Source organism: Electrona antarctica (genome assembly GCF_951216825.1).
Source record: "Electrona antarctica genome assembly, chromosome: 13".
Classification (NCBI taxonomy): Eukaryota; Metazoa; Chordata; class Actinopteri; order Myctophiformes; family Myctophidae; genus Electrona; species Electrona antarctica.
Genome location: NC_136794.1, coordinates 6,364,625 through 6,422,910, shown reverse-complemented (window position 1 = coordinate 6,422,910; position 58,286 = coordinate 6,364,625). Strand labels below are relative to the sequence as shown.

The following is a 58,286-nucleotide window of genomic DNA, read 5'->3' as shown; positions in this document are numbered from 1 at the left end:
TGTAGAAAACTTTTTTGAAACGGAAATGGAATAAACGGAAACAAAACAGCATAGGGCAAATGGAAAGGAGCCGGAAATCCTGGCTAGGTTTACAGCGTTATTAAGACTTCCGAGAGCGGGCGCGACGAAATACCAGGCACGTTGTCACTGTAAATGCAGAGCTCATGGCCGTGGGTTCGTTTTGGCAATACTACAACGACGGGGGAAAAGCATCGTGAATCGTAACGGCATTGAGAAGGATTAAAGAAAAGCGACATTTTGTCGCATGCATTTGGAAGCCGTACAGTCATACGACCTGTTGTTGTTGTCGCGGCGGGCAGCAGCTACCTACCTCTCTCCCCCACTGGAGCTGATTGAGATCTCAAACAAGGACAACTTCTTTAATGTTAGCCAAGTTCACAAACTACCTAGATTAGCTCGGATATTCAGTTGAAACCCCAAGACGGGTGTCTCTTTTTTTTTTTACAAGACGACGGGAAAGATCCCTGTCTGTAGCAGGCAGTCAGCGCTAGCTTAGCCTCGTTTGTGGCTAATGTTGTTCGGTAGGCGGCCTCTTCCAGCAGATTGTGGGTTGGCTGGATTCTCTACAGCAGCAGAGCGGGAAGAGAGTGCGTCTCTGAACCTGGATAGAAACCTAGTACACACTCTCCTGGATTTATTTATGTACAGTTGAATCACTGAAGCTTTGCAAACTGTCATACCTTCTCAGATAACAATGCACCGAAAATTATCTTATCATATATTCCAGTTTTTTTTAGGGAAACAGCCCCAGTTAGCCAGGCCAGTCCAACGTATTATTCATGCAAGTTTTGGTCATCATCATCACAAGGGAGGAGGGGGAGGAGACTTGAACCCAGCCCCAGGCAGAATTATGTGTCAAATCAATGCTGTCAAATTTCTGTAGTACTGAAATTTCGACATGGGGTTTTGTTAAGTTTGTTGGTTAATTATTGGAAATAGAAAAACAAAATAAACTTTTATAAACCTGTCAGATTTTGTGGCCCTTTGTTTTTGTTTTTCATCCAAAGTTTGAATGCATTATAGAATTGCCTTTATAGTATGGACTATGGACTGTGACTGGCTTTGTTTTGAATGTTTACAGAGCTTGCAGAGTGGGAAGCTATGAACAGATCAACAGTGATACACAGTCAATTCAGTTTTCCTCTATTGAGTATTCTTTCAATTCACATACACACAAGTTCAAGTAGGGGCCTACATGGTTATTAAATCTCTCTCTCTCTCATATATGTAGCTTTTCTAACATGTTTTCTCATGCCAATGAAGCTCATTTGAATTGAAAACGCAGACACACTCACACAATGACTGTTCTAATTCCATAAATCCCTGATTACATATAGTAGCTTACCTATACAGTATATACATACAACAATACAAATGTTTTACATTGTTGATACTGTATTTTGGTGTTATTTATATATGTTGAAGAATTGAATACAGAGTACTGCAATGGAAACATCCTCAGGACTTTTTGTGTTATCCTTTTAGGGCAAATGTCTGACTCTACCTTGTGCTGTTTACTTTATGTCTAATAAAGCAATCGATCAATCAACATTCACAGCATAAAAGTGATTCTCAAACTATTTCATGGCAAAGACCCCCAAATTGACACTCATTAGCCTGCGGACCCCCATTAGAAAATATATGCCAAGGACCCCCATAATAGAAGATTTTTGTGGCACTAGCAGTGATTTTCAACCATTTTCATTTCAAGGACCCCCTGTTTGACCTGAATTAGGCTATACGGCCCCCATTTCTATCTCTGGGACCCCAATACATATAGTAAAATCAAAGTTAATTTAACGCTGAGTGTACAAATGGAACCAAATAGGGTCCATTTGGTTCCTACGTATCATTTAGCTGGGGACCCCCTGGAACTCCCTCAATGACCCCTAGGGGTCCCCGGACCACACTTTGGGAACCACTGAGTTAGAGGACTACTTATTCTAGCAGCCTCTGAGCTGTTTTGTAGGCGATTGTTTATAAAAAAAAAAATCAAAAGTATTCAAAACGCAAATTAACATACTTGATATATAGCATACTTTATTTACAGCATAATATTGAAACATTATAATAACCGTAACTAAAATATATTTTTTAATCCTTGTTCCTACTTTACCACAAGAAAGCTAGAGAAGGAAGTGTCGTCTTTTCCTTCTCTAGCTTTCTTGCTTTACCATGCGTAAACACCACACCTCTTACTCTGAAAATATCAAGCCGGAAGAGCGCCCATTGTTGTAGCACCATCCATCCAAGATGGCGGAATACTTGGCGTCCATTTTCGGCACTGAAAAGGATAAGTGAGTAAAATCGAGTTATAACTTTACTATCGTATGCTTTTCTTCTGCCGTTCATACTTTGTTTCTCCTCTGGGACGTATCTTATCATGGATAATCATAATGCAAGAACTGGTTCGTTGGATTAAAGTTAAGACTAGCATTCAGAGACTGATGCTAAGTAGCTGATGCTACTGCTCGCTAATGCTAACGCAACGTATAACCTCTTAATTCAAATTCATGCATGTGTTTACTTTCTTTGGTAGTATTGCTTCACAACTGTGTTAAAAAGTAAATTAAAGAGACTTAAGTATAGTTAGTACAATATGCCTAGATGAAATTAACACTATCAAACATAATTGTGGGAATTAGCAGGCACGTTTTTTTTCTTGGGACAATCGAATGAATGAAGACAACTAGCCACTAACCGCCTCAAGTTGTTGAGGTCCTAAAGACCTTGAAATGAAACGGAATCTACATTTAGAGAATCGTACATTATTACCAGAAGAACATTAATTTCTGTACCTCACCATTTTCATTATTTTCTTGTTATTCTAAAGGGTGAACTGCTCCTTTTATTTTAAAATTGGTGCCTGTCGACATGGCGACCGCTGCTCGAGATTGCACAACAAGCCCACTTTCAGCCAGGTAAGTTGAGGCTACTAGTCCTGAAATGTATTGCAAACTAATAATTTAATATAGCCATACTTACACTATTTAGTACTTTGTGTCAATTATTCTGCTTTATACGTTTTTATGAGCAGGTGATGATATATATGATATTTTAATGTTTTATATTTTCCATAATGCATTTCTCTCCATCTTTTAACATGTAAATGGTTCTTTTCTAATAATGCTGTCTAACTTTTTAACTTTTAATTTAAGGACATAATGCTCAGCTTCCATGTGGGCATCGTGCAATCTAAAACTTTTTTCCAGGTCTCTTGAAGTTGTTAATTTTAATAACTTTCAATGTGATAATCAAGAAGTTGCTAATGTAAGAGATGCTTACAGCTTGCTGGTGTAGTAATTAAGTGTAATGATTATAATACATCAAAGTAAGATACTATTTTTGTTAGCATTTCTTTGCTAAGCTTTGCAAGTGTACTTACTGTAAGTAAGCACTAATTGCTGTCAGCTATACTAAATTGTTACTATAGTATGTAAAGAGATGAAGTTTTGTTGCCAATACCAATTTTGGTTGTAAAACAATTTCATCAATATCTGATATTTGCATGCTCACTTTTAGCATGGGTCCCTCAATTTTGGTTGTGACAAAGGTATGCAGTTTGAGCTGTGTAACTAATACAGAATAAGCAAACTTAAAGTGTGAGTAACAAAAGTTAAAAGTCAAACTACGACAAAAGTTGCTCTGTCAAACTACGTCAAGCTCATTTTACTACCTGTGCGCTTAATGTCTGCCATCCATAAGCCAATATTGGCCAACTGTTTATCGGTCTGGCTCTAATCGATAGTACTTACAGTTTCACAGAGGGGTTGTATATTATATAGTGTATTTCTCTCACGCACACACACTCACTAATACTTTAAAATGGATGTTTCCTTTGTGTTTTCCAAGTTGTCTGCTGGTCTTCAAACACCTTAGCGTAGACTTTGGTTTTTATATAGGGTGTCTGGTATCATTCAGGTAACCAAATGTTGGGAGAATCTTTGGTAGATATTTTCATATTTTGTCCTGCTCATCTTCGAGTGTGCAAACCTGGATTCAGGCATAAGACATAATCGTCCCAGAAGTGGAATGAACTACAAAGACGGTCAAGTACTGGCAACCTCTACATCTTTTTGGTGTCATTTTCTTCTTTCAAAGTTTTAAGTCCAGGAATTTTCAGCCACAACTTACTACCAGCTTCTAGGTCCAAGAAGTATCCCCATCCTCTTCCTAAGGTCGTATGGGTCAGAGACCGCCCTCCTCCATTCCCATCACTACCAGGTTCCTCTAGGTCCTGGATGATAAACTTTAATCCTCAAAGTCTGCAATTGTAGTTCTGGGGGAAGATAATACATTTATTTTTTATAAATATATATCTTTATTTTTCCCTCTGCAGACCATCTTGATACAAAACATCTACCGTAACCCCCAAAACAGTGAACAGACGGCCGACGGCTCCCACTGTAAGTGCCTCTGCTCCAGTCCTCTCTCAGCCCTCCAGGTTTTAGGTCCCAGCTGAATCCCGCTGCCTTCACTTTTTTAAGTTCTGCATCTAATAGCGGATGCATTGCTCTGGAGGGTTGGTCTCAGTACTGGTAGCAGGGGGTGCTAAAGCGGGAAATACTTATACTAGTGATTGATGCCCAGGTGCAGGCTGGCAGAAAAAAAAAAAAATACGCAAACATTTTTGCTCCTTCCCCTCTCCCAAAAAGATGTTAGGGTGTGCCGGTGTGGTGTTCCTCAATTAAAAACAAAACGTATGTACGTATGTAAACACATCTCGCTGTTCTAGCAAGCACCTCAGACAAAGGTGCTGAAGAGGTTTTAAATATGGAATTTTGTGTACTTTAGCAACATACAAAATAACTATCAAACCGCACATCTGTTGACTTCATGTTTCTTTTGCAGTGCTGTTACTGGTCAGACTGTAGACACGGGAAGAACCAGATAGAGCAGTCAAAATTATCAAAAAGGGTCACAACCAGAAGCCTCGGTGTCTGTTATTGAAAGAGCTTGCTCCAGAGGTTAAATTATTTATTTTACGGGTGGATTCCCAGATTGCATAGATGCTCTCCTAGCATCTGTTATAGATTTATTACATCTATCTATAAATGCACCAAGTCTGTGTGTACTTTTGTAATCGGTCCCCTCCACCGAACAAATTCGACACGCGCGTTCCACACCACCACAGGGATTGCAGTGCCTGGTGTCGAGTCGGTCCGACCCACGGTTGTCCAGAACCGTCCCAAAAAGACCTCTGCCCGGGCTCTGGACAGGGCCCCTGCCCAGGGTCCATATATGGAGCTGGCCTGTTCTTACGTCTGCGTAGTAGACTCCATTTTTGGGCGTGCCTGAAGGAACTCCATATATGGGCATAAAAGGGACACATAATATCTGGTTGGGGCATCGTTCAGAGTAGGCCAGTGCGCAACGGTCACTGCTGTAGAGACTCCAACGGGTAGCGCTCTAGTAAATGATAATTTGGAAAATGAACATGTAGACTAAGTTGTGTACTACCTCTCTGATTGTAGTATTTTGCCTGAAGGGTGTTTTTGTTTTGTACCATACAATGGGTAATGTTGTCTTTCTCAGTTGAAAATCTCAGAGTGGATGCTAATAACTTTTACATATTAAATGATACAATACATTTCACATTAACATTTTAAGATTTAACTTTTTTTTCCTCTCTCAAAACGCTAAAAAATGTGTCCGGGTAGCTCGGTCAAGGTTTGATCCCGGGCACTGCCAACTCTGTATGAGTACCATGGCTTGGGTAACTGAGTCATGTGGTAAGTACTGAGCTGATGGTAGATGTAAGTTGCTCTCTACCTCAGCAATCCATCTCCCTGACTGAGAGAAAATGTATATATATATATTTAACATTCTGAGATTTTCACTTGTGCTTTCTGATTTGCAGCATCCTGGACCAGTGCAGTGGATGATGATGATATATATTTTTTTTTATCCTATGTAATTTTTTGGGGCCTTTATGGAGACAATTTTTGAGTCTTTGCCCTTTTATGTCAAATTAAAACCAAGTCTCACTAATGTACATTTTTTTAATTTCAGACAATTGCCCTCTTGAACATTTACCGTAACCCTCAAAACAGTGCCCAGTCAGCTGATGGTTTGAACTGTAAGTTTTGCACCCATTTGGGTCTCAAACACTCTTTTTCATGCGCCTACCTTTCTCTTTATTTGACAATTACCTTCTGGAGATCTGTTCACATAGGATAACCTGCCAATACTTGATGATTTTGTGATACTGAATGTAATGTTCCTACACCCACCCACAGAGAAAAGTAATGTTAGTTTAATGGGGCGGCAGTGGCTCAGGGGTAGAGTGACGGGATGGGAATCGCAAGTTTCCCTGTTCAAACCCCGGGCTCCCCCAGAGTTGGTGTCTAAGTGTCCTTGAGCAAGACACTGAACCCCTAATTGCTCCTGATGTGCAGGCTGGTGCCTTGCATGGTTTCCTCTGGCATCTGTGTGTGAGTGGGTGAATGTAATGCACAATCTCTGTAAAGCGCCTTGGATAAAGGTGCTATATAAATGCACCATTTAACATTTTATATTGTGCATGTTGGGTAATACTGTACTTCTCTTTATTGGCTTGGAGACACTCCAGATATTAATATTAGTTCCTGAAATTCTAGCACTGAGACTGAGTTTAACATTTACCAAAGCTTCCGGGAAATGTTGCGTGAGGAAATGACTCATTCATTCACATTCAAGTATGGCTATAAATATGAAAACAAGTAGTCAGTGATAGAAGAAGATAGATACTGCCTTTTTAAAGGTTCAGTCTAATCACAAGTTTACATTCCAAATGTTTTGGTAGTTGTACTATGCAAATAAAATAAATGCATCATTTCAGAAGATGGATTTTTATTAACTAATGTTAGTGTGTAATTCTCTACTATTGCCACTAGGTGCTGTCAGTGATGTGGAGATGCAGGAGCACTATGATGAGTTCTTTGAGGTGAGTGCTTGCCTACTATAGAGTGCTACAGGAAGTGAGTTTGCAATGGGTTTCCCTGCCAGATTTCCAAAGCTTTTTTTTTGTGTTGGTCTATTGCGAGTAGTAGAGTCCATAATTTAGTTTTTGTTTTCAAGTGCAGTCATAAAACGGCTGTTTTTAAAGATGGATGGGAGATATCCAGTCTGCAGAGCGTCGTTGGAAACACAGCAGATAAGCACACCCTTTTTTAGAATGTTAGTTGGGATGCGGTCCTAGACGCAAGTAAAGTAAAATAATTTAGAATATTTACTACTTTATGCACCAGATCTTCAATACTGAACTATAGAATTTCTGGTCGTAATACAGGACAGGAGTGTCAGTGTCTGTTGGATGCGATGAGTCACTTGTTCCTTCCTGCTAATAAGGATTGCATAATTATTGGAATTATTACAATGAATGGTAGACTGCGTCGGTGCGTCTGCCCGTGTGATAAATTGATAAGCTGTGTTTTTCTCTTTTTTTCCTTTTAAATCTGAGAATCTTAATTTCCTTCAATGTCTAACATGAAAATCTACATTTTGATTATATGCAGAAAGAATACAAAAAGCATATTATATTCCTTAATCAAATATTTATTTAACCACTTGAGATACAGGGCCAGGCAATGGCATCTTTGTATGAGGAATAAAATGAAGTGCACTCTCTGGTCTGTCACATCACATGCAAAAGCACATTTATGTGGCTACCAAGGTGGAGGGGGGACTTTTTTTTACTGGCCCACGTGTGTTCCTTAGCCACGCGCAGAAATTTCGATTATTTGTCAAATGTTAAGTTAACAAAAAAGGTCATTAAAATGTTGTAGATCAGACTTATTAGTAGGATAATGTCAGATGGACTGCTGCACTAAATTCCTAAATATATTTATACACGTCACTGTTGCGTCATCTATTTTGCATTCTCTCCTGTATCTGCTGCTCTAGGAGGTCTTCACAGAAATGGAAGAAAAATATGGAGAGGTGGAGGAAATGAACGTGTGCGATAACCTCGGAGACCACCTGGTTGGGAACGTGTATGTGAAGGTTGGTTTTGTGTATGTGTGCATTTGATGCACGTCGTACACACACATTTACCACTCCCATGATTTTCTGCATTGAACACTGATGTCGTTGCTGTCGAGAGGAAACCTCATAACTCCATTTTTGATTTGTTTTCATAAATCGATGCTACTGAACACCCTTTTACGTCTGTGTGTTATGAACATATTGAACCAATGGAAAGTATCAAAAAGCGCTTCTGAAAGAACCTCTTAACTCCATTAATCCTCAAACTCAGTAGAAACACTTAACTCCACTGCTCTGTGGGGGCACTGACTGCAGCTCAGCCTCAGAGCTGCGCGGAAGATAAACAAAAAGAAAGACAGTTTCTGTGTGTGTGTGTGTGTGTCCGTGCATACATGCGAGTGAGTGAGAGAGACAGACGGATACGTGTGTGTGTGTGTGTGTGTGATGATCAAACTTGGAGATCCATTGTCAGTGGAGTTAAGAGATTTTTCTGTCTGATAAGAACTATCTTGACAGAGAAAACCACCTAACTCCGTTTGAGCTGTATTCGGGTAAAGTGGTGATAATGTAATGACACATGCAAGTATCTGATAATATACAAAGTCACAATACCAACTTTGATGAGGCAGTATTGTTTTGTTAAAAAAAAGGTTTTCTTCAATCTCTGAAAAATGTAATATTAGTTTTTCCATTTCCTGAAATTTTTTGGAGTTAAGAGGTTTCCTCCCGACAGCAGAGATATGCATAATATGCCGCTTACTCTTTTTCTTTTCCTTTTTTCCAGTTCCGCCGCGAGGAGGATGCTGAGAAGGCAGTGATGGACCTAAATAACCGGTGGTTCAATGCACAAGCCGTCCATGCTGAACTGTCCCCAGTCACAGACTTCAGAGAAGCCTGTTGTCGCCAGTATGAAATGGGGTCAGTACTGCAGTGTAGAATCTTTGTGCACTTGAACTTTTCAGTGTCCATATTGAGACACATCTTTACCACAAATCACTCCCTTTGTTTCATTTTTTGAGCGGTGCCTCCGCTCCATTACGGAGCTATGTGTGTCCGTATGTCTGTCCCTGTGTCTGTGTATGTATGTCCAAGCATGGAAAGCTGCACCACCTAAAGTGGCCAGTAGAGTACAGTACAAAGTGGCACAGAGTACGCTACAGTAGAGAGCACAGTGCACTACAATACAGCATACAGACTACAGTAACTATAACAAATGTATAGTTGCACCGCTCACTTCACACAGGAATGATTTTTTTCTGTTCAGACTTGATAAGCCAATCTGAGTCCAATTGTACAAATATTGGATTTGTCAGTCACTCTCTCACTGACAGAGAGAGAGAGATGTGTGTGCGCGTGTCTGCGTCAATTTAACAAAGGTGCAGGCGATCAGTATGCCGAATTGAAGTGGACTCGGCCCCAGACTTTTTTTTCCTCCCTGGAAATAAAATCGTCTGGGTTTCCGAGGCTACTCTGAATGAACATAGCCTAAGATTCTTCTGTGACATTGATGTTTTCCTGCTTTTTTTCCCTCGTGGCCTTAAACTGCGATGTTCTTTCTCCACAGAGAGTGCACCCGTGGTGGCTTCTGTAACTTCATGCATCTGAAACCCATCTCCCGTGAACTTAGGAGAGACCTCTATGGACGCAGGAGGAAGGGGTACAGAAAAAAAATCTGTTTTTTTTTTTTTAAACCAATTCTTGGTGCACAAAAGATTTTTAAAGCCGTTTCATAACACTTCCTTTTCTTCTCCTTCACAGCAGACACGCCGGTGGTAGGTCTCGGTCTCGGTCCAGAGAGAGGCGTTCCCGCTCAAGGGACAAGCCGCCTAGAGGTGGAGGAGGAGGAGGAGGAGGTGGAGGTGGAGGAGGAGGAGGAGGAGGAGAAAGAGGCGGAGGAGAAAGAGGAGGAGGCGGAGGAGAAAGAGGAGGCGGAGGAGAAAGAGGAGGAGGAGGTGGTGGAGGAGGAGGTGGAGGTGGCCGTGACCGCGAGAGACGCCGCTCAAGAGACAGGGAGCGTTCAGGAAGGTTCTGAACTGGAGATGAGGCCAAAAGCCCTCCCCACGCCTTTTTACATCTACCCCTGTATTCAACCGCCTCAGTTTTTATTCTGTTCTCCCAGTTCAACTCCAGCCTAATGTAATGGAAAGGTGTCATGAATGACCAAAATGTGACAAACTTGTTTTTCTTTTATCAATGATTTTTTTTTGTGATAAATAATAATGTCTCATTAAATTTAAAAGATTTGTATTGAATATGACTCCTCTTTTTCCTCATTCAGAATGCATAGTTTTTGATAGTTCCGTTTTAAATTATTTCTCCTTTTTAATTGATTTAGCAACAATCATTTTTCATTACAGTGTATGTGGAGCTGCCCTACACTTTATTTATTTACATAGTGATATCACTCTGACCTCTGCTCTCCAGTATTTTGATGGTAGCAAAGTTTCTTATTAGTTTGTTTTGTTACACATTCCGTTTTTTTGAGAAATGTCAGCTTCGAGATAGCCGTGTGATTTTTGTGTCTGTGGGTGTTTTTGAAGAAACATTGTGGCTAGGTTGACACTACTGGTTCTATGACAAATATTTTTTTAGGTTAAGTTTGCCAGACCCTTCTGGGTCTGACTATGATGATTGTATAGTAATAAAACTCAAGCGAGATCACATGTTGGAGCAACATCTGGCAGTGTTCACCATAAACTATAAAATGTGTTTGGTTTCGTGCCTGTCTGCTGGGATCGGAAAGAACCGTGGAAAAACAAGTTCATGAACAACACCTATGATGTGCTGTTAGTCTAGATCGCCTCTGTCATACTGTTGCCTATCAACAAAATATTGATACAAATTGTATCGTTTTATATTGTATCATACAATGCCGGTAGTAATACACTTGAATTGGTAAACAAGTCAGTGTTGTTACTGGCACTGCTCTTTGGCTTTTGGTGCTGTACGCCAGCTCTGAGCTCTAATATCTTGGAATGTAAATTGGCCCTGGCCTGTAAGCCTAGCCTACTGGACCAAGGCGGGGGCCCGACAGATATCTGAGCTGTGATTGGAGGGTAAATGTATTCAGCCGCCCCCACCACAGCCAATGACTATGAACACCAAAGAAAAGAATCCTCCAATCAGGTTGGCTAGCGTTTTCTCCCTTTAAAACATTTAGGTGATGTGAACTGACGAGTAGTCTGACTCATTTAGTTTCTCTTGGCTACACGAAAGGTTAACCGCATCCAGTTGCCTTTAGCTTGACTGACAAAACGGTGAGTGCAGTATGTTCTTTTTATTTGTAAGAAACTGAATGATTTGAAGCTCAAAGCTAGCCCTGTATGTTAAACCGGTTTGCCGGTAGGTGATTTCATGGAGTGAGCCACATGCGCTCCATCATCCAGGATTAGCTACAAGCTGCTCAAAACAACCATGGTTTCTTGGATAATCTAGTTTTTAGTAGTTTTTTCTGTCCATAGAATACATTACGAATGTCTACTAACACACTACTGTAAATTACAGTCTGTAACTAGAAACATCAACCGGCGACTGTGTGACAATACCCTTGTATGATGAAACAATGCTCCGCTCCGTCATAGCATCCTGACCAGCCAGACTAGTGTCGGTCTATGCGGCTATTGCATCATCTTTTACAATTACTATGTAGACTAGGACTATATAATTGTACTTTACAGCAAATCTGCAACTCAATAGTCTGCTTCCACATAAGGATGTACATCTGAATCTCCTATATTTTTTTTTAATGAGAATAGAGTTTATGGTTTTAATTAGCCACCTCTAACAAAAGAACGACACAACGTACACTATAAGCCAATAGTTTTCAATAAAATGACTGAATCACAAATAGTTGCCAGTAGCACTTAAGAATCCAATTTTAAATGGGCTAATAATAATACATAATCGAATGTGTTGTTCAGTAGCTGTGACTTCAGTAGCCTCGGAAAACCCAGACAGTGAATGGGTGGGTTCATAGGTATCTGGTCTGCACTGATTATCTGTACTATGTTGATTCAGAATATGTATTTGTATTTGTCTTTCTTTTGTATAGAGATGACACTTGTATTATACCGTATATCTTAACATTATATTAATATAAGTTTAACAAATAAATAATGCTCAATGCACTGGTAGCCTATGGTTTCTGAGAGGTTTGCTATGGCTATAGTGTTCCTGACTTCTAATGAAAGTGTGGTCTCGGAGTCATCGGGTTCACAAACTTCACACACTGTTCCTACCAGACTGTTGTAACTAAAAGGGATTAGCCTAGGTAAATTAGGCTTAAGGCCAACATGATCATTTCATGGCCATGTTCCAAAAGTATATGAAGTTACATCAAAGTATTCTTTGACCCCATTTTCATATTTTGTTGATGTCCCACAATTTTCATGATATAAATAAAATGAGAGAATAGAATTTCCAATTTAAACATAGGCATATTTGCCATTTTCATCCATACTGGATGGTCAATTTGTACAGCATTGATTGATGTATTTATTAACGGATTGGAGAATTACAGTACATTTCAAGCACAACTCATTGAACTCAATACAAAACTGTTAACTGTGGACACCATAAAGCATTACACTTGTTTACAATAGGGTCCACCATGTTCAATTCATCATAACATTTAGAGACGTACAAATTACACTTCTATATAGCCAAAAACAGGACATCATCATAGAGGAGGTAAAAAGGGAGGGGAAACATATGCAGTGAGCAGGGGAGGATTATCCAACGGGCCTGTTGGGCCCAGACCCAGGGGCCTCTGAGCTAGGGGGGGCCCCTGAGCTTCAGCCTCCGTGTTGCTGTTGCTCAAGCTTAGGGGCCCCGAAAAAGTGCAAAGTTAATAACAGCATTACCTTTGAACTTTTTGGCAGTAATGGGCTTATCATGTCAATAACATAACCCCAAATGTCCTAAACCAGTGGTTTTCAACTGATTGTGAATGAGGGACCGCCACTCTGACTTAGAATCAACCTGGGGACCACTGTCATGTTGGGTGGGGATATGGGCTAAGATTAGTGCTTTTGTAACACTTGCTATGCATGTGTATACAACTTCCCACTGTGTCTCAACTCTCAACCAATGGTCCATTGACTAATAATTCCCTAATAATGACTCATCCAGACATTCCGGTGAACTTCCCCCACTTGAGATTTTAACTCCCTTTTTCTGTTGCATTTCTTGACCTCCCACTTGTCAGTAAATTACTGCATGGACGCTCATCAATGTCATTCAGTTCACTGTTTCTCAACTTTCTCAACTGTGGACCACATGCAATACCTCCACGGACGACCTGTTGAAAACCCCTGTCCTAAACCATCATATGATACATGTTACTGCAAGTGTTTAAACCCTCAGTTTATCCATAAGGCTTCCAGAGGGAGGTCTCCAAAAACAAAGGGGGGAGCCTTTGTATGTTGGTCGTCCAGGGGCCCTTTATCTCTAGATCCACCCATTGCAAGATGCTCGAAGAAACCTTGTACGAGGGCTCCTGTTAGGGTCTTCAAGGTGTTTTTGTTGACCACTGAGGAGATCCTGTATAGGAATCTTGTTCTTTGGTTGACCTTTTTGATTACGTTGGTGGCCATTTTATCACAGGAAAGATTAGCCTCCAGGATGGAACCTAGGTAGGTCATTTCATCTTTTCGTGTGATAATATTGTCACCCACTCTAACCAAGAAGGCAGCCATCTGCCTTGCTGAGATTACTATTTGATCCAAAGAGAATGGATTAAGTTTTTCCCCGGTGTAAAGATAGTTTGTTATCAGCAAGCCAGGTGCCAGATTCTAAGTCCAGAGCTGAGGGCCTTTTCAACCTGCAGTTTGTTCCTGTCCGAGACCAGCATGCAGTGCTGAGTCATTTGGCTGTCTCAGTCAGATCAGATGCAGTATTATTTTCTGCACAGTGTTATTCTACACACTCAGCTCTGGTGGTGTGTGTTGCAGCTGATCATGGACACACCTCCAGCCCAGTGTGCACTCACTGCCATCATCCTGTAGGCTGAGAAGCAGGGTTCAGGTTGCAGGGCCATAACACCAGGGTCCTTTAAGGAGCTAGTTTATACGAAGAACATCTATTCATAGTTCACGTAGTTAGCCCATGGCAAGCTCACAAGTCATACAAGCTCACAAGTCGCGATGTGAGCTTGTAGATCATCTATTTTTCAGTGGAGATATTTGGTGTAGAGTGACTGGGGCAGAAGGTAGTTAAAAACGTTGAGCCAGAGTGAGATTATATGGTAGATCACCACACCAACATGAAAAACTTTTATTTTTCCCCCTACAATGAATTCTTGAAATTTCAATGAATTATTTGCATAGGGAAAAAAGAGTCTGCTTAGTCTAATTCAGTTAAAGCCTTCTTATTCTTTATTCTGGCTTTTTGTGTTGTGTGTGTGTACATCACGTGTGTACATGTGTGCGCACACGTGTGTGCGCACACGTGTGTGTGTGTTTGTACACTACATTTGTGGGTGTGTGTGCATTGAGTGGTGTGTGTGTGTGTGCATTTAACCCAGCTGTTTCAGTGACATGGATGCAGACAGTGTGTGCTGTTGTGTAACAGCCATGGCATCTTGCCAGGCTAGAGTGTAGTGGGTTTCCCATCTCGTGGCCATACTTACAGGCGCAGAACAAATGTTTATTTTATTGGTGGTTGGATATTTTGATCTGTCCGCAGATAACTTTGCAAAGGGTTTGCACTTTTGTTGTTTGAGCAAAATACTTTATATGCCATTCTATTGATGAAAGTTTTGATTCGTTGACATTTTTAATGACAAAACCCTGCGGACCATATACATTTTAATATGTAATACTCTGCTCCAATATGAGCCTTTTGAGGCTAAAAGACTGTGTGGCTTATCTGGTAATATTGTACTGATTTATCAAAAGGAACACCTGTATCGCAGATTCGCAACTGCTTTGCAAATATCCAAAACAAAAGTTGTTTATCAAGGTAGCGGGGCATTCACCCATACTTACTTCTGTTTTGCCAACAGTTATAACAGATACAGACAGAACATGTATGATATACACAATTAAATGTACTAAAACAGTTGCATCCTGTATTATGATTTGGCAGCACACATTGTCCTAATAAAAACCACACCTGTGTGAAGTGAGGGGCGCTCTTATCCTCATAGTCTATCATAGATCATCTCATTCTGACCAATCACAATTTGCGTCTTCACTTTTCCGTTTTCACTTTTCTGCCCTCACTTTTATCTTCAATATCTACTTTGCCAATCACAAGCCAAGGTTTGTGTTTACACAAACCCGTAAAGCTGGGCATAGGAGGGGTTAGAGGCCCTAAAAAAAAAGCCCCCAAGGTGTGGTTACACAGTCACTTTTATATCTCTTTTCTCCTTACAGGTGAGACATGCCGTCCGTTCCTTCCAGCACAGATGTGGGTCCTATTCCTTCCATCTGCCCCCATGCAGCTAAACTTCGCAATGCACAACTTCACCTCAGTGGAGATGTCATGGACAATGGCATGGACATCATTAATGCAGGGCCAAAGCCGTTCGCCGAGACCCACACGAACGGAGACGCAAAAACCTTGAAGTTGTTTGGGGACAAAGATGGCTCCAGGGTTAGAAACGGCAACGGATCATCCCACGTGAATGAGGATGTGAGTGAGATGGAGAAGGTAGACGTGGCCATCGACGGTAGGGTGTGGATCCGCCCTGACTTGCCTAGCAGGTGCACGTGGCGACTAGGCATGCCCAATTCTGAGTCACCTCATACCCAGTCAGTACGGTGAGTCACTTAATAGGATTAAGAAATAAGATTCACTTTAAATTGTTAGTGTCAACAGTGACACTGTCAACATGGGTATACAACACAGTTCCTTAACCTACAGTATATCTGTCTATCGATCAATATAAAACACCTCGTGATCCTCATTACATTTCAAGTTGATGCGTGTGCAGTTTGTGTGGTCTATTTCTACTCCTCCGGTATAGCTTTTCCAGTTTTGACAATAGAGGGTATGCACATGACATCATCGCACCTGGAGGTTATGCAGGAACACCCACCGAGTGTCAATAAACTACTTTCTGGCCTTGACAGCCCATTCATCCAAACAGAAAAGTCCTGTCTGATTGCATTAAACAATGTTAAACTCACCAACATTGCAGCTGTACGAAAAGCTTGAATTATCCTCTTTCTATCTGCAAAGTTTTTGTTTCATAAAAATCCACCATAGAAACGTTATGAGCTACTTTCTGTCAAGAAATGCCCTGCATTTGATTATTTTTCTAAGTGTCAAGAGTTTGGAAGTGCTTGTTTTCAATAACACAACATTTTGCTGCCTCCTGCATTATGTGACATTTAGAAACGGGTGGTACGCAGGGCGGTTGAGTGATTTCCAACGAGCGCTTCCAAACTCCCAACACTCCATGCTGCTCAATGTTTTGCCACTCAGTCTAGATGAGGGGGGTGTGTCCTGATGGGAAAATCATGCATGTGCATACTCTCTATAGAGAGTATGTGCGTGACATCATCATCAAACCAGGAAGTTATGCAGGAACGCCTACTGAGTGGATAAAAACTACTTTCTAGCCTTGACAACCCATGCATCCAAACAGAAAAGTCCTATCTGATTGCATTAAACAACATTAAAAATGTTAAACTCACTTTGCATGTTCCTTTGCCACTCGATTTGCCACTCTATGTGCCATTCACTTTAAGCATGCGCATACCCTCTATAGGGACAACATTTCTGCCCTACTGGTTCCATGAAATCAATAAAGTACTTGTATAATATAACCACGGCAGCCAACTGTGCTTGATCATGGTATTTGGGAGAACATTAGTGCCCTTTATCAAAGCAACTAGACTCAAGAGTAGGTGCAGCGTAAAATGCATTGTATGAAGAAAAAGTGTATAGCTGTTTTGACAGATGATTTGTCTTCTTCAGAGTTCAGCGAGGATTCTGAACTCATGTTTCAACGTTCTTTTAAAAAATGTGTTCTCACAGCACCAAAGCTCCCGGTATCCTTCCCAACGTCCTCCGGAGGATTGGAGACACGCCACTGGTCCGAATGAATAAGATCAACAAAGCCTTCGGACTCAAGTGTGAGCTTTGTGAGTAATGCACAAAAAAAACCCACATGAGAATGTTTCAGAAATGGCTCACGATGAGAAATAATTATTTCAAGTATTCTTTGTTATCCAATGAAAGTGGAATTGCATTGTACTTTAAGCTTGGCTTGTTGAAATTAGCCCCCTGTTGGCTTAAGTTGAGGCTGATTCAGGCATAAGGCTCTGTTTCATTTCCACAAGATGGGTTCCTGAAATAACTTTCCTAGCCACATGTCTGTTATTTACATATTTTGGAGAACCGGCTGGCAGCCGCACGGTGTGCCTCAGCCAACGAATATCATGTGACCCACACACCTACCAATGTAAATTAGATAGATAGATCAACACTAAAATCTACTTGGGCTTAAACGCAACCACTTCACGATCATAATCTGTTTATGAATTAGGCTTGAGGGTAAACTTTTACTCGACTGCATTATTGTCAGACTGTTTTTCTCTTCACTGAAACCAGAAAATGAGAGAATTTTGGTCCTGATTGAGCTGGGATTTGGGTTTGAGACTGCAATAACTTTTAAGGAATGTACCATGCCGGCATGTGGATAAAATGTTAGGCTTTCAAATGGAGGAACTGCTTAGGTGAGGCTTATAGGTCAATCCTGTTTTCTTGCACCAAGAACTCTTTTGGTACAATCCTCCTTCTCTTGTTTCAACAACGGGAACATTAAAGTATCACATAGCCTTTTCCCTCCGGCCGTCACGTCAACAGTCTGTTACTGTAGGGGTTTTGTCTGAGGCACTGCCAGTGACCTGGGGGAGATGAACATGAAAAAGAGGGTGTGTGTGTGCGCGAAGGCGGGGAGGTGGGTGGGGCGTGATGTCATGGAAAATGGTGACTCCAGGCTGAATTGTGACTCCCACGTGATTTAGATGGTCAGGTTCTGAAGCCAAGGGGTATTGCAAGAGAGAGAGATAGAAAGAGAGCCAGGGGCTGCAGTGAATCCGTTTACATACGGTACATGATGTGTCATGTCCTCATGAGCCAGTGTTGTATCAGACCCTTATCAGTGACGTCTTCTTTAGGACAGGTTGAGTGTTTTACCCCCCTTTTTGAGCGGTGCCTCTGCTCCGTTACGCAGCTGTGTGTCCCCCTATATGTCACTGACTCTATGTCAGTGTTGATTTCGTCGACTACCTTTTTTCACTGACCAAAATTAAATAAACTAAGCTATGATGACTAAAACTAAGGCTAAATATATTGACAATTTCGTCAACAAATAAAAACTAGACTGAAATGTTAGGGAGGGGACTATAGTCATTTTAGACTTGGTTGCATGCTGAAAATAGCAGATCTACAGGCAAATGTAAAATCATTTTATTTATATTTATATTATATATAAATTATATTTTTTATATATATATATATACATATTAAAAAAAAAAAAAAAAAAGTATATATATATATATATATATATATATATATATATATATATATATACTTTTTTTTTTTTTTTTTTTTCAGCAAATGTAAAATCAGTCATTACGACGGCATCGAGGCCCGACAAAATACATTTTAGTCTACTAAATCAGCCGTAGATTTGGTCGACTAAAATCTTAGGATATTTAGTCGACTAACACTAAGACATTCCTGGTGACTAAAATGTGACTAAAACTAAAGGAAAACTATTCAAAATACTATGACTAAAACTAAAATCAAAATTTGCCGCCAAAAACAACAATGGTACGTGTCTACGTGTCCAAGCACGGAAAGCTGCAACATGGTAACCCTGACTCATTTGTCAGGTTCTTTTTTTTTTCAGCTATGCTCTTTCCAGCACATGGAAAGTTGTTTGAGTCATAGAGAGCTGTATCATAGTGTACTAGACAGTATGTATAATTTTATACTACGTACCGGCTCCATGAGGTTGCAGGGTTCACTCAAGAGGAACCCTGTCATAGCCATAATTTAAGCTTCTTTCAAAAGAATGCCATTGTGTAACCCTGTAATTGTTGAAAGTCAATCTCTGGTTTGTTCCCATGGCTTAATGAAACAAAGGACCTTGTATCCATACTTCTATGGTTTTCATGTGACTGAGATTAGTCTTTTTAGTCTGTCTAGTTCACATTTGTAGCTTTTCAAGAATTTGTGCCAATTTGCTATTGCGCTGTTGTACATTCTTCTTATGTAATTCATCATTTTGTTTGGGAGAGTGTAAACTAAGGCTTGCGCGTGAGTGTGTATGAGAAAGTTCTGGCAGTTCTTTAAATGATCTTTAATTCTCAAAATCGGCTCATGTCTGCTCGGTTGTTCTTTTAATACCCTTTTGGCTTGGGCAACCTTAACTGTACTTGACCGGTGCTCTAAAGTAGATTGAATTAATTGTACAGAGAATTCTTATTTTGAGGATCATCCTATCAAGGGAGTTTCACTTATTTGGATTACCCCTCTTGGCAGTGATGATGCTCTTTGATTAAATGAATGATAACGGTACAGGTATTTTAGTGGTGGATAACATTTACATAATAGTTCACAAGGCTATGCACATCTATACATTGGCAGCAACAAAATGCTGCTACAACATGGCATTCCATGTACCACAAAAGTCATGCACAAAATATCGTGACATCTTTTTGTTTGTCTACATAGATGAGGTAAGACTCACTGAACTATAGCCACCTATAATGTGCTTGGTGACCGGGAGCCTGCACTGGCTCCCGGTCGCTGCCCGCACAGAATACAAAACTCTGATGTTGGCATTTAAAGCAACCAAAGGTATGGCTCCCCCATATCTTGCCAGCATGATTGAACCCTACAAACCCTCCCGCGCACTCAGATCAGCCAACGCAGGGAAGCTGGAAGTACCCTCACTAAAAACGCCGGGACAACGCTCCACACGTCCCAAACTCTTCTCCCTTCTGGCCCCAAAACTGTGGAATGCACTTCCCGTTGCAATCAGAACTGCAGCATCACTCCCGATCTTCCGCCGTAGTCTGAAAACCCACCTTTTCAGACTCCATCATGGCCCATAGCACTTACCCTACCCCCTTAGACAGCACTTCTTAGACTTATATAGCATTTGAAACAGACTTATAGCATGTCATGTAGACAGCACAATAAGTGCATTGTATGTAGTCATAGCACTTCATAGTATATATGTACAGCATAGTATAGCATATATGTGTAGTTTATATGTATAGTGTCATTATATAGATATGTTCTAGTTATAGTTTATATGTATAGTGTCATTATATAGATATGTTCTAGTCACGGTCTTAGCTTACGCATGTTTCGCGATAAATGCATTTTTTTTTTTTTTATTTATTTTTTTTTACATATGTGATGTATTCCCATGCTTTTTGTTCTTGCCTATTGTAAGTCGCTCTGGATTAAGAGCGTCTGCTAAATGCCTAAATTGTAAATTGTAATGAAATGACCTCCCGTGTGTTTAGTGACATGACATGGGCCTCCAATGTAAACGTCTGTGTTAACAGTAAAAGTGACATGAAATGACCTCCCCAACATGAAACGTTCTGTGTTCAGTGGCCAAGTGTGAGTACTTCAACGCTGGAGGAAGTGTGAAGGACAGGATTGCCTTGCGGATGGTGGAGGACGCCGAGAGAGCTGGCCTGCTCAAACCAGGGGACACCATCATTGAACCCACCTCTGGCAACACAGGTACGTTACGGACTATAGAAACATTTTTTTGGTCAGAATTTTATTGAAAGGATAGCCCCTTGAGATGTAGCATCTCATTTTAGAGGGGGTCCCGTACACAGGTAAAAACATTACATACAGTACAGTGCAGTTACACAAATAGACAGTGCACAATAGACAATACAGACAATGTACAGATACAGTTAGCTTGCTCATCCTCTCCCACCCACTCCCCCATCCCCCCAACTTTTTCTGGACAAGTATATTGAGAGTACAGTACAGTGACTTGAAACAGGGGGGAAAACACCCATAATGATGCTGCACAGTACAACCCTGAGTGTTAATCCTCAGTATTCAGTTATCCATTTGTTGACTTGTTTGTATGATGATATAAGAACAATTCAGCATACTTAGTTTAGACTAGTCACTGGTTAAGACATGGGTTAGGTTTAGGTGTGCTGCCCCGTGGGAGGTTAGGTTTAGGGTGAGGGTTTGAGATAGGTTGTAGTTGTAGGACTAATGACTGGTCTAAACCAGAAACTTCGGCGTCTCAGGGTTCATGGTGTTGACCAAAGATTTATGTTAGTGTTCTATCGAGCAGTCTTGGAAAGCCTGGTCAGGTTTGGCATCACAGTTTGGTTCGGTAATGGTGCAGTCTATTTATGAGCAGGCTACATTAAAACAGGCTAAAAAAAACGTCAGTGATGTTACCCATGTTTTAAATGGCGAGTTTGTACTTCTGCCCTCTGGGAGAAGATGCAAAGAACCAAAGTGGAAGTACAGAAATCGTTTGTACCAGCATCAACTAAGATGTTGAACGAGGCTCTGAAACAGCAGTAACTGTGTGAGGCTAGATTATCCACCTCATGTGTGCAATTGTGTAATGTTGTGTCTTCCTCTGTAAATGTATTTTGTTTGTCATTGATGTTTTATGTGTGGCTGTAGCTGGGGTGAAAGCCCAAGACAAATTTCCCTTGTGGACAATAAAGTTTACCTTGACCTTGACATAATATAAGCAGCTGATGTGACTTGTTGTGTCTCACCTTTTCATTCATTGCGCCAAACACAGATAGTTGTATGCGTCCATTTAGTTACATTATAGTAACTCTTCTCTCTGGCTGACTGCAGGCATCGGCCTGGCCCTCGCATCCGCGGTCAAAGGCTATCGCTGCATCATTGTCATGCCTGAGAAGATGAGCATGGAGAAGGTGAGGCGGTCATTTTTCACATTACTCTTCCTGGCTCCTTCTGGGGACAGTTGGCGTCAAAGGTCTATAATTGAGAAATGTGGTGCGATGTTTCCCAGGTGGATGTACTGCGAGCTCTCGGGGCGGAGATTGTGCGCACTCCTACGTCCGCCAGCTTTGATTCACCAGAGTCCCACGTGGGCGTGGCTTGGCGTCTGAAAAACGAGATCCCCAACTCGCACATCCTCGACCAGTATCGTAACCCCAGCAACCCCCTGGCTCACTATGACACTACAGCCGAGGAGATTCTGGAACAATGTGACGGTATGTTGGTTAGAGTGTTAAAGGACAACTTTAGTTTTTTTCAACCAAGGTTCATGTTTTAGGATATTAGAGAAAGTAAAAGATGAGGGTTTTCTTTTTTTTCATTTGCTGCTTTCTTTCGTTTTAGGGATTTTAGCTGTTTTTTACAGGGGGGCGTGGGCATTCGAGCATGGTGCTAAATATGTATTTTTTTACAAAATATTATGGAGATTTATTTTTTTATTATTTACTGTAGTCCTAATAAACCCCAGGAAATTACATCTGGCCACAAATAAATCACAGGATCTACTGAATGTGAAGGTAGCCTGGGGGGAAGCCACACTGTGTCATAGGCTCAATGTCAGTTTGACACATTCAGTAGATCTCGTGATGTTTTGTGGCCAGATGACATTTCCTGGGGTTTATTAAGACTATAGTAAATAATTAAAAAATAAATCGCTATAAAATGTTGTAAAAAAATATTTAGCCCCATGCTCGAATGCCCCCGCCCCCTGTCAAAAACAGCTAAAATTCCTAAAACGAAAGAAAGCAGCAAATGAAAAAAAAATAACACTCATCTTTTAGTTTCTCTAATAACAACCTAAAACATGAACCTTGGTTGAAAAAAACTAAAGTTGTCCTTTAACAGAAAAAGAAATCTAGGATGCAAGCTGTGTATAATGTACCAAATATTGGATCTTGTAATGAAGATTAAAGTATACCCCTTTTTCTTGTAGGAAAATTGGACATGTTGGTGGCTGGAGCTGGCACAGGGGGCACCATCACTGGCATTGCCCGCAAGCTGAAGGAGAGATGCCCCAACGTCAAGGCAAGGCCGCCTTGCTGACACTATTTTGACTGTTTTCCTAATGCAAAATCTTAAGGCAGTGTGTAGAGTTTGTTTTCCCCAAAAGGTGCACGTGACTGCATGCCAATTAACAGAAAGCATCCTTCTGTTAATTGGCATAGATGATACACATTGCAAAAGCTTCAAGATAACTTTGAACTTTTACAGAATTGATTATAAATTACTCTTATTCACATTCAAAGCTAGATCCGGTCTTGCTCCAGCATACCTATTTTTACAGAGCTGCATTTAGCCCATCACCCATGTGATTCTTTTATTTGTTATTGTTATCTTCTATTATCTTCTATCGACAAATCTCTTCTATTGTATTCTATGCCTTTTTGATCCATGTTTTTCTCTATATATTTCTGTTAAAAGGTGCTATATAAATAAAGCTTTATTATTATTTGTTCCTGTATACAGCACACTATGCCATCATGGTGATGCACTTATGATTGTGTGGCGCTGTATTTGACAAATATGAAATATCATCGGCAATGTTATTTATTTGTCGTAGATTGTGGGAGTAGACCCTGAAGGCTCGATCCTGGCTGAACCAGAAGAGCTGAATAAGACGGATAAGACTCAGTATGAAGTGGAGGGCATTGGATACGACTTCATCCCCACAGTGTTGGATAGATCCGTAAGTGCGTTTTAACTGATTGTAATTGAGAAACATGTCATTAACCACATGAACCCTAGCGTCTCTATTACATCATTGTAAATAAAGAGATTTGGGGCTCCATTTTCGTCACCGCTAAGCCCCTTATCCCTAAACTTCTTTGCTTTTTTTTTACTATTTTGAAAAATATTTTTGAATAGTTCAACTAGCCAATCTACATTGACACATTGTGAGCTTGTAGACTGTCCATTTTAACTATTCAAAAATGTTTTGCAAAATAGTAAAAAAAAGGCAAAGAAGTTTAGGGATAAGGGATTTAGCGGTGACGAAAATGGAGCCCTTTGTGTACAGGGGGACCAAGTATAAACACTGTATAGGCTTGAAGTGGATAATTGTGCATTTGTGCTGTTGTTCTGACCCACCAACTCCTCTTGCAGGTGATGGACCAATGGTACAAATCCAATGACGAGGAATCTTTCGCCATGTCACGCATGCTGATCAGAGATGAGGGACTTCTGTGTGGTAGGTTTGAATACATTCACTAATGCTGCTAAGTCGCTGGTTTAGGTTGAATAGCAACTTGGTTATGCCTGCAAGCTTATATTGCCTAGTCTATTCTGTTATTAGATTATGAATGGAATATTTACCAGTAGTTTTACATTTGATGTAACGTGTGTTGCTGCAGGTGGCAGCTCTGGCACAGCCATGGCAGCAGCCGTGAGAGTGGCACAGGAGCTGAAGGAGGGCCAGCGCTGTGTGGTCATCCTGCCAGACTCGATCCGCAACTACATGTAAGTTTAGGAGGAGGAGGAGGAGGTGGGGGGACGGGGACGGGAGCAACGCTTGACTGCGTTTGGTCATGACTTTTAAGACTCTGAAGCTAATCTGTGCTAATGACTCCCTGGTCTGCTTACTTCTAGGTCTAAGTTCCTGAGTGACAAGTGGATGTGTGAGAAAGGTTTCCTCAGCCCAGATGACCTGATGGTCTCTAAGCCATGGTGAGAAATGTCAGCTTCTGTGTGTGTGTGTGTGTGTGTGTGTGTGTGCGTGCGTGCGTGCGTGCGTGCGTGCGTGCGTGCATGCATGCGCTTGTGATGTATTTCCTCTTGTCCAATAGCTGTTACTGTGCATAAGTGGCAGTCTCCACTCTCACCCTGATGAAAGCTTTCTAACTGTAATGGTCTTGATCGCCTCATGACGCCATGGGCCGCTATGCTCGATAACAGGCTTGATAAGCCTGCAAATCTTATTGATTAACGGGTACTCGATAAGCTTATCGGATTTATTTCGGGTATCTGTTATCGAACTCCAACCCTAAACATAACTGTCACAGCTAAACTAACTAAGAAGCATGGGACTCATATTCAGTTTTATTTATTTTTTATGCCACAGCTAAACAAAGCAACATTTATTGAATGTAAAAGTTGACACAATGTTTACATTCTCATAATGTATAATCAAATTAACACCAAGGACGTTACTGTGCATTAGCCACAATTCACTCCTGTGTGGAGAAAACACCAGATTATACATGGATCTAGAATGGCTGTGATATTTCATATTTTAGAACATGCATAATTAATTGCTGCAAGCTGGGGTCAGCACTTGCTTTTCATATCCATTTGAAGGTTGTGGCAGAAAAAATACATGTAGAATGTGGTCTGTGTGAATCTCACAGAAACAAATTATATTGTACTGCCTACACAATTTCTGTTACAACATTCAAATGTATATGAAACTTTATGACAAGAGCTGGCTCCAAGTCGCTGCAATTAGTGAGTACATATGGTGCGCTACAAATTGACGATGGACTCCCTCCTCGAGAAAGCACGCAACCTGTGGCTGTGTGTATATGGGACACGTGAACTTTATGGAACAGCCATTCTAGGGCTAGATTATCCTATTTAGGGCGGAAACCCCTTTTTAGTGTTTTTTTTAAGCATTATGTCATACTTTAGCTATTGAAAAATCATGAATGTGGCGCAAATCTTTGAATATATATTCTTTCAAAGCGAACGTTTTTAATTCATATCTTTGCTTCTCGGGGGTCCCTGGAACAACATATTTTCAGATCGGGGTCAGTGGCCAATTACATATAATTTTGGGAGTCCTTGACATGAAAATGTTTGAGAACGAAACATGGGTTTTTCAGAAAAGTGTCAGGATTTAGAAGACATTTGTAGAATCGATCCCAGGTCTAAATGGGTTATACATTAATTATGTTTTAAATCTTCTACCCCTCCCCTCTCTCTCTACTAAACCCCGACCCCAACCCTCTTGTGTATTAGGTGGTGGAATCTGACTCTACAGGGTCTGAATCTCTCTGCACCCCTTACAGTCCTGCCCTCGGTCTCCTGCCAGAAGACCATCAAGATATTTAAAGAGAAAGCCTTTGACCAAGCCCCCGTCGTTGACGAATCGGGGTACACCAGACCGTTAACATTTGAATACAATACCTCTTGCACTTATAGAACAATTATTGACGACAAATTGATTGTGAAACCATGATCAATGGGTGTGTTATCTTGCGTGTGTCTTTGTACACAGTGTGATTCTGGGAATGGTGACTCTGGGGAACATGCTGGCCTCCGTGTTGGCTGGGAAAGTGAAGCCCTCAGACCCTGTCAGCAAGGTGCTCTACAAGCAGTTCAAACAGGTTCGTCTAATCACTCTAATGCATGACACATGACATGACATGACTGCAACCACACATGTCTCCATAGTCACATGGAGATATCCGGATAAACGTATAGAGCGTCGCAGTCCCGTCCCATGCGAGGGCACCGAAAGAGGATTTACCATTCATTTCCATAGTCGTTTCAAAATGTATTTGTTTAAAGACCTTTTAAAGCCTCGGACAACAGCCAACAGCCGAGTTGACAAATCATGACAATAAACTTTATTTTCATGATTTGTCAACTCGCAAATTGCAAAGTTTCGACCTACTAGGTCGAAACTTTGAAATTTGCGAGTTGACAAATTTGTTGCCTCTAAATAAAGTAAGTCTCGGAGCTCTAGTAACTAGTGTGCGGATGTTCTTTCTGTTCCTTGATGTTTGCCTTGATGCCTGACATCCAGCACCTGGCCTAAATATAGCCATTGAGATGTGTGTGCACACAATCTTCTCTGTGAAACGAATTTGAATAAAACATGTTGATGTCAACGGATGCTTTCGGGCGTTAACTTATTCGGCCATATGTCCAACCTCAGGTGCGCCTGACAGATACCCTGGGAAAAGTGTCCCGTATCCTGGAAACGGATCATTTTGCCCTGGTGGTGCATGAGCAGTTCCAATGTAAGTAAACATTCGCTATCCTTCCTGTCGTTCTCTTCCTGTCCCTCCATCATGCTTTCAATTTGGCCCACTCTTGCTTTGCCATAATACTGTATCTCGTCTTGACTAATGAGAGTGTTGAGTGAGTAGAGAATGTATTTCCCAGAGACACACACACTGCTCTGTTTTGTTGGCCAGGTGACCATCCTCTCTTGACCAATAAACACCCAGAGCTGCATGGTTCAGGGGTCATTAGTAAAATGTCCACTGCCTCCTCTCCAGGTAATTGTAAGCCATTTGATAATCAACAACACAAAGTTATTGCATCAGCCGCGCAGCTTTCCAGGCTGTTTATCACTAGAAAGAGATAAGCTTCGACAAACATGACTCACATGAGAGGTTTTGAGTAAGCGTTATTTACCTTCTTCACAGCCTTGAGGACATGAGATTAAATCATGCTGCTGAAATGTGGTGGCTTACGTAAATAAGGGTGTGTTGGTATTTTTCCACCAAGCTCATATGGTAGCACCAAGGTCCTCCAGTCCTCGCCAGGAGCTGTATTCGTGCTTCGCACCAAGGTCCTCGCCAGGAGCATGTATTTGTTTGTGCTTATAACCAAACAAAGGTGTGGCAGAAAAAAAGCTCCTCCCAAAGCCAGCCATTTTCCATTTCAGAGAGACTAACTGAGATTCAATTCTGATTTGTGTAATAGTGCCACCAACTTGGGTTATGTGTGTACTGCGGTACAGAGGCAACTGTTGTTGTTTTGTACGTGGTCTCTTCACAGTAAATGATGTGACAATCATGATTAGACAATCACGATTGTCACATATTTCAGCAGGTCACCAATTTCACCGTAACACCATGCTGGAGTGACCGAGTGAGTGAGCGAGTGGCCGAGATTTGGGGGCATTGGAATTTGGCTATAGAAAAGTAGACTCCTCATTCGCCACTGCAGTTCATTGGAGCAACATGAATCATTTGGAGGCTGCCATTTTGAACTCCCAATATAGTGGAGGGCCTGGAGGCACAGCACGCTGCCACTCAAAGTGACAATCGCAGTGCTGTCTTATCCGTGGATGTCATTGAGGAGGAAGAAGTAATGATTCTGACAAGCCCCGGGAAAGACGTTCTGTGATTGGCCACTGAGTATAGTCACTTTGAGTGGCAGCGTGCTGTGCCTTCTTCACCATATTGGAGCTCAAAATTGCAAGATTTCTGCATCACGTGTACACGTTTTTTTTTTATTCCCTTCTCCCGTGACTTATAAATCCTCCTCCTCCACATGTGGCACACAAGCATTGCTTGAAACCCGATACTATGCCAACCCCCTGCCGTCCCCCCGTCCACTAGCACTGCGGCTGTCACAACACACACACTGGCTGGCTTTATTGCGTTGTGTGATATTAGCATAATAAAAGTAGGCTATACATAGTAATAGGGAATAGGCTATATTGTTATCTGTACGAGCAAAAAGTAACGTGGGCACTGGGCAGATAAATAAGTTTGCGCATCCTGGTGCTTATTCACTATTTCAGGAATAAATGGCCTTGCACATGTTAAATATAAAGATAACGATGTAGCCATACACATTGATGAATTGTCTATTCTGTACTACACTACTAGTTCTACACTATATATTTGCAGCCACGGCTCTGGCTCCAGTGATCCAGCTGTGTTTGTTCCACTTTTGCTTTGGCAATGCAAACGTATGTTTTATCATGCCAATAAAGCCCATTGAATTGACACACGTCATAAGTGATTGCGGAATGTGCCATCGCTTTGAAGTGACAGCGTAGTACATTCCGATCCTAGAGGCAAATCCACTCGACCGCTCTGTCCTCGCATGATCGAATCCTCTAGCGGGGCTAATGTGCGAGTGGAGGACGCGAGGAGAGTGAAAGCGAGTGTGAAAGTTGGGGTATCGGAAAAGCTGAATTCCAATACCCGATTAAAATATTAGTTTATTAGACAGACGGGGAATATTTATAGTGCTGGATCGTAGAAATGAGACGGCAAGATATGCGACGTAGGAACGTGGCATGCTGATGTGCAAGGTTGACCTCAACTTGCCACCTCAACCTAACAGGATGCCCCACATATCTAGACAGTACAATGCAAACAGAGAAACATTTCGCTATCAAGCACAATGCAAGCTGTACTGTCACATATCAAGTACACTGTATCTCAAGTTCAGTACACAGACTTACTGTACAGACTGTACATGGCATGATTCATAACAGTATGTAGGCCACGCATTTAACCCATTTTGGCCAGACGTCGAAATTTAAAAAATGTCTTCTAAATCCTGACAGTTTTCTGATAAAACCTCATGTTTCTGTATCAGTGGTCAATCAGCTCAATATTTCATGTCAAGGACCCAGAAAATGATATGTAATCGGCCTCCGACCCCCATCTGAAAATATGTTGTCAGAAGCAAAGATATGAGTTAAAAATGTTCGCTCTGAAAGAATATATATTCAAAGATTTGTGCCGCATTTTCACGATTTAAAAAAAAAAAATAGCAGACCTACAAGCTCGGTGCCGCGCTATGAGCTTGTAGATCTGCTATTTTTCAATACCTAAAGTATAACAATGCTTGAAACACCAAAAGGGGTTCCCGCCCAAAATGGGTTAAAGACCTCCATGTAAGTTACCGGTATGTGAAGTCCACGAAATTGGTCACATATTTCGGCAGGTCACCAATTTCACCGTAACACTGCCATGCTGGAGTGACCAAGTGTGAGTGGCCAAGAAAGATTTTGGGTATTGGAATTTGGCTGGGTGTTACGCTCCACCGTCTCCCAGGTGTCTATCGCATTGAAATGGGTTTAGACTTTAGTATAGACTCCTGTGTTCTTGGCTAATGCCGACAATAAGCCTCTCTGACCTACACACAAATATTGTTGTTATAAGTGGATGATCATGACGGTACAATATTACATTTTGAATAAGAAACAATTTGGCTTAAGTTTGACATGTATAGACCTAACTGCTCTGCTGAACAGACAAATGACAAAAACAACTCTCTGGATTCCAAGTAAAAGGAAGTTACTGTTGTTGCAGAGATGTGTTTAGACTTGTTTGCGTTGTTTAATTGCCAGCTTTGTGTTGTGAAATCCTTGCTCTAAGGGGAATGCCAAATCCTTGCTCTAAGGGGAATGCCAAATCCCCCCCTTAGTTAGGTGAACGCTGTCAAAGAGCCAAATGCTGGAATTCGACCTAAATGAGTTATGATTACCTGGACAATGTTGGTGTTGGACAATGCTCATACTCAAATGATGTAACGTGCTGTAATTCATTTGGAGGGAAAATCATACCGAGTAAGACATGCATAGCGAGTCTTTATCATGGCCATTTGTTCCGTTGTTTGTTCAACAATGTCAGTGTAACATTCTTGCTGTATCATGGTTTGTTCAACAATGTCAGTGTAACATTCTTGCTGTATCATGATTCCAAGGCATGTGTCATAGGCTTGTGATTGTAACATAACTGCACCCATAATGTTTGTCCTTGTGCATTTTCCTTTGTGTGGACATAAATAAATTCTTAAAATGTTAACTCTGTCCCTCTAGATATGGCTGATGGGTCCACTTGCCCGAAGTATATGGTTTTCGGCGTCGTGACGTCGGTTGACCTCCTCCACTACATCACCACACACTCTCGTGGGCGGGAGCGCACACTGTCCGAGTGCTCAGTGCTGTCCGACGACATGTCTCTGTAAACGTCTCTGTTCAGTTCTGCTGATCTGGCGACCCCCCCCGGCTATATGAAGACATGAGCAACGATGACGATTCTGATGTAAATCTAGTGTGATTTAGATTTAAATCGTAATGTATCTCCACCTGTTTGCTCATCATCGATTGATTTCCATCTGTGAGGGTGAATTATTTACATGCTGCAAATTAGTTGTAGTGCTTCGGTAGTGCAGATTACGTTGTCTAACATCCGAGTTGTTGAAATCACATCTGAAGACTGCCTTCTGTATCCTGCCTCACTCATTCCATCTTGAAGGTTATTCTCGAGGAGAATGTTATGCTTCTTTTACAATAATCAGTATGGATGCCTTTTTTAATCAATAATACACTTACACTTTTATATACTTTTTGGTTAGTGGTTATCATAAGCTATAGTAATGGTGTATCACACAATCACAGTTCTGTACCTGGCTTGGCTAGTTCCTAGCTCTGCTGTAGATACAGGTCTACTGCAATGCAAATCAACAGCTCCACCTTCTGGCCGACAATGGCGAAACAGGATAAAATATTCAAAGCAAAGAAGAAGAGAAACTGCAAACTGAAATGACAGGGTATCATCTGTTCGAGTGGACACTATCAATTTGGCAGTCTTACCGAGCCTATTGGGCTTGGTCAAAGATTGGAGGGTTTGGCACAAAGCCAAACTGGAACCCTAACATTTAGACGGGTGTTGGGTATTTTTTTCTTGTATTGAGACAAGACTTATTGTGATGAGCTGATGGCTGATTGTATTTAAACTGTATATGGTCTTAGTGACACAAGACAGGCCTTTTATAGAGGTCTGTGTTTGTACGGTTAGGTTAGGTCATTGATTTGTTTTTGGTATTCTTTGTTTTTCTTTATTTTTTTTCTAGATGTATAAATCATTCAGTTTGCATGGTCTGAGTCAAAGAAGTATAAATAGGAGAGGGACATGCTGATTCACTGTTGTGTTTTTTTTGTTGTTGTTGTTTTTCCCCCAAATTCTCTGCCTGTTACTTTCCAACTTTTTCAGGATTTTAAGTTGCTTTTAGTTTTGCATTTTGGTTCTGCATTACTTGATGTATTTTATGGCTGGCTTCCAATATAAAATGACTTTGACTTTGACTTTGTTTGAGTGTGTGCATCAATGAACTATCCATGTGGGGACAGAACATCAAGATATTGACCCTTGTGAGTTAATTCTTCAGCTCACTTGAGGTAAGGGGTCATTTTTATGGCTAATAAGAGGTTTTTGTTAGCTAAGGTTGCAATTGGTAAAAGATTAAGGCAAAAAGCATATCATTTGACAAAGTGTGTATTACAATTTACAACAATAAGTATTTTATTCTTCCACTAATTTCATTTCCACTAAAATCATTTCCAAAATACAATATGTATATAAAATTGAAATGTTAATTTCGATATTTTGATATCACAAAATGACATTGGTCAATCAGATGTGGTTCAATCAATCAAAATTGGTTGATTGAACCTAAACAGTTTGCAGAATGGGTACATTTCACATGAAATCACAACTCAATACAAAGACTTACTGTAGACGACACACTGATAAAGCATTACACTTGTTTACAACAGGGTCCACCTTTTTCAATTCATCAGAACATTTAGAGACTAACAAATATACACTTCTATATAATAAAAAAAACGACATGTGGTAAGGAGGTAAAAAGGGAAATGAAACAAACGTTAAAGGTTACTTTAGTAACCACGGTTGTATATATAAATTGAACGAAATACCTTTCGTTTATGGGTAGGTTTCCTTCAAAACCTAGCTGCAGAACATTATTTTATGTACTCCCAGGACAGAAAATTCTAGAATTTTCGCTGTCCTGGGCTCTAAGGGTGACGTAGGAAGCCACGCCTATCCCGTATAGATACCTGCGTGGCTACGTCAGCCCTCATTCGGAACTTTTCTTCTGCTTTAGAGAACAGAAGGGCGTTCCACGAAAGGTATTTCGTTCAATTTATATATACAACTGTGGTTACTAAAGTAACCTTTAACGTTGTATTATATAGAAATTTCACGAAATACCTTTCGTTTATGGGACTTTATGAACTCCCGTGACCTGAACTTCCAGTGGGTCCCAGGTAAACCTTTTGGGAGGGGCTCGGACCCTTTTTGGGTCCAGAACCTAGTCCTTGTGGAGAGCAGGAGGCAGCGCTATGCTGCCCTGATGCCTTACTGAGCAGCGGCCCCCAAGACCGCGTGCGCTAGCGAAGGCGCTGCCACATCTAGGTTATAGTATGTGGCGAAAGTCGAGGGTGTAGACCAGCTTGCTGCTGTGCAGACTTCCTGAATGGAGACACCCTTGTAGAGTGCCCAGGAAGCTGCCACACCTCTTGTGGAGTGGGCCCTCAGGGCTTGAGGGGAATCCACGCCTTGGCTAGTGTAGGCCAGACGGATGGCTTCCACTATCCAGTTAGAGATAGTGACCTTCGTGACGGGCTTTCCTTTGGTCCTGGCACCCCAGGACACAAAGAGTTGGCTTCCTTGTCTGAAGGGAGCCAGTCTATCCGCGTATATGCGTAAAGCTCTGACTGGGCAGAGGCAATTAAGCCTGCTGTCTTCGTCAGAGGAGAACGGCGGGGGATGGAAAGCCTGTAGGTTCACTGGCACACACACTGAGAGAGCATTTTTGGGAATGAAGGCGGGGTTTGCCTTTAGGGTGACCTTGGTCGACCCCTCATCGAACCTCATGCAGTCTGGAGAGATCGAGAGCGCATGTAGGTCGCTGACCCTTTTTGCTGTCGTGAGTGCGATCAGGAGAGCCACCTTCAGGGTTAGGAGCTTGAGGCTCACGGTTTGTAGTGGTTCAAAGGGTGCTGTAGCCAGCGCCTTTAGAACCAGGGACAAATCCCACGAGGGAACGAGGGATCTGCATGTCCTATGTTCCCTGCGTACACCCTTCATGAATTGTTTTACCAGCGGGTGCTTCCACACCGTCTGGTTATCAAAGCCTGGGTGGCAGGCAGAGATTGCCGCCAAATGGACCTTGACTGAGGAGAGGCCTAGACCGTTGTCTAGGAGCTCCTGCAGGAATGACAGGACGTCGATCACTGAGGCCTGGTAGGGGACTGTTTGGTCTGGTCTTCGTGAGCACCAATGCTCGAAGACGCGCCAGGCTGTGTCGTAACGGTCCCTTGTTGACTGGGCTCTGCCTTTCTGAATCGTTTCGATTACGTTCGGAGGTAGACCCACGGCAGTCAACATCACCCTTTGACGGGCCAGACCCATAGGTCTAGGTCCTGGGGGTGAGGGTGGAAGATCTCCCCCCTCGCTTGAGAGAGGAGATCCGCTCGAAGGGGAATTCTCCACGGCTGGTCGTAGAGGAGAGGGGTTATTTCCGACCTCCAGACCCCCCACGACGGGGCTATTAGGAGCACCTTCAGACCCTGAGTCCTCACTCTGTCCAGAGTGGGGCTGATGAGGGATAGCGGGGGAAAGGCGTAGAGAAGGGTTTTGGGCCATTGGTGTGACAGAGCGTCTAGCCCCAACGTTGATGGTCCCCTGATTGCGAAGAAGAGGGGACACTTCGTGTTCTCCTCTGTGGCAAAGAGATCCACCTTGGATTTCCCAAACCTGCTCCAGACCTGGGCCACTGCATGAGGGTGTAGTGACCAGTCTGAGTAGCGGAGAGGTCCTCTGGACAGCAGGTCTGCCCCTGTGTTCAGAAGACCTGGGACGTGACACGCTACTATTGAGAGGACGCGTGTGTTGCACCACAGGATCAGTTTCTGAGCCAGTTGATGAAGACGAGGGGACCTGAGTCCACCTTGTCTGTTGATGTAGCACATGGCCGTGGTGTTGTCTGTCCTGACTAGGACATGGCAACCCAGGATGCGCTGCTCGAAGTGTTTCAGGGCGAGGAAGACTGCCATGAGCTCTAAGTAATTTATGTGAAGGGCACGTAGTGGCCCCAACCATAAACCTCTGGCTGTGAGTCCTTCCATCGTGGCTCCCCAGCCTGTCATGCTGGCGTCTGTAGTGATGACTTTCCTGATCAGAGGCTTTCCCATGGGGACGCCCTCTGAGAGGGTTTTCCTGTCTGACCACCATTGAAGGGCTAGTATGCATTGTGATGTTACTGTTACCTTCTGGTGCCGACGGTGCATTGGTACATGTAGAGAGCCTATCCATCGTTGGAAAGGTCTCATATGTAGCCTTGCTAGGCGGATTAAATAGACCGCAGAGGCCATTAACCCCGCCATCCGGAGGCATGCATGAAAAGGAATCGAGCGTCCCCTTTTGAATGACGCCACGCACTGCAGTGTTGCGTCTATTCTCTCTTGGCTCAGGCGGGCCGTGTAAGAGATTGAGTTCAGTGTTATGCCTATAAAGTCTATTGACTGTGTTGGCATAAGCATGCTCTTCTCGTGGTTTATTATAAACCCAAGCGAGTCGAGGTGGCTGAGCACACGATGTGTGTGCGACAGTGCTTCTCGTGGAGAGTCTGCAAGTAGGATCCAGTCGTCTACGTATGTAGCGAGACGGATCCCTTGCTGTCGGAGCGGAGCGATAGCTGCCGCGGTGCACTTTATGAAGACTCTGGGACTCAGTGACATTCCGAAGGGAAGGACTGTGTACTCGTACACTTTTCCTCTGAACCCGAAGCGCAGAAATTTTCTGTGCGGCGGGTAAATCGGAATGTGGAAATATGCGTCTTGCAGGTCTATTGACGTAAACCAGTCCCCTTCGCGAATTAGGCGTAGGAGGACTGGTGGAGTAAGCATTTTGAATCGCAGCTTTTTTAAGTGACGATTCAATGCCCTCAGGTCTAGAATGGGACGGAGTCCGCCCCCCTTTTTCTTTACCAAGAAATAGCGGGAGTAAAAACCGTTCATTGATTGGTCGAGGGCCACCTCTGTGATGGCGCCTTTCTGCATTAATGAATTGATTTCCTCTTGCAGAATGGCGGCCTTTTGCCCGCTCGCTTCTGAGAAAATAATTTTCCTGGAAGTGGGCGGTTTCGAGGCGAACTGTAGCCTGTATCCTGTCTGAATTGTACGGATTATCCACGGGGAAGCCCCGGATATCCGCCATTGTGACAGATGACGTGACAAAGGGTTCCCTGTGCTTGTCAGCGTGGTGCATGGCCTGCCTAGGGGAAGACTTACTTTGTGTGAAATGTCTCCCTCTAGTGAATTTTTTCGGTATTGAGTTTGGAAAAAATTGGCGTGGAGTTTTTGGCCTGTGACAGCTAAAGCTGTCACAGTGTGGGTTATCTTTCCCACTGGGCCTATGCCCTTCAGAGTTGGTTTTATTGTTTTTTGTGTTTTTTGTTTTTTTGTTTTCTTTATTGAACAACGTGGAAAAACATACACATGTGAATTGCACATAACAATTTTCGGGGTCTGTACAACGGTGCTCACAGCACTGTGTACAGGCCCCCTTAAGCGCTTCAGCGCAGGCTCTGAGGTGAGATCTGTGATCCCCACCTCTGGCCTTGAACTCTGAGTGTGGTGGGGAAGATGACCCGGCCCGGGCAGGTCATTTGCGCTTCCCCTGGCCTCGGCCTCTGGGAGCGCTCCTGGCCTTGTAGGGCGGCGGAGAGGTGCGGCGGTCTGCTCTGCCTCGGCCTGCAGGCTGTCGCTGTCTATCTCCGCTCCGGTCCTGGGACCTGGGTTTGTCATCGGTCTTGGCCTTCCAGGGTGCCTTCTTAGCCTTGGGGCGGCCTACCGGGGCGGCCTGGTTGGCCAGCGGTTCGAGCGCCTTCATCGTCTTGGTGGAGGACTCGAGCTGTTGGATGGTCTCTGACATCTTGGCCAGAGCGTCCTTAAACATACTGTCTGGGTGGATATTTCCAGCCACAAACTCTTTCTTTGTCTCCAGGGAGATGGCGCTGGTCTGATCGACCCAACGCCATCTCTCCTGGAGGATGGAACATGCCATTGCCTTGGCGTTGTGGAGAGTGGAGTCCCTCTGGAGGGTGGCCATCTCGTGATTCAGGCGGCGTAACTCGGCCAGGTCTTCTGGCAGTTCCGCTAGCTGGACTTTAATGGACTTCTGTCCCATCTCAATGAGGAGGCTCTTCATGGAACCCTGGAGAAGTGCTCCTGCATTGAGGGCCTTCGCCACGAATGACATGTGTGCATACTGCCACTTGTTCAGTTTTGAGGCTTCCCTCACGCTGCTGGACAGGAGCTGCGGTTCCTTTACGTGGTGATCCACTCTAGGAGCTGCAGGGTTGGCCAGGTAGGCCGCTATAGCCTTGTCCATAGCTGGCATGAAGTCTATGGCGAGGGTTTGTTTATCTGGTATGTCGTTGGGCCCCTTGGCGCTGGCCTTGGGAAAATCCACCTTCAGGAGGGGTTCGTCCCAGGCGTGCATCATGGCCTCCTCGAAGCCCTGTGCCATAGGGAGCTTCTGTCTTCTAGGTGCAGGGGGGGGGGCGGACTCATCAGTCCTGCCTTCCCATGGTAGTACCTTGACAGTTGACTTAGGCCATGTGTGGTTACAACGTGCACTAGCCTTCCTGTATATCTCGTAAATATTGGAGTCATCCATGGGGGGTACAGGAGGCGGGGGGACAGGAGCCCTGGCTTGCTGGTGCTCCTGTATGTCCATGGCATCCAGGTCGTCGAAGGGGCGACGAGTGGTGCTGACGTAGTCCCCGGGGGAGAGGTCATCATGGCCATCTCGCTCGTCCGCGTAGGCCTCGTCCAGGACGTGGTAGTCCTGGAGTTGCTCCTGGAAGGAAGGGAGCTCGTCATCACGAAGCTCCCCTTCCTCCCTGGTAGTCCAATGCTCCCCACCGGGAGACATTGCGCGGTCTGGGGAAGGGTCCAGGCGGTCCACCATATAGCTGGGTGCAACGGCAGGCTGTCTGCGTCTAGCTGTATGTCTGGGCGGGCACTCAATGGTGGCCTGCACGACGTGTTGTCGAGCACGTGGAGCTGGGGAAGAGCGGCGCGGTGCGAAGGTATCCCTTGGCCTCGCGCCATGAGCCTCGTAATCAGTGGCCTCGTGAGCCCTGGTTGCAGAGGCTGAAGTAGCGTACCTGTCTCGGCTAGCGCCGGCAGGTGCTGCTCTTGAAGAAGAGGCTCCGGTTGGGGCTCTGTTGCCCGAGTAGTCGAGCCTCTGTCTCGGGGTAGCTCGTTGTCCCTCTCCGGTGGTGACGCGGGGCCAAAGCCCCTTTGGCGGGACTTGTATGCGAGCTCGTCGCGGGGGAGGAGTGGGGCTCCTCTCTCGGAGTCCGTGGGCGGCAAAGTTGTCATAATACCTTTGGACACGTCCGAGCCTGTTGTTTAGGACGTCGTCGTCCATTTTCTCACAATGGAGGCAAACGGGACCGATTTCCTCCATGGACTCACGGGTGTGGGTGAGGCCGAGACAATACATGCACTCGTCATGCCCGTCTTTGCCCGACATCGTGTTCCCGCATCCCCAGGTGGAGCACGTCTTTTGTTTGGGGCCTTCTTGACAGTCGGCGGGCACCGGCTGTCCTCGATGGCGTCTTTCCCCGGGCTGGGTCTCCCTCGTCAGCGACATGGTTGCTTGTAGAGAGAGGAGTCCGAGTGCTTAACAGCCACAGGTTTATCTTCCTCGTGGCGTGTAATAGTAGACCACAGGCGTATCTGCCTAGTAGCGCTAAGCTAACTATGGATAGCTTTAAGCTAACAAACGCTAGCTTTAGCGAGAGAGAAAAAGAGGCGCGAGCTGTTTTTTCGACAAGCTAGCGTAGCAACAAGTTGCCTAGAACTCACTTGTGTCGAAGTTCGGCTTTTTTTCTCGAGAAGTATCCTTCTGTTTGCTTCGAGAGTGTGCCAGAGATCTCACGGTCCTAAAGAATTAATCTCTCGGCCGAGTTTGCGAGATATATTACCCTGCACACACTGGAATGTTAAAGTTCGTTCTCGCAGCTTAGCAGAAGAAAAGTTGAATGAGGGCTGACGTAGCCACGCAGGTATCTATACGGGATAGGCGTGGCTTCCTACGTCACCCTTAGAGCCCAGGACAGCGAAAATTCTAGAATTTTCTGTCCTGGGAGTACATAAAATAATGTTCTGCAGCTAGGTTTTGAAGGAAACCTACCCATAAACGAAAGGTATTTCGTGAAATTTCTATATAATACAACTGTAAGGGGGCGGTGGGGATTCAGATTTTACGGGGGCCAGTTTCGAATTGCTGCCGTCCGTAGGTGCCCTTTGAGAGCCGTTTTGAAGGCGTCAAGGGATTCGCATCACATGTCTTAATGGCTGTTGGTAGGGCGTTCCACATTTTGGTGGCATAGGAGCGAAAATAATTTTGTGCCGAACATGGTTTGTTGAACTCCCTCTGGTGTTGTGGGTGTGAACTTCGTTGACATTAAGGAAGTATTTACTATTTAGAGACAGTCTGGTGACTCTGGTCTAATCTGCTTTTATGAAGTTAAACCACAAGGGGGCAGTGTTACCACGTGTGCTTTCAATAGGATTAATATTGAAGAAAGACCTACCGTATGCCTTTTAATAGTGTCCACTGAGCAATAAGTTTCACATTTGGCAGGCTATTCTATGTAGGATGAGTTAACACTTAAGGATATAAAAGGAGCCGAGGAGCGTTCACTTATAGGCTACCGGTCGGTAGGGGAGAACGGGTAAGATGAACCACTTTTTGCTGAAGTTGTCCTGGAAGCAAGGCAAAATGAGATGGAAGTAAAATCTAATGATATACCCATATTTCAGGATGTCTTCTATCAATTGAAATGACAAAGGGCCATGAAAATATGACCTTTTTAAAAAAAAGTGGTCATGTGGCTCAATTTGCCCCAGGTAAGGGGTAAGTTGATCCAAGTCGACGGGCAAGTCGAACCACATGATATTTTAATGTTAAAAGCTTAAACTTGAACAGATAATGTATTCACTTATCAATAATAATATAATAACAGTTTTCCCTTTTGCAAATAGTCTTATTTATTTGTTTATTTATTTTTTAAACAATATTAAGACAATTAAATAAAGTTTGTTATTCAGAATATTGCAATATTGTTAATACAATATTGCAAACTTCTCTTAAATGAGTATGTACATGCAAATTAAAGGTCATTCAGTATCATTTGAGTAGCAAAGACTTATGAATAGTGATTCCCATTGATTCAATTTACCCCCGGACATTGGCTCATCTTACCCCAGCCACCATTTAGAAAACAATGACTAGAATAAGCTACTTCAGACAATTGAATTTCTAAATGATTCACATGGTTCTATCCATTGGCAAATCATCAACGTGTATGATATTACATTTTAGACCTAGGTACATTTTGCTTTGTATAACAGTCATTTTACATGATGTGTCGAAATTTTACTTTGACCGACAAAAAAACAGTTTTTTGTGTAAAAGAATGTTTTCTAACTTTCCCCATGTGCTTCCCAACTTCACAGCCTGGTGTAAATTATGGATGCTTACTAGATTTAAGGTCACATGGCAACACAGTTTTCTAGTTTTCTAGATAAAGGGGGTGGTTCAACTTAAACGCTGGCTCATCTTACCCCGTTCTCCCCTATACACTATAATCATAGTAGCTCTGTTCCATAGCTCTAATGCAATGCAAATGCAATGCAAATGCATTATAGCTATGGACCAGAGCTAAGGGGGAAGAATCTATGGCAATTTGTATTAATTTACTATCACCTTGTCTGAGAAAAGGTGGGTGGACACTTCCTGGCAAGCAAATCTCAAATGCCGAATACATACAGTCCACCCCTGTCCAATCCAGTTTCCAGAATTAGTGCGGTCAAATAGTGCTGGCATCATGTTTTGAGTTGGGTGGCATTGCCATTTTCATTCATTTCGTGTGTGTGTGTGTGTGTGTGTGTGTGTGTGTGTGTGTGTGTGTGTGTGTGTGTGTGTGTGTGTGTGTGTGTGTGTGTGTGTGTGTGTGTGTGTGTGTGTGTGTGTGTGTGTGTGTGTGTGTGTGTGTGTGTGTGTGTGTGTGTGTGTCTTTTACGCTATTGAAGATGTCTGGCAGACCACATGGGTATCCCCAGGGGTTAGGTGAGTTCTGTGAAGCCAAGTAGTAATTAACCAGACCAATTTGTTTTTAATGCCTTTGTGGTGCTAAAGTAGTGAATAGAAATCTTCTATTCGCTACTTTAGTTCTTTGGTTGACATTTCTGATTACATTTGTTGATTTGTCCAAAGTCTTCTAAGATACAACCCGGGGTAAGTAATTTCATCTTTCCTTGTGATAACATTGTCACTGACCCAGTTTGACCATGAAGCCTTTGGCCTTGCGGAGGTTTATTCTGATCTGGACCTGCAGTTATCAGTGAGTCAGGTGCCGATTCTACCGAGTTCAGAGCTAAGGGCTTTCTCACCCTGTAAGGTACTTAATAGCTAAATGGTAAAACAACATGGGACCAAACCAGTGGCGTATCCAGGAATTACGTTTTGGCCAGGCAAGATATGTTAATTGTCGTCTCGCGCACAATCGTAGCACTAAAGGTTTTCAAAGAGATATACCTGCCAGACGAGTAGGATACAAAGGCTGAAAGGCATGCATTTACATTCCAATGGGTGATTGAGGGTTGCGCTCTACCGCAACGGCCAATCAGCTGTCCATTTTAATAGTTCTCAGGTCTTGTTTTTGTCCTCTTTTTTTCTCATTGTATGGATTTTGGCCAGGCCAGAAATGGATTTGGACAGGCGGACGCCTGCCCTCGCCTTATTGTAGATACGCCTCTGGAGCAAACCAGGCTCCGCTGTCATTGGGTACGCAGCACTGTCTATACGACCCCTTCCATCACCTGTCTCAGCCCTGGGCCCTCTCAGTCACTGCATGCTGGTCATCAAGACCTAGCCGGTTGAGTGTCTAAACTGAAGTAGCCTACCGGAATTTGGCAGAAGTACCGCCCAAGGAAATGACATTGACGCTTTAAAAAACCCTTTGAATGAAACGAGTGTTGTGACTGGTCGAACAATATAATTTCCGGGGGAAATGCGTACGTCAGAAGTCTATAGACACTGCATTAGATCGTGACCAGGCTTTTCTTAATTTCTTTTTGAAACTAGCTCCAGTCCTCGCCCTACACACTTCCACTCGGTTTGAGCATAGATGCATAGAGACGGCACCGGGATTCCCCTCCCATCCAGTGCCCTCTCTATTATTTATATATCTATGCTCAAACCAAGTGGAAGTGTGTGTGTGTGTGTGTGTGTGTGTGTGTGTGTGTGTGTGTGTGTGTGTGTGTGGGTGTGGGTGTGGGTGTAGGGCGAGTGGCAAGGAGCTAGTTTCAAAAAGGGGGATGATATCTGGTCTGGTCTGTAAGTTCTGCACGCACGCACGCACACACCAAATGTTGGTGCCCAAATGTGGAAGTCTTGAGCATCGAGCAGGCACACTAGGGTTTTAAATGGGTTTTAAATGGTAGCTAGCTAACCCTAACCCAGGAAAAAATGTAAAGAATGTCAAACTTTCCTTATGCTTTAAGTAGCATGTGACATCAGTCAAACTAGGGGGTTTTCATGATTCTGAATCCATTCCAAGCATTAGTTTTGCACAAAAAACACTCCTTGGGCTAAAAAACAGCCATAGCCACTTGCCCAAATGTGCCCAAAATGTGCTGAGCTCATCACATTTGTGCTGACGTCGTGCACTCGGTTTGAGCATAGATATATCAATAATAGAGACGGCACCGGGATTCCCCTCCCATCCAGTGCCCTCTCTATTATTTATATATCTATGCTCAAACCAAGTGGAAGTGTGTGTAGGGCGAGTGGCGAGGAGCTAGTTTCAAAAAGGGGGATAATGGTAGGGTCACAAGAAACCCCTATAAAAACAATTGCCCAATAGTGACAGCCGGTCAGCAAGTGGATTCATGACTGTATGTATGTATATATACAATATTTTAGGCCAATAAAAAAAGACTATATACCAAATTTCCCACTTTAAACTAAAGAAGCCTGTCGGCTGCCATTTGGTATCAACTATGCAAAAGAGACAAGCTAGCCTTGAGATGAGATGAGTCATAACAGTGCCCTGAGAAATAATACAGATCATCCTGTGATCATCCTTGATCTTTACTGTCCTCCATGGTCATTTGATCTGTCATCTTCTATTCTGGCCTGTCATAAGGAAACCCCCAGGATGCCATTCCAGTGACTCAGTGTTGCTTCCCATGATATCTGCTCTGGTCTTCCTTACACACACACACGCACGCGCACACGCACGCACACACGCACGCACGCACGCGCGCACACACACACACACACGCGCGCGCACACGCACACGCGCACGCACACACACGCATGCACACACACGCACACGCACACGCACACGCACACACACACACACACACACACACACACGCTGTACACCAATCACATCATGGTGTGCATGACATGTCTCAGTCTTTGTGCGACTAATTGGACCCTATCGATTTCCCGAGCCAGTGCGCCACCACAGGCGATGACGGAGAACCCTCGTCATTGAACTGATGCCGGTGGTTATGTCACCCTGTTTTGATGTTGGCCTCTAGCTCAGCTGTGCCACCTTCACTGCCAGTGTCAGTAACACACAGAGCACGTACCTCCCAGCAGTTGTTACCTAAACCAGGGGTTCTCAACGTTTTTGGCCGGGGACCCCCAGAAATGCTTTGGCAATGTCTCGGGACCCCCGCCCCGCACCCTCCCGACCCCCAATATAAATTGACTGCTACAATAACCTTAACCCATTTTGGGCGGGAACCCCTTTTGGTGTTTTAAGCATTGTTATAATTTAGCTATTGAAAAATAGCAGATCTACAAGCTCATAGCGCGCCACCGAGTGGCGCGCTACGAGCTTGTAGGTCTGCTATTTTTGAAAAATCGTGAAAATAAAAAATTAAAAAAACTTTTTTTTTTTTTTTTTTTTAAACATTTTTGGGGACCCTCTAAAATAATTTGGCGACCCCCCGAGGGGTCGCGACCCACGGGTTGAGAACCCCTGACCTAAACTCCTTGGAGGGGAGTGACTGGGGCACAGCACCCACAGCCATGATGACCCAATGGGCCTAGAAAGGCAGACTTGTGTGTCAGTTTGAAATACTTCAAAATTGTACTTACTGTACTTAGTTACTTTACACCACTGCTTGCACACAAGACATCTCAAACTGGAATGGGTATTCATGCTCCCAGAGAATAAAACATTAAAGGACCACTTCACCACTTTTCAACATCTCTTCATATAATTGGTCCTCACTAATGTTCATGATAAAACACCACCATTTTTTTCCTACTCAGTCTGTGTCTCATAGGAGGGCTTCTATTAGCTTCTATTAGCTTGGATTCACCATCGATGATGTCACTGGTGGACGGGTTTCTGAACTGCCCACAGCCCTCCTATGAGACACAGACTGAGTAGGAAAAAATGGTGGTATTTTATCATGAACATTAGTTAGGACCAATTATAGGAAGAGAAGTTGAAAAGTGGTGAAGTGGTCCTTTAACATGTTGAGTGACCCTATGACTTTCCTCCTTCTAATGCCACCCTCCTCAGGCCCACATTTCAGATTTCAGATTTGTATTGAAGGGACAGCCCCTTGAGATGAAGCATCTCATTCTCAAGAGGGACCCATAAACAAGCAAAATACAAAATACAGCATACTGTAAAATACACAGATACAAACGGATATACAAATACATACATATAGCTTGCTCACCCTCTTCCACCTACCCCACCCCAACCACCACATCATCAGCTGTTACACAATAAAGATAAGGTCACAGTGCAAATACTTCAGTGTCATTATCGGTTACCGTCAGGTTAGAAGCATAGACAAGTTGAGTCTAGATGTGAATATAAGGAGGTCCTGAAGCTACTGGATCTAAGAGATAGAGGGACATTGTTCCAATCAGATGGGGCGTCAAATCAATCAAATGGCAAACTTTTCACATCAGATGTCTCATAATCCGAGGTATTTTCTTTAGCGCCTAATTGAAAAGAAAATATAAGTGTGGAATCTACTGTACTGGTCATGCTGAAATCTACACTGAAAAGTGAAGACTTTGGAACGACCTCCCTGTTGTCATTTCATAATTTATCTTAAATTCTATTTTCAGTGGAATTCAGTTTCATTGCAGTAAAATTATTTTCAATGTATTGAAATTCTATTTCAATTAAGGCTGCACGATATTAGAAAAGCATGCGATATTCGATAACGTTGTTGAATACCTCGATAACGATATGACACATGATAAGTACCAACACATTGCAGTATATAGTTTTAAATGTCTTTTTGCTTCAGGTTAAGTTTAGCAAACTAAAGACACGATCTAGACCCAAAAAACTGCTTTTATTAGTACTCTGCTTTCTGACCATAACTTAGATTTTTAATTTTTAACTGAAACATGGCTCAATACAAATGAATGTTCACCACTTATAGCAGCATGCCCGGAAAATTACTCCTTTTTCAGTTCACCCAGATCCGGACGTGGTGGTGGCATAGCTGCTATATTTAAGAAACTCTTTAACTGCCGCCTAGTTAACACAGATCACTACCCCAGTTTTGAGGTCCAAGCCATTAGAGTGGACTCTGAAAATCCACTTTTAATTATTCTCGTGTACCGCCCACCAAAATCCAAGGACTTCATTTTTCAATTTTCAGCCTTCCTCTCAACCATTATGCCCAACTTTGACGAGGCTTTGATTCTAGGTGACATAAATGTCCACTTATGTTGCCCAAATAAGCCTCTAGTTAGCGATTTTAGTCATTTAATCGAGTCTTTTAATCTTTCACTCCTTGACACCGGTCCCACACACAGGCTGGGTCACACGTTGGACCTAGTTCTATATTGCGGTCTTAATATAGTTAACATGGAAATAATAGCTCCATGTCTGTCCGACCATTGCACCATTTTATTTGATGCCGCTCTGTGTCTCCCCCTGTCAAAACCTCATCTCCCAACTCGTTACTCACGTCACTTTAACTCCCAAACTGCCGCCATTTTTTCAGAGGCACTCACTGCTGCCCCAAACACCTGTATTGTCGAGGCCCCACCACCAGATATGAACACAGAGGAACTTATTTCCCTATTTAATTTCACCTGCGCCACAATCCTAGATAATGTTGCTCCCTTAAAACCAAAAAAATCCAAACCAAAATGCTCCCCTTGGCTAAATGACACCACCAGAGCCCTGAGAAGGGAATGCAGAAAATCAGAAAGGAAGTGGAAAAGTGACAAACTTCAGATCTCCTTCGACATTCTGAAAAACAACCTCCTCAGTTATCAGGATGCTATAAACGCAGCACGTAAAACCTATTTCTCTAAACTCATTTCTGACAACTCCCAAAATCCACAGATCCTCTTCAAAACCATAAACTCAGTTATCCACCCTCCCCCCGGCAATAATACGGACATTTCTGCTGCAAAATGTAACGAGTTCCTTCAATTTTTTATCACAAAAGTAAATAACATCAGACAGAATATCCCCCCACCCACATTTGACCTAACGACCCCATCGACCTGCACCTCCATATTAGACAGCTTCCTTCCCACCACACTCCCCAGCCTCAACAACATAATCTCCACCATGAAGCCTGCCACCTGTCATCTTGACATTGTCCCCTCTGCCCTCCTGAAAGAGGTTGCCAACACCGCTGGTCCCAGCATCCTGGCAATAATAAATAGCTCCCTGGCCACTGGCACAGTCCCGGACTGCTTCAAGCATGCAGTAGTTCAACCCCTCCTGAAAAAACCCAACACTGACCCCTCCGTACCCAGCAATTACAGACCCATATCAAAACTTCCATTTTTGTCCAAAATCCTAGAAAAAGTAATTCTCTCCCAGTTAATGCCATACCTTCAACACAACAATATAATGGAAACATTTCAGTCAGGTTTCAGACCCCTCCACAGTACAGAATCAGCCCTCCTGAAGGTCCACAACGACCTGCTCCTCTCTGCTGACGCTGGGGACTGCGGTGTCCTACTGCTGCTGGACCTTAGCGCAGCATTCGACACCGTGGACCACACCATTCTACTGCACCGCCTCAAGTCCCATGCTGGAGTCCAAAACACAGCCTTGGGCTGGTTTGAATCTTACCTCAAGGACAGATCTTTCTCTGTCAATATGGGTACCTTCTCCTCTCCCCCTGCCCACCTCTCCTGCGGAGTCCCCCAAGGATCCATGCTAGGCCCCATCTTGTTTTCCCTCTATATGCTCCCCCTTGGTCATATCATCAGACAATATAACATCTCATTCCACTGCTACGCAGATGACACCCAACTATATCTCCCTCTGAAACCCAACGATCAATCCACACTAAACAACCTAAATAAATGCCTCACCGACATCAAAAGATGGATGGCACAAAACTTCCTACAACTAAATGACAGTAAATTTGAAATAGTACTATTTGGTCCACCTGACTCCATCACACAAATAAAAAATGACCTTGGCGACCTCGCCCCCCTTGTCAAACCCCACGCTAAAAACCTTGGGGTGCTTTTTGATTCCGCCTTTAAATTCGACAAACAAATCAACACCATAGTCAAAACCAGCTTTTTCCACCTCCGCTCCATCACCAAAATTAAGCCATTTCTCTCCACACACGACCTCGAAATTGTCATCCATGCACTCATTTCATCCCGTCTAGATTATTGCAACTCCCTCTACACCGGAATTTCCCAGTCATCCCTATCCCGTCTCCAACTGGTGCAAAATGCGGCTGCCAGACTCCTGACTGGCACCAAGAGGCGAGACCATATCACCCCTGTCCTTGCCTCTCTCCACTGGTTGCCAGTCCGGTTCAGAATTAAATTCAAAACCCTTCTCTTCACATACAAAGCACTAAACGGACTGGCCCCCTCCTACATCTCTGACCTCCTATCATACTCCTCCTCCATCAGGACCCTCAGGTCAGCAGACAGACGACTCCTAGTAGTCCCAGCAACAAGGAAGAGGCTCAGGGGCGACCGAGCCTTTGCTGTCGCAGCTCCTATACTTTGGAATAGCATTCCTCTCGCTGTCAGATCTGCCCCCTCCACTGAGAGTTTTAAGTCTAGGCTCAAAACGTTCCTCTACTCTCAAGCCTTCCAGTCCCCCTAATACTCGTGCACTTTATACCTAGGATACGTTTTTTTTCGTACTGCCTTTTAACTGCTTAACATCTCTCTTGACTACTGTACCATAACTATGCATTTTTATCATTTTATTTTATTTATTTTATTGTTTCACTGATGTACTGTATTGCACTGTATCGTATTGTTTTTCTGTGACCTGTGAAGCACTTTGGTACGATGAGAGTCGTTTTTAAATGTGCTATACAAATAAAATTGATTTGATTTGATTTGATTTAGACTAACAATTGCATTTTTGCACATAGAAAAGAAAAATGTCCTTTTGGATTTGGGGAGAAGTGGTTTCATGAGGTACTGGGAAGTAGTAACCTGACTCCGCCTGATGGGGCAGCAGAGAGTACACTGGGTTCCCCCCTCCTGCTCCCATCTGGGAACTCTCAGGCAGATGCTCCCATAGATATTATAAGAAATAGATGCCTCATTTGCCGCTGCAGTTCATTGGAGCGACGTGTATCCCAATGAAGGCGGAAGTGCAGTGCTGAAGGCTTTTTTTTTTTTTTTTTTTTAACAAATCTTTATAACAGTCATGACAATATACATTACAATACAAAACAAGACAAACAAACAAACACAAACAACAAAGTTATTAACAATACAACATCAGAGCCAGGGGGGATTAGATTACTAACAGAAAACATTAAAGAGTGAACACAAAGCAACAGTTCTCCGCAGCTTTCTTATTTAGAAGTGCTGAAGGCATTTGCTGAAGGCGACTGCGTCGCTGCCCAAGTGACGTCACTCATGTGACTCCTCCACGTCTCTCGCTGTCACTCAAGTGACTACTGGCCAATCACAGCGCGTCTTTTCCGGGACTTATGTTACGCGACAAGCTTCCGCTTTGCTTCCGCTAATGCTTTGCAAGGAATGTCGGGAAAATTGTGCCTTCAATGGTGACAGGCCTACTTGATATAAACAGAAAACGTGCAGTTGAGACAACTTCAGAGGGGCGGGGAGGAGCAGCTGTGCTCAACTTGACTCGATCTCCACAGTGCTTTGTCGATTGGAATTGCTCAATCAGCAAATAGACAATAATATACATGTATTTACATTCATTTATTTACCTCGATAAATGCCGTCTCTCGCAATATGTATACCTTTGTATACAATTTATAAATCTCAAGCCGGCGGTTCCGTGCGCCAGCACAAGGTGCCCTTTTTTCAACTGGCACCACAACATGTCTGTGCACGTCACTGTCGATGAAGGTACATTTTCGATATATCTTGCAGCCTTATAATTTCAATGCAATTGCAGGTATGAAGGTCAATTAGATGTACTGTACAGAGCCTCCAAAGGGCGCCCCTCGCGTTTTTATGCGAGAACCTTCGGTTTCTGCACAGACTAGCCCCCAGAAGAACACATAACTATAATGGATGAATAACATTTTTAAAATAGAAGAAAAACTAAAAAAAAAATGCAAATCTACAAGCTTACAACAGCTTAAAGCTTATAGATCAGAAGAAAAAAAAACGTTTTGGATTTCTTTTTTAACAAAATGTTATATTATTTTCACAATATTTGATTTTGTCTAAATGATTGCCCAGCCCTTAGATTGAGACCACTTCCCAGAGGCTGATCTCTGTCGGGAAATGCCTCCTTAGCTAACAGGAACACGGTACAATGGAGAGCATTGTGTGGAATCACAGGTTTTTTTAATATAAGGTTGTGAAGAAGTGTGTGTAGGAGGCTGTGGCAGCAGGGGAGAAAGCACGCCTTGGTTTTAATTTTCTCATTTTGCGTCATTACCCCTCTAAACACATAAATCACAGACTATGACATATCGTGCAACGATGGAGACCTTCCTGCGCCACGCCTCCTCCTCCCCAGCAGTCCCATCTCCCTGCAACCATGGCAGAGGTCGAACAAGGGAGGACAGAGTGGAAGAAAATGGGCCAGTGGCAGCAATGTCGGATAAAACAAGTAAATAGAATAAATGACTGAAATGGAGTCGACCCATTACCGTTATTTATGTGATATGATTTGAACGTGTAACGCACCTTTAAGTCAGAGCGCAGCGGTCACACGAAGAGATAAAACAAGTAAACAACATATAGATACTGTAGACAGGTGTAATCTTCAACAAGGGAACTAATAGTATAATGATTGATTGGTTGATTGATTAAAGAGAACTATTCAGAATGAAACCGAAAAGGGCCAGCTGTTCAGACTGTTTACTCTGATTTGCATGCCTCCTTTGCGTCACACGCAGTCTCTCTAGGGACGGGAGAATAGTTTAGAACTGACCTTTGCCCTTTTTGATGATGGTGGCTGGCTTCTGTGGTTTCTAGTCAAAATCTTTTCCTCCATGTGGGGAGGGAGGGCGAAATCAAATAGACCCGACCGCCGCGTCGGTCGGCACGTACATAGTACACCCATTCGAGTACGTGACCGCGTCTCCATGCTGCAATACAAATTCAGTTTAATTCTTTTAAATGAAATTGGTAGCTTGGATTTAACAAATAGCCTACACTCACACATTAACCTAACACATCAACACACTAACACACTGGAAAGAATGCTAACATGGATGCAGTACATTTAAAGCTCTTATCTGGTAATATACACAAGATCTCTAGAGCAATAAATCCCATACCTTCACAAACAAACAAACAAACAACCATGCAGTACTTTGAGTCTGATGTGTAGTGAAAGGCAGCAGTGCTTTTGAGTTCGGAGGTCAACTGTGTCAGCTCTCCCAGACAGACAGACAGACAGACAGACAGACAGACAGCGCTCTAGGTCATGTGTTGGTGTCTGCCTCTCATACGGACAGACAGACTTTCTGTTACGAAACAAGTTCAGGACAAAAAACTGTCACTGGCAGCTCAATAGGCTACTGTATGGCAGTGGCAGCGGTGGCAGAACGGTTTGCGGAGCGGTCTTGATACCGGAAGGTCGCCAGTTCGAATCCCCGGACTGGCACGTTAAAATTACCACCGCTGAAGTGCCCTTGAGCAAGGCATTGAACCCCTACCATGAAATGTTCTATGAGCAGGGTGTGGCTGTAAACAAGCATCTCGAGCTTAGTCCACTTCCCTGGGTAAACAAAGAACTTTGCTTTGGCATTCTGGAATATATATATAGTCAAGCTGGAAACAGGGCTATACTGCACTTCAACTGAGAAGTATTTTACATCCCATATGGCTTTGTTTGCATATTGTGACTGAGACAATGGAGATGGTGGTGGTGGTGGTGACACGCAGCAGCAACTGTCAAATAGAAACTAGTCATAATGAGAAGAGGAACATACGGCAGTCGGCAGACACACTGTCAAATCCGGAGTGTTAATTTAACTCTGAGAGTGCACAAATGTAATCAAATGGGTATATGGGACGTTATGGGTCAATTCTTTTACATTTTGTACGTCTTAAGGGTGCTTATTACATGGCTTGGTTGAATGCTTGATTCTGATTGGTCAATCGCTTAATTCAGCGGTGAGTTATCTCATGATAATGACCGCTCCGCTGTATAATGACCGCTGCCTAATCAAACCCTCTGAGCACCACCAGCTGCGCGGCTGCGCCCGCTTGATTTACTGCCGTTTCCAACATAACAGCCATGTAAACACACACACTACTGACACACAATGTAATTTACAGCTAAACATTGCTCTTAAAAATGTTTTTGAAAACATTTGAGCGAGAAATAGACGAAGCAGCTGGACCCGAAAATGGATTCTATTTGATCAACTCACTTCCTTGTTTTCCGACAGTGCTTCAGCCCTGCAGCTGGGCAGACTCAGCCAGCGCGAAGTTATGGAATACTTTTTTGTTGTGTTTTGGATCAATGGATTAATTTATGTTAGTTAGCCATGTAATAAGCGGGATAATATCTGGCTAGGTGGTCATTGTCGGGATATAATTCACCTTCAGGGAGTGTAACCACCTCGGCTTCGCCTCGGTGGTTAAACTCCCTGTCGGTGAATTATCTCCCGACAATGACCACCTAGCCAGATATTATCCCTTACTTAGTTACTTTAGTTGCACGTCAGTGTCGCACACCAAAAAGAAAATAGCCCGATCTTCAGGCTCACAAATTGGTTACAGCCATAGAGTATATAAAAGGATAGAGACTGAACTGGCGCGAAGCTCCGCCCCCCCAGCTATTCATGTCAGTGGAAGTTGCTCAGTGGCGTTTTGAAGCACCCGGAAGACTGCCGGAAGTACCGTCTCAACGTCTACTTCCGCATTTGACCACCAAATTTTGGTGGTCAAATGCGGAAGTGCAACCGAGCGCTCAATGTTAAAGCCCAGCTGCACGGGGTTTCCCGGTCATGAATCCACGGGTCCGCCTGTAGTCCCTCCTCCTACCACTAGGGCCCAGAGCTTCAACGTTGAATAGCCTCACTGGCCCCTTGGTTACAGCACGACGTGTTGTGAGCTTGTAGATCGGCTATAGTTTGTGGGGCGAGACGTGTGGTGGTGCATTCAAGTATAAATCAGGCATTTACAAATGGATATATTTGACTGTGTAGCAACTGAAGAAGTCACCTTGTGCTTTAGGTTGATTGCAGTGCGTGGACTATGCTGTAGAAAACTGATATGTAGCAACAACACTAGCCACTCACTTTTGTCATCAACACCCCACCACTCTACCTTAAGTGGTTATACTTAAATGGTTCCGTTATATCAGTCACCTTATCTACCCAGGCAGCATTACGGCAATAGTGTCATTTTGGCGGGTGTTAATGAGTTGCATTGGTGTATAGTCTACCTTAAAAAACCTTTTGTCCCAACGCGACCCTTTGGTGTGGTTTGGGCTTTAGTGTTAAAGGAGAATTCCATACTAGAAGGCTTTCTTACATTTATTTGTAGTTGTTACGTCCCCACCAAAGAGGTCCAGGTGTTATTTTGTTCAAAAGCACATTAATGGCTATTTCCCCTACCATAAGCCCTCAATTCATTGAATTGAATGGGGCATTGGGGTGTTGTGCTAATTCGCTTATTTCCATCGCTAAATGTAATATAGTATCCCAAGCGGCACACTTTACTACTTATTTAGATGGAAATAAGCGAATTAGCACAAAAACCCAACCCCCATTGAGGGCTTATGGTAGGGGAAATAGCCAATAATGCACTTTTGCACAAAATAACACCTGGACCTCTTTGGTGGGGACGTAACAACTACAAATAAAGGTAAGAAAGCCTTCTAGTATGGAATTCTCCTTTAACACGAAAGCCCAAACCACACCAAAGGGTCGCGTTGACCTTCTAGTATGGAATTTTCATTTAAGCCCTAACCACACCAAAGGGTCAAGACGGTTTTGGCGTTGTCCCTGCGGTGTGATATGTCCTGTTGCACGTTGACCCACGTTGACCCTAGTGATTCAACGCATGGAATTCAATGGCCCCAAACCACACCAAAGGGTCCAGACGGTTTTAATGTTAACTCCTTGCAACCGTTTTGGTTGCATGGTGACCCTTTGGTGTGGTTAGGGCTTTACAGTACATGAGCTTCTGAAATAGGACAGGTTCTCGCTTCTAATATGCAGAAGGCTCTTCATTGAGCTGAGAGGCTCGAAACGTCATTTCCATGGTGTAAAGGAACCATTAACCCATTTTGGGCGGGAACCCTTTTTGGTTTTAGCATTATGTTATGCTTTAGCTATTGAAAAATTGCAGATCTACAAGCTCATAGCGCGCCACTACGACCTTGTAGGTCTGCTATTTTTGAAAAATCGAAGAACGACTGACATAGAAACATAGCTTTTTCAGAAAACTGTCAGGATGTAGAAGACATTTTTAGAATCTGATCTCAGGACTTAGTTTTGGAGCATGATCCAGTGTGTGAACCTACCTTTCTTCAGTGGCGTGCACAGACATTTAGAGGGGCAGGTGCTCAAGTGAAAAAAGGGCACCTTGTGCAGTGCGTGGAACCGGCTGGTTGCCTTAATGGTGTGAGATTTATAGATTTTGGGGCATAAATAATATATTAGAAGCTTTTTTTTTATCAAGAATTGATCAATGTCACCATGGTCCACATACTGTACAGTGTACAAAAAATGTATATATATTTTTTCTTTTCAAAGGGCACATTGCTGTCCAGAGGGCAAGGGCAGGTGGTGCTCTAGCACCCCCTAGTGTCTATCTGTGCACGCCACTGCCTTTCTTTGTTATTCTAACCTCGGCCCTGCTGCTGGTTGTCAGTATAGTGGATGTGCGTGCTTTACGGTTCTTCTCTGAGAAATGTAAGGAAAAATCGACATGAAGTGTCTCGTGTCTTAGTAAGATCCTTTCCATTGCTTTAACCCATTTAGACGTGGGAACGATTCTACAAATGTCTTCTAAATCCTGAGTTTTCTGAAAAACTGTGAAAAAATGTTTCTATGTCAGTCGTTCTCAAACATTTTCACGTCAAGGACCCCCAAGATTAGATGTAATTGGCCGCCGACCTCCATCTGAAAATATGTTATTCCAGGGACACCCCAGAAGCAACGATTTGAGTTAAAAACGTTGGCTCTGAAAGAATACATATTCAAAGATTTGCACTACATTTTCACGATTTTTCAAAAATAGCAGATCTACAAGCTCGTAGCGCGGCACTCGGTGCCGCGCTACGAGCTTGTAGATCTGCTATTTTTGAAAAAGCTTGTTGATCTGCTATTTTTCAATAGCTAACATAATGCTTAAAACACCAAAAGGGGTTCCCGCCCAGACTGGGTTAAAGTGTCTACAAGTTACACTTAATATTTCGGTGATATCGTTGCAGTCGGGCAGAAATTATCTCCATATTTTAAGACTTAGACTATTTGTGTTTTTTCCTAAATTAATGCGTTACTTGATCATACTACAGCATCACACAAAAGTATCCAAAATTCAAACAAGCTCTACAAGCTCTTTGCTCTTTCATCTGCTATTTTTGAATTTGAATCCTGAAAAGTCAGTAAGAGTTTTGGAGGTTTCCACCCGACAGAGACGATATTTGCACTTATATGCAGATAATCATAAGTGAAATGTTTTCAAAAGTAGTACTAAATCTATCTATATTGTGCATATTGTGTCATTCCATTTTGGGAGCTTCTGTGCATCCGGCCACCTGGGGGTTTTCCCATCTCTTACATCCATGGTCCCAATTCACCACTGAGAGAAAGGCTTCTCTCCATTTGATTCCTCCTTAGTGAGTTGGTTATTTTAGGCCATGCAAGGTCACAGGCGGATGAGCTATATGGTATCATATGAAGCGAAAACTTCATTGAGACAATGAACAACTCTCCTTCCTTCCCCATCCGATCCCACCTCTTGTTCTCCTTTGTTTGACTGAGATGTTTGCCCATGCATGCCTGTGAACTGTGAGAATGAAATCCAGTTAATGTCCTCCCAGTAGCCGGATGTGTGCTTACTTCTGCTGAATGGAGCAGTCATTATGTGCTCATATGACATAAAGAAGAAAACATACAAGCTAGTCAAGGTTGAGACAATGACAAAGCCGTACAAGCGGGAATTGGACAATTATGAAGAAAGATTGAGAGGCGGAAACAATAGCACAGGGGGGGGGGGGGGGGGGGGGGGGGGGGGGGGGGGGTACTCCCTCAAATGTATTGACGTCACTAAATGGTATACATTCACATGTGCCTGGGCTGGAAAAAATACTGTCTCTTATCTCAACCAACCCACTGCCGTTGCCCCCACATCCGACCCACTTCTCTCTGCCCTCGTTATGCTGTTGTGCAAACAGGCGACCCACTATGCACGGTTTGTGCATGCCTTGCCACACACGTGCGCACACACACACACACACACACACACACACACACACACACACACACACACACACACACACACACACACACACACACACACTATTGAAATAAAGGATGGGAACATATTGCACAAATCCATCTTCCATCCATACTATTGACTGTATTGCGGGGTTGGAATTTGCTTGCGTCATTATTGTAGGCTGATGTCATCGATCGTGTGTTATTCCCTGCAGCCCTGGGGACTGGGGTATGTGACAGAGGGCCATATGGGTTGTCGAGGAATATAGCACAGATATTAACCCATTCAGGCCTGACGTCGAAATTTAAAAAAAAAAGTTTTCTAAATCATGACAATTTTCGGAAAGATTTGAGGCACATTTTAACGATTTTTCAAAAATAGCAGACCTACAAGTTCATAGCGCGCCACTCGGTGGCGCGCTATGAGCTTGTAGATCTGCTATTTTTCAATAGCTAAATTATAACAATGTTTAAAACACCAAAACGGGTTCCCGCCCCAAAATGGGTTAATGGTTAATGTGGTTAAACGCTAACGTGACATGGATGCGTTCCAGGTCTCAATGGATTAAGTATGCTTAACCCATTTAGGCCTGACGTCGAAATTAAAAAAAGGTTTTCTGAAAGAATATATATTCAAAGATGTGTGCCGCATTTTCACAATTTTTCAAAAATAGCAGACCTACAAGCTCGTAGCGTGTGAGCTTGTAGATCTGCTATTTTTCAATAGCTAAAGTATAACATAATGCTTAGTTAAAGCACCAAAACGGGTTCATTATTAAAGGTTGCATCCAGATAAGGCAGCCATTCAACAATGTATGACACACAGGAAAAGGGATTATTAAAAAGGATTATAGTAGCCTAATTATGCAGCAAAAATGACGCACCTCTGCCTATTCACTCTATTCAGTGGTCTACGTTCTTTGTTCTGGCGCTGCACACCCTTATGCAGTACACTCACGCACACACACGCACGCACACACACACACACACAAAGCACACACACAAAGCACACACATCAGATATCATCCCCAAGTGACACGGCCTATCAGAGGGCGATGATGTTTCGTGCGTACTTGTACCGGTTCGTGACGTTTGTAAAGGTCTATTTAATATATGATATGATATAAATTATTACTAAATATACCCGTCCCTTTTTGCATAATGTTTGATGCTTACTCCACTGTGATTATTTGGGTGTCATGTCGCACAGTGTGTGATGGTGATAAATGTGACAGTCAACATGTCTTTGTCAACCTTGACTGGAGCCATCGGTTGGTGTCATCTCGACTTGTTGGTGTCAGTATTGTGCGTTCACACCAAAGTACTGTGTCATAGTGTCCCTTATTACCAGTACAAAGTTGACGGTAATGGGCAGGGACGTGCACACATAGACTTCAAAGGGGGCTTCAGCCCCTGCCCTTTTACCCGTCTGTAAAACAACTGCCCTCTCCAGACCACAAATGCAGCAATTACTATGGTGAAAGAAATGCAAAATGCCACTCCTTTCCATGCCATGCCGGAAGGCAGCATTGAGAAGAATTGCTTTTTTTCCCCCAAAGTCTCCTGAAATTGAACTCAGCATTTTGCGTTGAACTAATTTGTTTAGGAATCCAATGTCGTTACACACCGCATCTCCACTAGCTAAAGAGTGCTGGGTTGCACCCCGAAGAATAGCTGATCTACAAGCTCTCAACACGTCGCAGCGCGACGTGTTGTGAGCTTGTAGATCTGCTATTTTCTCTATTTTTTTGTCCAAAAGTGCCCTCTTGCGGGATTCCAGCCCCTGCCTCTCTAGACTCTAACACTCTCCGCACTTGCCTGGTCATAAGTATTGTGCATTCATTCACGTGATAGCACCAAAGTAGTGTGTCATAGTGTCCCTTAGTGTCTCTTGGTACAAAGAGTTGACGGTAATGGGAGCTGGAAAGCCCGGGAGTGCCTTTGAGAAGTGTGATGATAATGATGATGACGCGCACCCGCGCTGCGCATCCTCTCTGTTCAAAGTTTCCACTCATCACCGTGAGCCCAGAAGTGACCCCTGAGTCACGTTGCCATTATTTGTCAAGGCAGTGAGTGGTGCGTGTGAAAGTAACCACATTTACGCACTGCTGGCCTGCTTGAAGTGCCTAAAAAAATGTCTACAAAGAAATATGGTGAGGCAGCCTTCTGCTTCTATGGGCCTACAGCCTGGAATAGACTTCCATTTCAACTTAGACACGCACCCTCTGTAGACATTTTTAAAGCTCAACTCAAGACTCACCTTTTTACTCTCGCTTTTAATTGAGTTTTAGTTTTAGTTGAGTTCTCTATTCTGACCTTTTGCGGTGTGCTTTGTTTCTCGTCCATCTATGTTTTTATGCTTTTATTTGCTCTTTACCATTGTTTTATCCTTCTAACTGCTTGCCTGTGTTTTATTGCTATTTTTATGTACTGCCCTGTGAAGCACTTATGTATGAAAGGTGCTATACAAATAAAGTTTATTATTATTATTATTATTATTATTATTATTATTACGCATACTGTAAGTAGGCTAACATTTTTACTGGAGTATACACATTTTCAATAATTTTCTACTTCTACTCCACTCAAATTCTTTGAAAACTTGTAGTTTTTGAATAAAAAACATACGTACACTTCAGCCCTGTACTTTGGCTATTTTTCAAAGGATTTGTTATTTTATTAATTTTTAAATGTGGCTTTCACCTTTATTTTATTATAGAGGGAGAGACAGGAAATGGGGAGTGATAAGATAGATAAGATCTTTATTGTCACTGCATGAGACATACAACAAAATTCCGTTTAGTGCAACCACATCATCATCATGGCAGCCTCGTAAAACGAGGATCCGTTCTCCTCAGCCATTCACTTCTTC

General features: G+C 43.1%; 3 protein-coding genes across 7 annotated transcripts in view; 2 read left to right on the top strand and 1 right to left on the bottom strand.

The window, feature by feature from the left end:
- Positions 1-889, bottom strand: part of gabpa (GA binding protein transcription factor subunit alpha) — a 6,295-nt gene extending 5,406 nt beyond the window's left edge. Inside the window, exon 1 of one of the 2 annotated variants that reach the window (XM_079518386.1) lies at positions 702-889. The gene's annotated coding sequence lies outside the window, so the exon portion shown is untranslated. The other variant, XM_079518385.1, reaches the window with a different exon arrangement.
- Positions 890-2,177: 1,288 nt separating this feature from the next.
- On the top strand, positions 2,178-10,238 carry u2af1 (U2 small nuclear RNA auxiliary factor 1). Of its 3 annotated transcripts, none has more exons than XM_079518384.1 (8): positions 2,178-2,318; positions 2,855-2,942; positions 6,034-6,100; positions 6,897-6,946; positions 7,906-8,004; positions 8,771-8,904; positions 9,551-9,643; positions 9,745-10,238. In XM_079518384.1, exons 1-8 carry the CDS (start codon positions 2,275-2,277, stop codon positions 10,016-10,018), a joined length of 849 nt encoding a protein of 282 aa, XP_079374510.1. In that variant the 5' UTR covers positions 2,178-2,274; the 3' UTR covers positions 10,019-10,238. The 3 variants fall into 3 exon arrangements, with proteins under 3 accessions (XP_079374510.1, XP_079374509.1, XP_079374508.1); XM_079518383.1 differs by having other exon boundaries at positions 6,870-6,946; positions 9,748-10,238; XM_079518382.1 differs by having other exon boundaries at positions 6,870-6,946.
- Positions 10,239-11,103: 865 nt separating this feature from the next.
- Positions 11,104-31,765, top strand: cbsb (cystathionine beta-synthase b). 2 transcript variants are annotated; one of them, XR_013791397.1, is made up of 16 exons: positions 11,104-11,243; positions 15,363-15,749; positions 16,972-17,078; positions 20,575-20,709; positions 21,817-21,896; positions 21,995-22,199; positions 22,916-23,007; positions 23,543-23,668; positions 24,085-24,169; positions 24,333-24,438; positions 24,568-24,645; positions 25,936-26,070; positions 26,195-26,303; positions 26,858-26,942; positions 30,497-31,266; positions 31,305-31,765. XR_013791397.1 is itself a non-coding variant. In XM_079518580.1 (15 exons), exons 2-15 carry the CDS (start codon positions 15,370-15,372, stop codon positions 30,643-30,645), a joined length of 1,872 nt encoding a protein of 623 aa, XP_079374706.1. In that variant the 5' UTR covers positions 11,104-11,243; positions 15,363-15,369; the 3' UTR covers positions 30,646-31,765. The 2 variants fall into 2 exon arrangements, 1 of the variants encoding a protein (XP_079374706.1); XM_079518580.1 differs by having other exon boundaries at positions 30,497-31,765.
- Positions 31,766-58,286: the final 26,521 nt, after the last annotated feature.

Bases quoted from the DNA above. Each gene is read 5' to 3' on its own strand.
- u2af1 (XM_079518382.1), top strand. From the start codon at position 2,275: ATGGCGGAATACTTGGCGTCCATTTTCGGCACTGAAAAGGATAA. The intron at 6,947-7,905 runs GTGAGTGCTTGC...CTGCTGCTCTAG, and splicing joins ACTATGATGAGTTCTTTGAG to GAGGTCTTCACAGAAATGGA. The intron at 9,644-9,744 runs GTACAGAAAAAA...TCTCCTTCACAG, and splicing joins TATGGACGCAGGAGGAAGGG to CAGACACGCCGGTGGTAGGT.
- cbsb (XM_079518580.1), top strand. From the start codon at position 15,370: ATGCCGTCCGTTCCTTCCAGCACAGATGTGGGTCCTATTCCTTCCATC. The intron at 23,008-23,542 runs GCAAGGCCGCCT...TATTTGTCGTAG, and splicing joins AGAGATGCCCCAACGTCAAG to ATTGTGGGAGTAGACCCTGA. The intron at 26,304-26,857 runs GTTCGTCTAATC...GTCCAACCTCAG, and splicing joins TCTACAAGCAGTTCAAACAG to GTGCGCCTGACAGATACCCT.